This window comes from Antechinus flavipes, chromosome 1, assembly GCF_016432865.1.
Source record: "Antechinus flavipes isolate AdamAnt ecotype Samford, QLD, Australia chromosome 1, AdamAnt_v2, whole genome shotgun sequence".
Taxonomy (NCBI): domain Eukaryota; kingdom Metazoa; phylum Chordata; class Mammalia; order Dasyuromorphia; family Dasyuridae; genus Antechinus; species Antechinus flavipes.
In genome coordinates, this window is record NC_067398.1 from 300,696,522 (window position 1) to 300,768,610 (window position 72,089).

The window sequence follows — 72,089 nt, forward strand, 5'->3', positions numbered from 1 at the left end:
AAACAATGGAGGAAAAAAGAAATAAGAAAGGAAAAGAAAAACTAGAATTAGAAAACTTTACTTTTGGAAGGAACATTAGTAACAACTCTTCCCTTGTTAAAATACAATTAATCCTTCCACATCAGGTTTTGATATATCATGGGTTGGCATAAGAAAATTTTAAAAAATAATAATTTTTTATTTTTGTTTTCAAAATATATGCAAAGATACTTTTCAACATTCATCCTTGCAAATTTTGTATTCCAATTTTTTTCTCCCTCTCTTTCCTTACCCTCTCCAAGATAGCAAGTAACCCAATATATGTTAAACACATGCAATTCTTCTATACATATTTCCACAATTATCATTCTGCATACAAAAAAATCAGGAAAAAAAGGGAAACATGGGAAGAAAACAAAGAGCAAGCAAACAACGACAACAACAAAATATGATGTTGTGGTTCACATTCAGACCCCACAGATCTCTTTCTGGGCATAAGAAATTAAACAGGAATTTTTGTGAAGTGTTTTTGGAAGCCAAAGACAATACACAAAGCCAGAAGATGATACAAAAAAGTCTAAAAACTGAGAAATATATAAATCATATCTATAGTATTACATAATATCAAGATATTTTATCATTCAATATCATAATAATTCAGACTTCTCTGGTTTTCTCATCCTGAGAGTGTTGTGTCCCCACCCCTGGGTATGGAAGGAAAAGCTGTATAAGCTCCTTGAAGGCAGGGACTGTCTTATTTGTATTTTTATCCCCAACATTTAGTATAGGACTTAATACCTAGTAAGAGCTTAATAAATGCTTCTCCTCTCTATCAGCTGATCAATTGATGGGTTTATCTATGCTGTAACTTTTCATCAGACCTCCCTCCTTCCCAGCTCTAGTTACTGATAAGGCCACATAAAACAGAAACCAGAAGGGCAGCTTGATCCCCTCAGAACCCAGACAAGCTCTCCTGGAGATGACTCCTCCTTTCTCTTCCCTTCTGGAGTCATTCCCTGCCTCTAGGCCACCGAGTATCCGAGGTCAGAGGCCCTGCCAATGGCCCTCCACTGAACCTTAGCAGGGCTAACACAGACAGGCATCTCGGGAGAAGGAAAGCAACTTCCAAGCTTGACTCCCAAGCCTGCCCCACCTTGGCTCCCCATCTGCAAGACTCATTTAGGATTTTTCCACCCAGACTCTTTCCAGAATACAGAAGCCTATCCCAGACGAGTTTGCCTTGGCCTTCCAATGACTGAGGCCTCTCTTGCACAGAGTCCAAGCCACAGAATATCGCTGAGGTGGATGTCTGAATTTTATGGATAGCTCCTACCCCATAGACTTGTATTTTCCTAGATCAGCTGTCCCTTTGGGCACTGGTGCTATGAATCACGTTGATTTTTATGGACCCTTGCCTCACTGTACATCTGGATGTCTATGCTGCTTTTGACTTTGCCCCTCCCCTTCAATGAGAACAGAGAACTGCTGCTTTTATCATTGTATCCTTTGTTCCTTGAGAAGGACCTGGAACATTTGGGCCAGTCATTTTTTTAGTCATGTCTGTCTCCTGTGACCCCATCTGGGGTTTTCTTGGCAAAGATACTGGAGTGGTTTGCCATTTCCCTCTAAGTTCATTTTACAGATGAGGAAACTGAGGCAAACAGGGTGAAATGACTCACCCAGGCTCATACAGCTAGTAAGTATCAGAGGCTAGATTTAAACTTAGGCTTTTCTGTCTCTATCCACTATATCACCTACCTGGCATATAATAGGTGCTCAATAAATGTTTGATTAGTTAGTGACTTGTTATATGATCAGGTATGTTTTTCTCTCTTGTTCATCTGCAGGAATTCTTTTCACCTCAGTTTGAGAGGGAAGAGAGATCTAGATGCATGTTTAAAGCATCAGGATTGGAGTCCTTGGCCCCTTTCACAAGTTTGAACTGAATCATAAATCATAGATCTAAGAAAAATTTCAGAGGTCATTTAGTAAAGCTCTCCTTATTTTACAAATAAGAATTTTAGTGATTTGCCCCAATTACACAGATAGTAAGAATCAGAGGCAGACTTGAATCCCAGGCTGCTGACTTTGGGATTAGTGATTCTTCCATTATGCATATTCCCCACCTTAGAAAGGCAATTAGGATGAACATTTTTTTTCTAGCATATCTTGGTCCATGGAAGCTTTTTCATCAATATTTTTTGGACACTTTCCACATTGAAAATTTTTAGCCCTTTTTGTATCACAGACTCCTTTGGCAGTCTGCTAAAGCCTCTTCTATTTAACTTATACTTAAATAATGTGGTCATATTAATTAAATAATTTATATTTAAATAATGTTGTAAATGCCTAAAACAAAAACAAAGAATTATAAAGGAAGTCGATTTTATTGAAATGCAGTTAACTAAAATTTTTTTTAAGTCCATGGATACCAGGTTCTGCATAGTGAAGGCTCTGTGTGTTGTGAATAGAGTTCTTTGAATCTAGAATATTCCCCATCAAAAAAAAAATCTGCTAGCCCTCTCACAAACATATTTCTTATGGGGAGAATGACTTTGTATCCTTTAACTGCCTGCAAATTACTCAAAAAGAACAAAAGAACATCAGTTTCAATAGCAAAGACTTAGTTCAGATATGAGAAAACTGACAGTAACATGGTTAAGCAGGGGATTGTCTATCTGAGATCAGGAGTTTCATCTTCCAGGTGTTGTCTCTGCAGAAGCAAGGAGATGGAGATGGAAATGGAGATGGAGATGGAGAAGGAGATGGAGAAGATTAACCTTTCTAAGATACTTCTAGCTGCTATTTTGTATGTGGAGGCTTACCTGTTTGTGTGGCAGTGATTGGATGTATTTCTCACCCAAAATGGAAAAAGTCTGACTGTAGCTCACGTGATATTTGTGGGTCTTTTCCTGAAACTTGACAGCAGGGTATATTCTGGGCAGGATGGAATTCACTGAAGTGTCCCCTCCCTTTCCCATTTCCTCTCTGACTCATACTCAATGAGAGAGTATCCTGGGGTCAGAAGGTGTATGTGTGGGCACCCCTCAGGTGATCCAGGTCCTACCCTTTAGGGAGATAATTGTAAAATGGTGTAGATAGTGACATGAAGCTCACTTCCTTAACAAGAAGTACAAAAATATGTTCAGATGAGTGATTAAATATTACAGTCTTGCTACAATGAATGAAAGTGAGGATTGTTAATCAAGGAAAGCTTACTGGAAGAAAAGATATCTATTCTTTCCTTTTCTCTTAAACAGAGTTTTGAAGGCAGAGTGGGACTACATCTGGAAACTTCTTTCTTTATAGTATCTCACACTTCACCATGAACAAATCTGGGCTTAATATTAAGACTTCTGGGAAATTATGTTGATGATGAAATAAGACACACTCCACTCCTTTCTATTCATCTTTAAGGGAAAATCCACATCTGGGACAGCTTTGAGATTGTTTATATAATGTCAATTCTCCTGATGAAAAGTAGAAAATTCAAACATCCAGATGCTTTGGATAAAAATAATAACAATGTCTCATAGACACATGGTGATTTATTTATTTTTGTGAACAAAAATCTTTCATATCCATTATCTTATCTTAGTCTGTAATATGCAAAATAGAGGTTATTATTTCCCTATTTGACAGATAGGCAAAATGAGTCTTTGAGCAATTAAATGATTTATCCAAGAATGTGTGGCCTCTTATAAGTGGTGGTTGGGGCTTGCACCTTAACTTCAAGTCCAGTGTATTTTGTACAATCCTATGGTGCTTCAGTACTTTAGGACAGACTGCTAGATATTGGGGATCCCTTAATAATAATAGCTTATATTTATATAGTGCCTTAATATTTAATTTTTTCTTTTTATTATAAACTTAGCCAACAATGAATACATTTTAATATGTAAAGAACAAAAAAAGATTGTACATGAAACTAAACTTCTATTATCTACATTAAAATAGTGTAGAGTTAACCCTTCCACCTCGAAGGAGTTAAGGATACTGTGTCCAAAGATCTGGAAAATACAATAAAAATTTTGGGCTCTTATGAGCCCTCATATGAGAGAAGACTGAAAAAATTTTTATGAGGTGTTTACAATACCTTATGGTAAAATTTGGATTAAGTATTTGGTTATAAACTGTATCATCTGCTGTCCTTTGAGATTTCTGTAAAATTGTCCAAATATTCCCATTTAATTTCTTATGCCAACCTGAGATATACTGAGATATAGTGATGGGGAAAATCATGATGTGAGAAGGGATTACTATATATATTAAGGATACTCTTTAACAGGTCATGTTAAGCATTGATAAAGGTTTGCAGAATATCGTTATGATGATTTAAACTTCCTTATATGAGATGGTCATTATTATTGCTAATTATATTACTATTTTTGATACTAGGCTATGTCATATAATCAGATCCAGGAAAGAGACAGGAAAAGTTAAACCCTGGAATCTATGTACAGTACAATGAAAAGAGCCCATATTTGGTACAGTGTGGATTTGGAGTCAGAGGGCCTGAATTTAAAAACCGGATTTTTCACTTACTGCCTATATATTTAGCTAATTACTCAATCTCTCCAAGTCTCAGTTTCTTAATCTATAAAAATGAAGAGATTGTATCACATGGTTTCTAATATCTCTTCCTATTTAAAAATCTCTGATCTTATAATCCACTGAAAAAATCTCTAAGGGGAAGTTGGAAAAATCCAGATTTTAGGCACCATGCTGTCTAACATCAAACTCCAGTTTCTTCCTTTGGAAATAATTCTTATTCTTCAAATTTGTGGAGGTGGGGGAACAGGGAGAGAACAATATGGAAAATATCTCAAAGAAGCCATTGGGATCTGGGTTTGTGGATTTTTCTTGGCCCCTCCAGACAGGAATGGCTGGAGTTTTTCCAAGTTTACACTTTTACAGCTGTGGTAGCATGCTGAGCAGTAGCTAGAAGCAGTGGGAGGAAGGGAGAATTTGAAACTGACACCTATTCCTTGAATCTTAAAAAAATTGTGGAGGACTTGCTTTTTACATCACCATCATGTCTCAATATCTCCCCCATCTCCTCAAAGCCATGATCCATTCTTTGAAACAAAGAAGAAAAATGAAAGAAGAAAAAAAGCAGTTCAGCAAAACTAACACAGTAACTAAATCTAGTAACATATCCTGCATCTTTATTTAAACACAAATCTTTCTGTATTTCCCTAATCTGCTTAAAATACCCAGATAACTTTTAAAAGGGGCCTGTTTTCTTAAAATGTGTGCTTGGGAACAGTTTGTTTAGAAGAGGTTAATTAAAGCCCCTAAAATCTGCCAGTGTCAGGATGACCCACACAGTAAAGGGACAGGGGAAGTTTCATAGTATCACAGATTTAGAGCTGGAAAGCATCTTAAAAATTCATCCAGTTTAAATGTATCTTTGTAAAAATGAAGAGACTGAGGCTCAGGGGGAGATCTTCCCAGAGAGATAGGACTGGTAAGTGACTGAGGCAACATTTGAAACTAATTCTTTATCCATTATGCCATATCAACTCTTTCTAAAATGTCTGGAATGATAGGGAACCACTTCTTAATGCCTTTTGTTTCCCTACATTGCTCATGTTCTTAAAATGATCATCCAAAGGAGATGATGAAACCTGGGAAGACTTATATAAACTGACAGAGAGTCAAGTGAGCAGAACCAGAATAATTTGTATAATCACACTATAACTATGAACTCTGTTTGATGCAAGGATTCCAGGATTCCAGAGGACCCATGAAGAAACATATACAACCTCTGAAGAAAGGCAGTGGATTCAGGGTGTAAATCGAGACATATATTTTTTTGGACTTGAACAGCATGGGAATGTGTTTTGCTGGATTATTCATACCTATTACAAATGTTTTGTTTTTCTTTCTTTTTCAGTGGGGGAGAATGGATCTTTTTAAAAATTAACTTTTCAAAATTATCTAGTTTTCCTTCAAGAGAAAAAAAAGAAGAGGAGAGATGTCTTTTATTGTTAGAATCATACACTTTGGAAAGCTTGAAGGGATCTTACCAATGGGAAATTGGAAAGGGGGAACTAATGATAGAGTTGGGAATGGAACCCAGAATTCTGAATTTCTGTTCCAATGTCATTTTGCCTCTTTTCAACATCTGGGTGCTTTGTCTTTTACAGTTTCTTATTGATTACTAACTCCTGGTGGAGTTAGTAATGTAGACACCCACATGAAAACTCCTTGCAGACTCAATAGCAGGACTGAGAAGACATCTGGGGCAACAGAGCCTATAATGATATGGGGGAAATGAGACAGAGAATTCTACTGTATTTAGTGAGAATTTAAGAACTGCTAGATTAGTTCAGTTCAATGGCTCAAATGGCCTAATGACCTAAATACAGATAGTTTATTAGGATGGCTGAGTGGTAGACATGGTTTCAATCTATAACATCAATACATACATATAACATTTATTTCATATATTCAATATCTATAATTATATATTATGTGATATTATATAATTATATGTAATTTAATATTTAGTGTTATAAATATTTTGTATATAAACACACACACACATATATATGTATGTATATATATATATGTAGAGTCAGAAGACATAGTTTGAAGTATCAGGTTTACCATTTAATCCTGAGTAAATCACTTAACACTTCTAGAACCTAGACTCTGTAAATGATGAGCTTAGATGAGATAATTTTCAACATCCCTTCCTGATGTAACATGCTATTATTTTGTCTTTTGAAAATTTCCCTCTTCCTTTATAGGCAGCTAGGGAATACAATGTTTAAAATGTTGAAATGGTAAGATATGAAATCAAATCCTGCTTCAGATGCTTTCAAGGTGATCTAGTTTGCAAGGGTACTTCAAAAAATATTATCTCATTTCATCCTCACAACAACCTTATGAGGTAGGTGTCATCATTATTCCCATTTTACAGATAAGGAAACTGAAGTTGTGGAAAGATAAATGATTTGTCCACATGGCTAGTAAATATGAAAAGCAAGATTTGAAGCCAAGTGTCTCTGACCCTAGGCACAGCCATTTGATATGTATCATCCTTGTAACCTTGGAAAAGGTTGGAATCAGTGAAGTTGATATTTATTTCTTGCTGTTCACTCAGTCTCTTTCTTTCCCTCTGTCCTTGATCTTAAAGCCTTTTTCTTGACAATTTTTGACATCTGAAACAGTCTTTCCTCCATTTCTCCTTTTTTCCCCTCCATCTTCCTATCCCTTCCCACATCCCTTCTTAAGGTCTCAATTGTATCATAATTATCTACATGAGGAAATCTTTATATATATGAGATACAAAAAGTATGACAGTCCCAATTTACAAGCCAGTTGAGAAAGAGACATAAATCTCTCCCTATTCCCAAATAACTAACGATAAAACTCTTAGAGCCAAAGTTTTAAAGCCGCTAAGGTATCACGAGCTAAAAGCACACACATCAGATTTGCTGGAGTTCAGAGAAGGGAGAAGTCATCATGGAGGAAGTGGGACCCTCATTCTAGAGTCAGACTAGAGATCAAAACATTGAATTTGAGTCCCTAGCTCTGCCACTGTCTAGCTTGGACAAGTCACTTAACCATCTGTGGGTTTCAGTTTCCTGATAGATATAATGGGGAGGTTGTTTGAAAAGATTCCTTTTCTGGGTCTGTACAACCTGCTTCATATCCCAATTCCACTCCGTAGGTTTTTTATTCCCTCAGGTTTCCTTCTCTTCTGCATATAGACCAGAGGCTGAATACAAACACACGGCAGACAGCTGCGCTGGCGCCTGATGTGCGGCACATCTGGCCCCTGCTTGCAGCTGGGTTGCTTTCCCCTTCTCTGTTCTCACATATTTCCACACTCCCCACCTCCCTGGTTTCCGGAGCTTAGTCTATGCCCAAAGGCACTACTAGCAGACTCCCCCGTTAGCCCGGCTCAAAAAATGATTGTTAGAAACATGGATTGTCAAGTTGGAAATCTGGGGGATCCCCATCCCACAACCCTCTGATGTTACAAAGGAGGAAACTGAGGCCCAAAGAAATAGAATGACATGAGAAAACTCACACAGCAAATCAATCAGTGGCAGAACGTGGGGGAGAATGTGAGAATTACTCCCAATCACATCCATGACCCCCACCCTTACCAGCGGCCAGAAAGAAGACTAAAGGAGAGGACAAATTTGGGGCGCTTGGAGGTTGGGAAAGGATGTAGATAGGGCCAGGGATCTGCTCTTAGGGTGATCCGAAGTAAAAAACAACGCTCTCCGTTTTTGCAAAGTTTTTCTTTCTTTTCCCTGTCAGCTTTAGGGTCTCACCACTGACCTGCTCCTCTCGCCCCACTGTTGACCGAAACTAGAACTCCAAGTGCTCCGAAGAAGCTATTTAGGAGATGGGCTAAGAAAATTTGTTAGGGGGCTAATGAAGAAGGACTGTGGACAAGTTCAGGGAAGCTTGCTAATCATCCTCAAAGCATCCCGGGCCTAGCCATCCCCACTACCGACTTGGTTTCCAACTTTAACAGAGTTTCTGGGAGCTCCAGGTGATCAAAAAAGAAGAGGATCATGGGGGTAGGGGGATACGATGTTAAGGCCCCTCCCTCATCTGCTTTTAGGGTGTTTCCATCACTGCTCTCTCATACGCCCAGTCTCCCCGCTCTTGACATCACAGCCCCAGGAGGCGGGATTGGGGACAGGAGGAGGGGAGGGGAGGAGAATTAGGGGTGGGGTTGGGTGGGATGGGGGAGGAGGCTCCTCACCACCCGAGGAGGAGGAGGTGGAGGAGGAGGAGAAGGGAGGGAGAGAAGAGAGTTCCAACCCCAGAGCTTCAAAACAGTCCGGCGGCCTCGCCTCCAGTTCCAGCCCGTCCTGGCCCGTCCCGCTGCTAGCCCCGCCGGCCCCTGCGTGAGTAGTGCCCCAGGACAAGGGTGGAGAGGGGGCGGTGCATTGAAGTTGGGGATTCCGGAGGTCAGGGGAGCCCAGGGGGAGAGAAGTGAAGGAGAGAGGGGATGCATGAAGCCCCCCACCGCAGCAGCGAGAGGGGCCACCGAAGCCTGGGGAGGGAGGGTTCTACGATTGAGCTGGGGCGGGGGGCGTAGGGTGATAGGACTGGGCACTTGCCGCCGATCCGCTTCTCTCTTCGCGCCCTCCTGAAGCCAGTGCCCCCCGCCCCGTCCCTGTCATGTTTCCCCAGATGCGATTCCATCTTTTCCACGCCTTTCTGAAACCTTCCATTCGCCCCCTAACCCCCTCCTTCCCGGGACGCCTTAGTCTCCAGCGCCGATGTGGGCGGGAAAAGTTTGGGAAGGAGAGAGCCGGGACAGCTCCTATTGCTCTGCCAACCCCGTTCCTGCCTTAGTCACCCCCCACTTCGCGGGCGCTCTCCCGCTGGACCCCGCTCCCCTAGCCAGGGGTCTGCAGCTGGGGGACAGCGAGGTGGGCCGCCCGCCTCCGACGGCCAGACTCCCCGAAGCCTTTGGGTCGGACGGTGCTGCCCGAACCCACCCCGGCCAGAATCGCGACCCGGCAGCGCCCCCCAGCGGGGGGAAGCCCTGCCGTTGGGTCTGGGTGGGAGTTGGCGGGGTGCAGCCCTGCTTCCCTGGCTTGAAGGCTAGAGAGAAGGGGGCTAGGAAGGAAAAGAAAATTTTAAAAAATGGAACTTACTAGAGTTTGGATTTGGGGGAGGGACACCCCTGAAATTGACTTCTTACCTCATCCATCTTGAAAGGGTCTGACTTACCCTCAGTAAGTAGGTGCTAGTCCACAGACATTTATTACATTTCATTCTGGAGAGGGCCCGTACTCCGGTTCATGAGCCTCTGAGGAGGGACATTCTAGAGCAGTGGTGAACATTTCTGTTCAAAGAGCTTGGACAGAAAGCTCTAAGGTGGGTGCAAAACAGCCAAGAAAGTGGCTGAGAGGGTGGGCCCTGTGCGCCGCTGATGTACAGAAACTCTTTCAGAGAAGGCCCTGCTCTGAGAGGGATGGAACGGAGGGCACAGGCTGGATGGCAACTCCACAGCAGCGGAATCCTTAAGGCTGGCTGATCCATCCTCCTCTGTTGTGTGGCCGTTGGGAGCATTGTAAGGAAGGGAGACTCTACTTAGCATCTTCCTCCCTGGGACTGAAGCAGAAAACTCTGTGCCGTGGCTTTTGGCTCCACAAGGAGGATAATATTTCCTTGTTGCTGCCTTGTTTGGTAGGTAGTGTTTAAATGGGACTGGCAGAAAGCAAGGGCTCCACCTGGGCCACCTGACTTGGTTTGGATGCTGAGCTTTGGAGAGCTTCTTAGAAGCTCAGGCAAGATTGAGAGCTCAGGAGAGACAGTGTAGAGCAGGGGTCCTCAAACTTTTTAAATAGGGGGCCAGTTCACTGTCCCGCAGACTGCTGGAGGGCCGGACTATAGTAAAAACAAAAACTTTGTTGTGTGCGTCTTTAAATAAGGAAACTTCATAGCCCTGGGTGAGGGGGACAAACGTCCTCAGCTGCCACACCTGGCCTCAGGCCGTAGTTTGAGACCCCTGTATGGAATCCCGAGTAGTTGAGGCAAAGGGAGGGATTAGCCCAGTCCTTTTCTCTTAGAGCTTTGGCTTCTAGTTGAGAAGACAAAATGGAGCTTAGGCAGGAACAGAGTCCTGTTTTTTGGAGGGTTTGGGAAAATTGAAATTGTTGCCAAGAGGGAGAGCAAGATGAGGGATTGGCAGCTGGAGAAACTGTGGAGCAATATTGGATGCTCCTGGGGGACTATGGGGTCAGGCACCTTTTGGTTAGAACAGTGGATAGGATAAGGCTCATGAAAGCAAGTGAGTAGGAAGACATCGTGCTGCAGTTCAGCCTATTTGTCTCTTAACACCCTCCTTAACACCTTTCCTTGCTCAAGAAGATACCCCGAGAGAGAGAAATCTGGGGTTTATTTGAAAACATTGGGTGATGGCTTGGGTAGAATAAGGGAGAGGCTAGTGGAGAAAGGCAAAACCAAGAAATGGAAATGGAAATGTGAAGAGGTCAAGGCTTCAGGCAGGAAGAAGCCCTTAACCTGTCCATCTCCTTTGTTCCATTCTTTAAACCTTCCCTGAACTGATCGTTTTCTGGAGAGCTGCCTCATATTAACATAGTGGATAATTGCTGACTACAGAAAGCTTCTGCAGCATGCTGCACAAATTCAGGTTGCCTCCCTCTAGTATGTAATAACAGTAAATACCGACTAACGTTTAGATTACAAGGAAATGTTTCACTTATTTCTTCCTCATGTACCACACACACAGGGAGGAAAAATAGGATTAAGCTGGCAAATGCTTAACAGTTGGGTCTATGGGGATAAAAAAGTCTGCAAACTCCACTTTTAAAAGTTGCATTATTAATTTTTCTATCACTTCCTTAAGCCTAGATACTCAACAACTCAACAAAACAGTAATTTAAACTCTGGTTTGTAGACTTTCTGGAATTCTGAAATATTAATGTTTACACTGAAATTTTAACAATTAATTATCCCTACTAAGTTTGAACTGGTCTTAGTAGACTTGATTTATGTTTGTGCACACATATGTGTGTACATATGCATACATACAAGTATGCATATATACATATAAGTGATATCGATGTACATAAGATATCATAGAAACTATATTCTAGTATATATATATACATTTGTGCATATGTATGTGTATCCATATGCATATAGATGCACATAGAAGGTGTATTTTAGTCAGAAATACCTAGATTTGAATTCCTCTGATGAGTAATTTCTACATGACCCTTAGTCAAGTTATTTAGCTTTTCACTGGTGTAGGCGATTTTCAAATGGGCAGACCTGGAATTGGCAGATCAGTGGTTGATCTGCATTGGTGGAAGGAGTTGTCTTATGGAGAGTTCTCTACACTAGGAATTCTCAAGAGTGTCGTCCAGAGATCCCTGGGAGTCCCCAAGACTTTTAGAGCCCTGCAAGGTAAAAAATCTTTTTTCATAATAATATTAAAGCATTTAAATTTCAAATTTAATAAATATCTATACATATAACTTATGTGAACAAAAATCTTTGGGATATTGTCCATAAATTTTAAGAATGTTAAGAGGTTCTGAGACCAAAAAGTTTGAAAACTCCTTTTCTAGACCAATGAAGTCACAGGTTTAAACAAAAGCAAACCAACAAACCCCACGTGTTTCTATATTTAGATCACATGGCTCCATATATACACACAGATGTATAGACCTCTGAAGATGAGTTTTCCATTATTTTCTGGTGGATTATCTAATTTGCTGATCCCTCAGGGACAGTTTTTCATCTAGCCAGGCTTCCCACTACATCCTCAGAATTATTGCCTCACTTCCATGCACTCTGTTGGTGTAAGCATAGAGAAGACCTCTCATTTTCACATTAAGTCAAGCTAGACATGACGAAGGAGGGAAGCTGGCCAGGACAAACTACATTAAAGCCAGCCAGAAATGACTTGGATTTCTGGGTCCTTTGGGAACCTTGTTTTGAGTCAATGGAGCAGTTCTTTACTTCATCTTTCCCAACCTCGGCACCTGGATAATCAATTGTATTTATGTATAGTCTGTTTCTGTGTTTTGCCGGCATACAACTTGTGGGTGTGCCCAGTGTTTTCTTCTCTTCCAACAGACTGTAAAAAGTCTAGCAGTAGTTTTAGTTTTGGGGGTAGAAATTTCAGCATGACACATTATTTTGACCATAGAGAATGACAGGGCAACAGTATCAGTCTAGAAATACCCACCTAGTGATGAGAAATAAGGGCGCTAAGAGTCAGAAAGCAGGGATCCAAGGGGGTAGAAGTAGGGTTGTGGGCATCTGTTGTGGGGATGGGAGTTGAGAGTGTACAGCTGTGATTTTTAAACATTTTTGTGTCGTGAACCCTTTTGGCAGTCTGGGGAAACGTATGGACTCCTCAGAAATGTTGTTAATGCATAATTTAAAGTTAAATGTATAAAATAAAATATAGACGGTTACAAAGGAAACCAATTATGTTGAAATAAAAGTATAATTTTTCCTCAACCTTGTTCATGGATCCTTGATATGTTACCACAGAATATATGGGGATACATTTTCCCCCTTCTCTCCCCCCCCCCAGTTAAGAACTGGGGACATAAGCATTGGCAATAGCCCCTGGAATGGAGCAACTTGCATCTGGCAGCATTGATGGAGCTGGAGGCCCATTTAAGGATGTGGTTCCAGCTCCTGCAAAGCAAGAGGGGAACAGGGGAGAGGAGCCCAGGGGCAGGGGGGCCGGGTGTGTGTGTGGGGGCAGCTGGCTCCCCTCAGGACTTATCTAAACACCGCTCTGGAGCCGAGGCTGTGCAATTAGGCTGGCCTGTGGAGGGAAATGTGAAATGCAGTGAGAGGAGGAGGAGGAGGAGGCATCTGGCTCTAGTTAGATCTAAGTGAAGTGGGGAGGGGGGGAGTCTAAAAATACGCCAGGCCGAGCTACCACCCAGGGAGTATTATGGTAGGTAATCTGATACCTGTGGGGTGGAGGGCATGAGTGTGGGTAACCAAGGCATTGTTGTTATTCCATTTTGGGGGCCTTCCTGATTCCTCCTGCAGCTGGCTGCCTTTCTCTTTTTCTCTGCTGCTCCAAGAAGGGTAGAGAGAGTCCCTTTGACTTGGGGGTAATCACTTCAGAGCTTTCCTGCCCTCCGACTCTCTTTTCAAAACTAGTAATAGTAATTGGGCCAATAAGTAATTGGGCAGTGGGCTTCCAATGAGTTCTTAGAACCCTGGTTTCTTTCAAGATTCAGGTGCTGTGCTACCTTTTCTCAGAAGCCTTTCCTAATTGTCCCAGTCCTTCTACTCCCACTCCCACTTCTATTTAGGTATAGTCATCAAGGGCTCTTAACTTGAGATCTGTATACTTGGCAGATATGAATGTGTGTAAATATGTGTGCATATGTATGTGTGTGTGTATATATATATATGTATATGTATATATACATACACATATGTATATATATGTAAAATATATATGTGTATATGTATATATACACATATATTTAAATATAAATGAATTTCTTTATAATTCTGCATTCGTGTTTATGTGTTAGTAACACAGTGAATAGACTGTTGGACCTAGAGTCAGAAAGACTCATCTTCCTGAATTCAAATCTGGCTTCAGATATTTACTAGCTATATGACCCTGGGCAAGGCCCTTAATCTCTGTTAGCCTCAGTTTCCTCATCTGTGAAATGAGCTGGAGAATGAAATGGCAAACTATTCTGCTCTCTCTGCCAAGAACTCCCCTTACAGTTGGATGTAACAGAAATGACTGAACAACAACGAACAACAATTCTGAAACTGGAGTTTTCACCACACATAATAGTTTAACAGTCCCTGGTGTAGCAGAGTTCTGGACTCACAACCAGGAGAACATGTATACAAATTGTTCTTTTGGAGCTATTTGTGTTACCTGACTCATCATTTAAGACCTTGAGCTTCAGTATTCTTATCTGTAGAATGAAGGGCCTGGACTGAATGACATCTAAAGTTTCTTTAGCTCTAAATCTCTGATCATAATTTTGGTATATTTGTTTATCCCTATATATATACAGATTGTATTTCCCTATTAAATAGGATTAAATAGGAAGCTTCTTAGGGGCAGGAACTGCCTTAATTTTGTTCTTGCATTCCCACTGCCTTGCATAAAGCTTGAAACATCTTAGATGCCAAATGGGTATCATTTGATTGGCTCTTTGGAGACCACAGGAACCCTTTCTGTCTCAGATGGTTTGGGATACTTTCTCCTCTTCTATCCCTCATCATCTCAAGTCTGGAGAAATTGGGAAAGGGGAAAGAAAATGGGATCCCAGGCAGTATCAGTGCTATTTTCATAACTCTGAAGCAGCTCAAGGCTGGGCAAGTCAGAGATTTAGGGGCAGCAGGTGGGGGGGAACTCCCCAATTAGGCAATAGGGCCATGTGCCAGAGGTAACCTGGGAGGAATGGAATGCTGCCCTTGTTTTTGTCCTTCCAGAAAGAGGAGGGGGAGCAACAGCAGCAAAGCATTTAATCCTTGTATACTCTGCGTATGGGCTTGGCTACTTCTGGGTGGTGATCATAAATAATTCATATTTCTTTTGCACTCTTAAGATTTCCAAAATTCTTGCCCCACAGCAACTTCAGGGAGGTTGCCAGTAGAAGTATGATAATCTCCATTTTACAGATGAGAAAACTGAACTCCTAAGGCAGTTGAATGACTTGCTTAAAATTGTACTGATAGTATTGGAGACAAGAATTGAACCCAGGTCCCCTGAAAGAGCCAGTGCTCTTTCTACTGTGCCATTCTGCCTTCTTCCTTTCTTAACTATCAAGAGGAGGCAGTCTTGGCTGGGACAGCCTTTCCCCCCTTTCCTATGCCAAATCTTCCCTGGCTAGGATTCCTGCAACTATCTGAGGAAGCCCTGTTTGGTTGGTGTTTCAGGGAAACGTGGGGGAGGCCGCTCATGGCAGAAAAGTTGAGATGATGTCAACTCTTTAGAAGCTTGGATGGCTCCAAAGTTGAAAAGACTAGAAGGATGAGGAAGGGTCTTTGTCTTCCTTATCTTCTAAAGAGAAGGAAGGGTCTTAGGTCCAACTTGTCATCCAAGAATGGGAGTTTTGATTGTTGGAGATAATGCATTGAAAAGAGTCCTGGATGTTCAAATCCTGGTATTGACACATATATGTGACCTTGGACAAGTCAACCGGAGATGACAAAGTTTCCTTATCTAGTGAATTGAAGGGGTTAGATAAGGTGATCTCTAAGATCCCTTCCACCCTAAATCTATGATTATCTGATCTTCTGATCCATTACTGTGGAGGTGAGTGTTAAGAGAAGACAGATTTGTGTTGTTCCAGGCAAAAGGTCAGGTGCCCATACATAGCACAAGACCTTTAACCTCACTTCTTCTTTTTTAGTTAAAGGTAAATGTGATTTATCTACCTAGCTTTGATAACGATTGATTAGCTAAAATGATTAAATCTTGTGTGCTTGCTTATTTGACATTAATATTCTTTCATTCCACAAACACTTGACCAAGAGCTTAAAAATTTCATTAGATATTGTGAGAGACAGAGGTCCTGCCCTCAAAGAGTTTGCAATTTAAGTTTGGCAAATTTCCCAAGAGGGAAATTTTTAAAGACATATATTAATCCAATGATCCCAAATTGCATGAGAATCAATTTTCCCCCCTGAGGCAATTGGGGTTAAGTGACTTGCCCAGGGTCACACAGATAGAAAGTATTAAATGTCTGAGGCTGGATTAGAGGAATAATTTTTTAGAAGACAAGGCAGAACATTTGCAATAAACATAACAACAAAATCTTAACTGTAGTGAGTGCCAGAGGGGATATATTTCATAGTCTCAAATGTGTGTGTATGTAAATATATTTGTGAGTCAAATTTAAAAATATGTTTGAAAAGAGCAGCAATTTTCTGTGGTTTTACGACAGGTGACAGGGGTCAAACTTGTCGTTCTTGCTCACTCATTTCAGTTGTGTTTTACGTTTTGTGACCCCATTTGGAGTTTTCTTGGCAAAAAATATTAGAGTGGTTTGCATTTCCTTCTTACAGATGAGGAAACTGAGGCAAACAGGGTTAAGTGACTTGCCCAGAGTCACACAGCTAGTAAGTGTCTGAGGCAGGATTTGAACTCCTAATTCCAGGCCTGGCCATTGTACCACCTACCTGCCCAGTAGAGGGGTGGATATGGAACATATATAAGACATCTGATTCATAAACGTAACCCTGTAAGTGGTTAAAACCACAATGGTTGGGAAACAGGTAACCTATTAAATAATACCTGGCAAATAAAGCTGAATGGCATGTGGAAGAGCAGATGGATAAGCAGACCCCCCAGAAAGTGGAAATGAGCCAGTTGCCCCTGTTTGAGCGCCAACCACAGTGGGGAGAGCCTGACCTGGGAAGGCTGCCTCTTGAAGACTGATGTGAAGTTTGAAAGCTGGGAAATAAATGTTAGGTGAAGGGTTGGGAAATAGCTTTGGGTCTGATTGAAAGCAAATTTTGTTCTTGAACTAGTGTTTTTACTTGGAAAGAAAGAAATTAGATAAGAAGAAATGCCTTGAAGCTGTGACTTGAGGGACAAGAATTTCTTGGTAGGAAAATGTCTTAGCACTGATAAGATAGCTAAGGCAAGCTGTGGAATGAATGCTTGTTGGGAGGTAGGATGGGGACTTAGAAATATGAGAGATTGGGGCAAGTAAATGGATTTGTGGTTGGCTTGAATACTCATATGGCAAGGGATGAAGGAGATGGGGATAGCACAGCGATGAAAGTGCTGGGTCTGGAGTAAGGAAGACATCTTCCTGAGCTCAAATTTGGCTTCAGACACTTATTAGTTGTGTGATCCTGAGCAAGTCACTGAACTCTGCCTCAGTTTCATCATCTGTAAAATGAGTAGGAGAAGAAAATGGCAAATTACTCCAGCTTCTCAAATCTCAAATAGGGCATGAAGTCTCAAACACAACTGAAAAATATCTTAGTAACACACAGGAGATGACTTCTTAAAAAGCTCCCTCAGAATGGTAGGACTTTAGGAAACCAAATCTTCATTCTCCTGTTCCTTGGGGCATTCACTTCCAATGATTGAGGTTTGGAGGAAGTAGCTTTTCCTATGACTGGAACTAGGAACAAAGTAAGGGATTTTCCCAGGCTCCCCTGCTGTGCTAATAAAGCCTGGGCTTGGTTTGATTAGCAGGTTCTGACTACTACTCAAGAAACCTCTTGGACAGACACTCTTTTTAAATGTACCTACTGCCTTCTCCCTAGTCTGCATATCGCCCTATGGGTGGAAGGTCCTACGCCAAGAATTCACTTAATTCTGGGGTTCTTAACTGGAGTCCATGAATTTGTTTTTCGTATAGTTTGATGAATGTAGAGTTATCCCTTCCCCACTGAGACTTTCCTGTCACCGTTTTGATATACTGTGGGCCAACATAAGACATTAAATGGGAATTCGGGGGGAGTTTAGTGGAAGATGCAGATGACACATGAAAATAAGCAGATGATGCAGAAAAATTTTAGAAACTCAGAAATGCATATATGTATAGTAGTATATAATATCAATCCCAATTTTATAATAAGATACTATAAACATCTCATTAAAAATTAGACTTCTCTGGCACAAAGGAAGAGCCAAAATTTTTTGCACAATCCCCTGTGATGTGGAAGGGATAAATTATATTACAATATCAGTAGTCTCCCTTGTAATCCTATGCATTTAAACAACATTATATTAAGATATCCATAGGTTTCATTGGCTACTCAATGGCTTCATTATATATAATAGGGTTAAAATTCCTTCTCTCATTTCATGTATTAGGTACCTTGACCTGGTAGGTCCAAGAAAGCTTTCATTCTCAAAAACCTTGGGACCCCCAAGTGGCACTGGAAGAATAGTTAGATGAAAAAGAAAAAAAAAGGTCCACAATGGCTACTGGGCAGCTTGTACTGGGCTGGGTGGGAAATAAGATTAGGAGATATTGTGAGGGAATGGAAAGAACATTGGGTTAGTAGCTGAGAGTTCTGTTACTTACCATCCCTTTAACTTTTGGAGGGAAAAACACATTTAAGCCTTGCTGGTGTCAGTTTTTTCATCTGTGAAGTAGACTAGATAATCTTCAACAGTTTTTACTCTGTGATCCAAGGACAAAGTTATGAAAAAAGTATATGATCAGCTTAACCTAAGGTGTGTACTTATGTTTGTATCTAGAACTATGGAATCTTAGAATTAAAAGACTTTAGAAGTCATTTAATCCAACTTCCTAAGGATTCCTTGAATACATTTCACAGTGTCCCATTTTCATCTAATCCTACAAGCATTATTTAGAAATTCTGAATCAACAGTATTCATCCAGTTTCTGATTGAATACCTTTAGTGATTGGGAACTCAAAATTTTGTATTATTTTGTGTGGTTAATATGTTATGTCATATAAATATTTAAAATATTATCTTTCATTCTGTCATCTTCTTTTATCCCTACTTTCCCAGCCAGAAAGCCTTCCTGTATAGCAGAGAATAAAAGAGAAGTGAGGGGAAGCAGTATAGTAAAATTAATCAGCCTATTAATAGCATCTGCTGTGTTACATCTCCATAGTCTCTCCCCTCTGCAAAGAAGGAAGAAAGATGCTTTTTCACATCTCTTCTTCAGGACCAAGTTTGGCTATTTTAATTCTTTAGAGTTCAGTATTGATTTTTTGTAATAGTTGTTCTCTCCATTTATGACATCCTATTCATGCATATTATATAATATCCACCTCAAAGAGTGTAAAGATCAAATAAAATAATCTGTCTGAAGTACCTTTCAAGCATTAAAAGCCTTTTAGTCATTTTAGAGATGAGGAAACAATCTGGGTAACATGGCTTGTCCAAAGTCAGGAAGGTTAAAAAGTAACAGAGATGAGATTTGAACTCAGGCCTTCTTATTCCTAATCCAATGATCTTGCCACTACTTCATACTGCTTCCTACTGATACATAATTTAGTGATTTACAAACTGCTTCGCTAAAAACAATCCTGTAAATTAAATAGTGAGGGTCTTGTTATAGCATTTTACTAGGTAGGGAAAGGAGTCTCAGAGACATTAATGGCTCACTCATGGCTACATACTTATTAAGTGGTGGAGCTAAGACTTGAATCCAGGTCTGTGGGCAGCCAGCTGGCATACTGAATAGAATACTGGGTAAAAAAATCAGGAAATTCAAATTTGCCTTCAAACACACTTAACTAGCTGTGTGATCCTGTACAAGGCACTTAATCTCTGCCTGCCTTAATTTCCCCATTTGCATAATGGGGATAATAATAGTAATATCTACCTCATTGTGTTTTTTTGAGGCTCTGAGATATTTTTAAGGCACTTAGCTCAGTGTCTGGCATATAGTAGGCACTTAATAAATGTTTGTTTTCTTCCTTCTGACTTTACATTATAACACATGATATCATATATGTATATGTGCAATATATATATATACATATATTGCACAGTTATAGATGCTGAGAGAGTTCTAAAGCTACATAAGATGTAGGAAAGATCTAGAATTTGGAGGGACCCTAGAAAACATTGGGTCCAACCCCCCTCACTTTTACAAGTGAAGAAACTGAAACAGAAATGATCAGGCAGCTGCAAAATTACACAGCTGGGTTTTGATGCAAAATTCATGTGTCTTTCCAAGGGGCCTTATTTGTCAAAGAGCTACTAGGGATAGAACAGATAAGCAAATAAATACACTGTAAATTAAAATATAAATGCATTAAAGCCTAGAGTGCAATGAGAACACTGCCAGCTGAAAGGATGATACTCAGTGAGCCCTTGAACTTTCCTGATGGCTCAGTGTCAGAGAATGTGCAGCTGTCCTTGCGGCTTCATCTCTGAGCTGCAGAAGCACTGCTTCTGTCTAGCTTCTTGTGCCAATGTGCCAAATAATCAGGGAGATGGGGAGTTCTTGACACCATCTGTGACCTGCTAGACTAGTGGCCAAGATTCTGGGCAAATCTGAAGCCCAAGACCCCAAACCTTGAGATTTGGCCCAGTTTGCTTCTTTTATTATTTCCAAATGGTCTGAAACTAAGCACATAGTGGGTGTATCACAGACATATGATAGGCATTTTAGGTAACTTCTAAGCACTATAGAATGATAGTGGTTAATAAAAAAAGTGATAATAATTATAACAATAATACAATTATAACAATATCCAGTTTTAAGTTTTGTAAAACACTTTATATAAATGATTTTAGTTGGCCCTTACAACAACCCTGTGAGATGTTATTATGAGATATTATTATCCTTTCTTTACAAATAAGGAAATTGAGGCAGAAGAGAGGTTAGGTAAATTGCCTAGGGTCATAGAGCTACTAAGTATATGAGGCAGGATTTGAATTTAGGTTTTGACTCCAAGTCTAGTGGCTCTATTCATTAGGAAGTGAGAGTGGTAAGGAAGTTGTCACCCCATTTATTAGCCTTCCCTCGAGTGGAACTTTGGGGTGAGAGTCTCCTGTCTTGGGTTGCTGCCTAGACTAAAGCTACTGCCCTCATATCTTCCTTCACCAAATACTGGGCTAGAAGGATTTGGGTTGGATGGATATGTGGTTAGAGAACAGGAGCAGAAAGCTCTCAAAAGAGAAACTGAAAACTATTTTGAAATTGCAAACAACCATATGAAAGTATGTTCTGAATCATTCAATAATACTAGCAGTGGGAAACCAGCTTGACACCCAGATTGGATCATTTTTTAACATTCCCTTCCTCTAAATGACAAAATTATTTTCAGTAAAAATTATGAAATGAAACAAATAATGACCAAAAAAGAAACACAATGAAACTTTTCTTTTTGTTGAATTTTTCATAATCATCTTAGTAAAAAAGGAAAAAAAGTCGTACATTAATATTTTTAAATTACATTAATATAATGCCACAAAGTAGTTCCCTTCTCTCCCTTCCATCTATCCCAAAAAAGTTCCCATTAGCCGGTCGCAGAAATTCTTGCAATTGGATTTTAGAAGTAGTGACTCCACCCAAAAGAGCTACTGCCCTCTCTCTCCTCCCAGTTTTGGGGCAGAGGCTCTGATTTTCTCCTCATTCTAGGACCCTGTTGGAGGAGAGGCATGTTTTGGAAAGATTGGCACTATTGGGGGAGCTGTGAATTGTTCCAACCATTCTGGAAAGTAACTGAATTATGCCAAAAGAGAGAGAGAGAGAGAAAAGTTCATACCATTTGACCCAGAGATTCCACTCTAGACATTTAGCCCCAGTCACTGAAGATAGAAAATCCTCATATGCATCAAAATACTCATGGCAGAACATTTTGTATTAGCAAGAAACTTCAGTTACTTCCTGATACTTCAAAAATAAAATACAAATCCTCCTTTGCCATTTAAAATACTTCATCGTTGGCTCCCAGACCACTTGCCCAGATTGATTCTGTATTACTTTTTTTATTCTCTAAGTTCTGACCAAACTGGCCCCATTCTGTACTGGATCCTCTTCCTTTTGTATGTCTTTGTATAACCTTGAAGTATGACCCCTCCTTACATCAGTACACTAGAATATCTCACTTGGTTTGCATATGAGCTCCACCTCTTAAATGAAGACCCCTCAGTTACTACTGCCCTTCCTCCCCAGATTCTTTAGCATTTAGTATTTTGGTACAGTAGTGTCCTGTGTCTACTTTTTGTCCCCTTCCCCCCTCCCCCCAAGCTCCCTTTTTCTGGTTGTCAGCTGACTCAAGGTCCGTGAGGGTAGGAACTATTTTTTATTTGTGTTCTTAGCACAAAATGGGTGACTAATAAATGCTGACAAATGAATGAACGAGAGCAGGAGATTGATATAGGGGAGCATTCCAGTGGCCGAGGCTTTTTTTTCCCCTTTTCACTGGAATCCCTGGGGAACAGTTACCATGTCTGTAGAATCCGTGAGTATAAAGGAGAGAGGACCAGAGGCAGCCGGGAGAAGGGTGGGGAATTGAACTGGCAGAGATCAGAGAGTCTTGTGCTGGAGCAGCTGCCATCCATCGCTCATACAGTTGGATCCGGCCCAAAGAGAAGTCAAAACTCTAGAAGAATGGGCAGTGACAGTTTTGCCCGGGGCCTCATTCCCTGGAGGGCCAGGAATATTCTCTTCTGGAATAAGGAGGAGAAATGTGGTGTCTCCTTCAGGCCTTGTACTTGTCCTCGGCTTTAGGTTTCTTGTGAGTGACGCCATCCCGTTGTTACTTGGGACACTGAGTAAAAAAGTGTAATGGCTTCCTCTTCCTTCAATTTCCTTTAAAGTCAGCGAGAGAGAAGAAAGTGGTTCTATTCCATCAGGGCCAAGAGGCCTGCGAGAAGCCTACTGGGAGCCAACTTCACATTACTAGCAGAATATGATTTGACAGCTACTGGAAAGCATCCCTTCCCCAAAAACATTCCCCATGCTGGCCTGCCATGACCTCAGTTTACTAGCACTGAGTTCCCTCTTGGGTTAGGGAATGACAGAGAGTGAAGTGACCCAGGTCCTTGTCCCACTACAGTATTTACTAGACCTCGGATAGGTTTTTCACTGGCAAAATAACAAGACTGGATTGCGTGACCTCCAAGGTCTCTGCCAGGTATAACCTTCTGTGGTTCTCCCAAGGGCTAAGTTTCTTTGTGCGTTTGTGCAGGCCTCCTCACTCACAGTGAAAATGCAGTGACCCTTCATAGACCAATCCCAATACTAATCAGCATGGGAACCTGCTCCGCTTTTATTACACGGGTGGGCTTAGTCCTTACGGTCCTTCACTCCTAATGGCTCACCATGTTGGCCCTGGACTTTAATTTTACTGCAGCCAAACTGTCTTTGTAGACAGGATAAATTAGGCTGAGGGTAACAGGCCTTAAACTCGTTAGTGAATTAGGGGAATATCTTCCCCCAGTATGTGAAGACTTTCCTCAGTGGAATGAGCAAACGAGAACAATTTGTTCCATTGGCCATGGAGGCAGAAGAAGCAGGTGCCGTGGAGAGCTTGGTCATCCACTGCATCCTGGACCATTGCCAGTCATCCTGGCCTTTGTCCTGCTACGAGGCTTTGAACTTTGTGTAACTCTGCCTCATTTAACTCCAATTAACCCAGGAGTCAAGACCTCTCCCTTAATGTCTTCTTCCAAACAAAGGACAAACAACAATGACAACTGTGGCCAAGAACTCCCAAACTCAAGCTATCCACCAGCTCCCCGGCAGAAAGGACTTTGGGGGTCGCGGAGGAGAAGGGGGAGTCATCACCCCTGGCCAGAAGGCTGAATTTCAATCATTGCTTCAGCAATTAGGGAGGCAGAGAGGCACTGATGACTTTTCTGAGTTGGACTGGTGTTATCTATGGTGGAGGGAGAGGTTTGAATCAGGGCTTTGCCTCTTAGTATATTTTTAACTTTGGATAAATTACCTACTCTTTCCGGGGTCTATCCCCTCATCTCTAAATCAGTGGGTTGGACAAGTTTTGTTTCATGGACTCCTTAGCAGTCTGGCAAAGCTTCTTGATGCTTCAGACTGATACTTCTAAAATAACCCAGGGAAATGCTAAATTTCAGTTAGACCTTTGTGAAAATGAAGATGTAACTTTTTCCCTCTCAAGTTCATAGATTTTTGAAATCTATCCATGGAAGCAAGCTAAGATGTCATAGATAGTGCTTTAGATTAGTGGTATCACTCAGCTAGAAACAGGGGCCACTAATCTGCACATAAAGATCATTGTGGGGTCACTTAAAATAGAATATTATCTCTATTTTATTTTTTTAATTTGTTTTTTTAATTTCATTTTTGTTTTGCTTGTTTGTTGTTTAAAAGGTTTTTAAAAAAATTATTTTGTTAAATAGTTCCCAAGTATATTTGCATATGCTTCAACCATAATCAAGAGTGCTGAGGGGCTTACATGGAGCCCACATATTTGATACCTTTGCTTTAGATGGTGTTTGAGGTCCCCTCTAGTTTCAAGCCTGTGACATTGTACAGCTTGCCTGTGGGCATCTCTGAGTGCTCCAGGGAAGAGTTAGGCAGGCCCCTTCCCACTGTCTGAGAGCACACTGCATTGAAGCCTGGGCCTGGAGTCAGGAAAACTCATCATCCTGAATTCAAATCTGGCCCCAGACTTACTAGCTGTGTGACATGAGCAAGCGACTTAACCCTGTGTGCCTCAGTTTCCTTATATGTGGGAAAATGAGCAGGAAAAAGAAATGGCAAAACACTCTGGAATCTCTGCAAAGAAAACCCCATCACTGGGACATCGCTGAAAACAACAGAACAAAAACCTAGCTTCCCCAGTCCACTCCTGCCCCCACCCTGAATATCTGTCTTCCTACATATCCAGACACGAGATCTTGAGATGGAGATAGTAGGAGCTGCATATGTCAGGTCTCTGATACTCAGGGATTCTTGTCAGATGGGGGTTGATTTGAGTGACCTAGTGGATCAGATCCTCAACCCAGAAGACTCATCTTCAACTATTTTAGCCCTCATTCATCTTTTTTTTTGTATTGTATGGCTCTTAGTCTCCTGCACAATTATATGTTACTTTATTTCTCTCTTTGGTTCAATTTCATTCAGTGGATTTTAATAAAAAATTTACATATGTTTTGCATGTCTTTTGTCTTTACATCATTATTTTTTTAGTTATACCAACTTCATCCTTCTTCCTATCCCTGCAAACACACACAACACTGCTACCCGCCTTCCACCATCAACATCCATACAATGTAATATTGTTATCATTGAAAGAGAATTGTATTTGGAAACAGGAGACCTGAGTTAAAATCCCAGCTCTACACTACTTGCTTTAAGGCAAAATCACTTAAGAAACTTAGACTAGTTCAGGGATTTGGACTAGATTAACTCTAAACACCCTTCTTGCTGTAGATCTTAATTTATGTGTCCTTCCTTTGCAAAGCAGGAAAATAGATAAGAAAACTGACTTGTGATTGTATTTGACAGTGTATGCAATTTTTTGCATTCTTCATCTGCATACCTTTTTACTACAAGGATCTCTTATCTCAATCAGGCATCGTAATTACTCGGCATATGGTTTAATTTTTAGTGTTTTCAAAGACATTTATTAAAGGCCTGTTTTGTGCAAGATATAATACTGAGGTCTGAGAACACACAGAGAGACATGTATATATGTTTATATGCATATATACATGTATGTATACATACATATATACACATATTGTCTCTGTTCTTAAACTGGAAATGGGAGTTGGGAAAGGATAAATAGTCATGGAAATAAATATGTATAATACAAGATAGGGAAGGATCCAAAGTGTTCTAAGAAAATTTCAGGAGGGAAAGATCAATCAACCAATGAAATATTTAATAAACATCTGCTATGTATCAGCCAAAGTGCTAAGTATCACATTTGACTGTGAATATCATGTTTCCTACGTGCAAAACTTATGTCCCTCACTAGGTTATAAGATAGGATATTAAAAATCATCAGACTATCAAGCTAAATGTCAAAGCTAAAAACTCAAGAATCTAGAAGTAAAAGGAATTTCTAATACAACTCTGCCTTTTACAGATGAGCAAACTGGGGACCCAGGATTTTGAGCACTTGCCCAAGTTCACACAGTAATTAGACATTACAGTTGGGAATTGAACCCAGCTCCTCTGATTCCAGAGCCATGCATCTTTCCAGTATACTTTATTCCTGCTCTGGTATACAAAGGGAGCCATGGCTCCCTTTGATGTCTGGTAAAACCTATGGACTCTTCAGAATACTATTTAAATACATAAAACAAAATAGATAGGACTACAAGGAAATCAAGGCCCATTATGTCAAAATATGAAAAAAAAAAGTGAATTCACATACCTCGTGAGTGACTGTTCCATGGTAAGCCACTAAGATTCCCACTACAATTTCCCAAGCAGATGATACTGATTGTAATCATTATTCAAGCTCTCCAGCTCTCTCTGGACTCTGTGATACTAGCCTTTCACTGCTTGGAAGCAACTCAGATTCTTGGAATTTTAAATACTCCCAAGAGGGGTGGGAGAAGGGTAGAGAGAGATGAGAGAAGGAAATGAGTGAGTGTGTGTGTGTGTGTGTGTGTGTGTGTGTGTGTGTGTGTGTGAGAGAGAGAGAGAGAGAAAGAGACAGAGACAGACAGAGAGACAGAGACAGAGACAAAGAGAGAGACAGACAGAGAGAGACAGACAGAAAGAGAATAAGAAAGAGAGAGAGAGAGAAAGAGAGAGAGAGAGAGAAAGAGAGCGACAGAGAGAGAGAGAGAGAGAGAGAGAGAGAGAGAGAGAGAGAGAGAGAGAGAGAGAGAGAGAGACATAGAGAGAGAGAGTGCATTTTTCTCTTCATTCCCAACATATACTTCTATGGGATGTATCAAAGACTGGCTGTTCCCCAGACTACAGGATTTTCCCAGGCTTCTCATAGCTTCAAATACTCTTCATTGCTCCAGATGTGGCAGGCACAAGGACTTTCTGGTGAGGTTCCAGAGAGGAAATAGAACATCCCAGAACTGGAAGGGGCCAATTCCTAAGAAGTCATCCGGTTCAGCCCCTGGTCAAGAACAAAGCAAGGACAATCAGTCATAAGCTTCTTGAAGGCAGGGTCTGTCTCACATCTCTTTGTGGCATCTCTATTTCTCAGGACACTGCTCTGCCCACAAATAACCAGCACATGGCTGTTTGATTGATTGACACAGAATGAGGTCTCTTCACCTGAGCATTCCACGTTCCTGAAGCTAGCCTCGGAACCTGAGGAACTGGCTCAGCCTTTGGTGTTGGCCCATAAGAATTGGTGGAGGGTGGCTTTTTCCTCTCTCCCAAAAGGAATATTAGGTCCTACCTCAGGAAGTCACTATGTATTCAGAATGAATGTTTCAGGACCCAGGTCCCCCATGTGCCCAAGCTCCTAGACACAGGAAAGCTAAGTCCATTTGGTGCTGCTTTATTTTCTCCTTCCTCAGAGAGGGCCTCTGAGCAACAGTATCTGGAAGTATAGAATCAGTGAAATAGGGGCATTAGGCTCATCTAGTTAATTTTCCTGAGGGGGAAACTGAGGTCTGGACTGGAATCTTAGGACTTGTGTTTAAATTCTGGTTTTACTTTTCATTAAACTACCTGTTTAGGAAACATTGTTTTCTGTCACATACTGCAGGGGTCCTCAAACTATGGCCCGTGGGCCAGATGCAGCAGCTGAGGACGTTTATCCCCCTTACCCAGGGCTATGAAGTTTCTTTATTTAAAGGCCCACAAAATAAAGGTTTTGTTTTTACTATAGTCCAGCCCTCCAACAGTCTGAGGGACAGTGAACTGGCCCCCTATTTAAAAAGTTTGAGGACCCCTGCCAGGTAGACAGGTCTTAGAAGTTTTAATTTCCTTGATGATTTGGGGCCAATCCTCTCTACCTGGCAAGATTTTCTCTATCCTCCCAAAGTACATTGTACATATTTTGTGTGTGTATCTGTGTGTATTGTCTGCTCTTATAGAACAGAAAGCCTTTGAGGGCTAGAATAATTTAATTTTTGTATCCCCAACACACAGCACAGTTGTCGCTCCACAGCAAGTGTCTAATAAATGGTCACTGAGGCTCTGGATCTGAAACTCACCCTGATAAAGAATTTTCTCACTGACCTCATCTTGGTCTCCTCTCCTCCTGTGTAATGATTATATTTGATGCCCACTACTTAACTCCCCTAAAGCTGGTGCTTCCTCACAGCTCAGGGCTGGTGCCAGTCTTGGCCCATGATCCCCTTAATCAGTTTCTGTGAGTAGTTAGGCCCTTGTTGGCCAGCCACCATCTGCTCTCAAGCTCTTCTGATGCCAGGGACTGGGAGGGAGGGTGAGGAAAGAAGGGAAGGTCTCGTGTTCTTCTGGGGTAAGTTGGGGCCAAGTCCATTAGCAGATTTTCTAGATATTGTACCATTGTCACTTTTGAGGAATGAGAAGCTGTTCACCTGGGTGTGCCTAGTGTTTAAGGGATTATTTGAAAGCCACTAAGTGGTGTTCCCAGAATGATAGTTATTGGGAGGTCTGTGAATGGGGAACACACCACGTTTGACTCTTGCCTAACCCTTGGCAGTGAGCATCCCTCTAACCTCCTTACCTCTGCCCCTGACACAGAGGGGGAACTACCTGGTTCCTTTTGGGACTCCAGTGAAGGATTAGGGTGTGAATAGGCTAGAAGATTTAATTACTGGGAGATCATCAGATGACAGCTGCTACAATGGTAGAGAATACCCTTAATTACCACTTTCAGCCTTGAAATCAGCTGGCAATCATTAGTCAGTCGACAGTGGCTTCAGGGGGCTGCCAGATGTCAGCCCGGAAGGACAAGACTGAATTTGGAAGCCATCCCTTGGCAATTTCTTTCCTGCCCCAGAGTGGAGCTGAGAGGCATAAGAGGAATCCGGATGTAGTCTTTCCTGCCTCTGTGTCTAGGGGTCGGAATACAGGAAGTCCTTGTTACCTGGCTCTGAGCTCCATTTGACTACCTACAGGCCACCCACGCCAACTTTCATTGTAATCTTCAATAGATTGAGAAGAAGGTTCCCAGTGTGGAGACTCGACACCCAAACTGAAGGGGAGAATGGGATGATACTTTGTCCCCAACGGAATCTAACTCACAGAACACATCTTGAGCAGAAGATGGGCTTGAGGGTCTGGGTGGTAGAGTAGCTACACCACTGGACTTGGAGTCATGAATTTGAATCTTGCCTCAATTCCGTAGTAGCTGTGCAATCTTGGGAGAGTGGGTTAATTCTCTGTTTCAGTTTCTTCATTTGTAAATGGAATAAATAACCATGCCTGCTTTATAGGGTTGTATGAGGATCAGATACTAATATAAATGTTAACTCTTCTGATTCCCCCCCAGAGGGGACAAGGGATTACATTTTTGGTAAATCGTACAGCCAAGATTTGAACATAACTCTTCAGATTTTAAATAATATTAATAACAATATCCAGCGTTTATGCAGTATTTTTAAACTCTGGAAAGCACTTTTACAAATAATAGAGTAGTGGATAAAGTGCTAGGCTTAGAGGCAGGAAGACACCTTCCTGAGTACAAATCTGATCTCAGATACTTACTAGCTATGTGACTGAGCAAATCATTTAATCCTGTTTGCCTCAGTTCCTCATCTATAAAAAATGAGCTTCAGAAGGAAAAGGCAAACGACTGTAGCATTTTTGCCAAGAAAATCCTAAATGGGATTCTAAAGAATTGAATATGTCTGAATAGCAACTTATTGCTATTTTATGCCTAAAACAACTCTGGAAAGTAGGAACTTAAGGTTAAGTGACTTGTCCAACTTCACAAAGTTAATAAGAACCTGAAGCCAAATTTGAACTCACATCTATCCTGATTCCTGCTTTACCACTTTAGCAATGGGCCTGGGTCTTTTTGCTGTTTTGAATAAAGGTTTCCACTACCTCTTCTCCCTTTCCATTGGGTAATGTATTTCCTTTCCCTAGACCTTTTTGAATCCCTGATTTTCTTCAAAATATAGGAAGGGAAACAAGTTAACTCAGATGCCCTCTCCTATTAAAAAAAAAAAAAACCTTTCCTGACTCACCCCAATTTATTAACACTCTTTCTGGATGATGTTGCTTTGTATTGGACAGGAGTGAAAAGTGGGGAAAAGTCCCGACCTATTATTCCATTGTAAGAGAGAATTCCCCAAGCTCTAGGAATTCTAGCTCTCACTCTAACTGGATAAATGTTGTATTTAAAACTCAAAATGACATTTGAGACTTTAGAAAGTATTAGTAATGCTGAGAATTGGTTGGTGAACTTTTATCAGCACAATCCCCAAGATTATCCCTATTTAGGCAGATCAGTAATTGCTTTTAACCTCCAGCTATGTGACCCAGGCACTCAAAACTTGAGTGACTTATTCAGAGTCTTACAATCAATGAATATCCAAGGTGTGCCCTGAATTTAAGACTATGCCATGCTGTCTCTTGTTATTTTTATATACTTATTTGTCTACATTATGTGTCCTTCCTATTTACCCTTCAGTGGAATGTAAGCTTCTCAAGGGGAGAATCTGTTTAGCACCTTTGTCTTTATATCCCCCATTGTAGGCATATTGTTGTTGGTGAATTTGTGACTCCATTTGGGGCTTTCTTGGCAAAGACACTGAAATGATTTGCCATTTCCTTTCCAGACCATTTTACAGATGAGCAACTGAGGCAAACAGTAAAATGACTTGTCCAGGGTCCCAGAGCTAGTAAGTGAGGTCGAATTTGAATTTGCATCCTCCTGACTCCAGACCAGGTACTTTTTCTACTGTGCCACTTAGTCACCAGTTTGTGGCAGGCATATGGCAGATATACACATTTGCTTAGTTGAATCAATTAGAGCATGGAATAAAGCCAGAAAACTTGTGGGTTTGGGAGGGAAGTATTGGCGATGGTGACTTTCTAGTTCTGACCAAGTCTGGAAACGGATATTATTCAGGGATGTCTAAAATGGTTTGGCAAAAGTTAATGGGTGGTGATTTGGGAAAGATAATGGGTTTCAGTTGAGTTTAGAACTTTGCTGAGTATACTTGGGACAGCTTAGTCCTGTTAATTAGAAGCATAGTGCTACTGAGACTATAATCATTAATTTAACTCCTACAGATGATTTAAGAGAAAGAGAAACTGGCTCAGCATTCATTGGCTACATCCCTTATTCTATAATCGGTCACAAGGATGGCCAAGTGAGGGGAGTGTGGATGTTCTTCCTGGAAACAACTCAAAGGGATGATCAGAAAAGTGGACCAGTTGTTCTTTGAAGAATATAGTACAGGTTCTCTATGGCTTTCTATAAATTCCTGCCTAAATTTATCATTGAGGTGATGGAAATTCATTTTTAGAAATCGTTTCCTTGAAAAGCTAAATCACATTCAGTGCTTATATTGAAAAGAAATCATTCTTCTGGCTTTTTTTGTTTTGCTCTGTGTTCTGTCTTAGATAAACTGAAATCTTGTGAACATTACTGGGATGTTGGTTTTGGAGGGTTCTGGGTGGGCCCAGACAGGAGGTAATTAGAAAGTCGAGAGGTTTAGCCAAACATAGGGTTGTTATCCTCTTGTCTGTCCCTGAAGCCGTTGTCTCCTTCCTTTGCTGTGGACAGGCTGTAGCGAGGCAGCCTGAGCCAGGGCTCCTGCCAGATGTCCTAACAAAGCTCCCGTTTGTGTTGTCTGGGATTGTGAAGGGGAAAGGAGGGAGATTGGTGCTGGGGAAAGCTGTGAAGCTGTTTCCAGGAGCCAGGTTTGAAGAATGATTGGGGATGGTGACTGAGAAGAGAGAGGACCAGGAAGAGTTTTTTTGAACTCATTGGCTTCCAAATGAAAACCAGGAGGCAGACAGAGGCTTATTGGACTATGAATACAGACCAGAATAGTCTTTTTAAAATTTATTTTCCTTTCTTTTGCCTTTATAACCTGCCCTTAAAGAACAGTGTAGGAGGATGTGGACCCAATAAGGAAGTTGTTTCCTCACTGTCCCTGTGGGTCATTTCATCAGTTTCTCCTGTTCTGGGATAAGGCTTGATTTTCTTGCCATATGCCTTATTCATTCATAAGAAACCAAGAACATATTAGGAATAGGCAATTCCCCTTTCAAAACTCCCCCCATTCCACATTTTCCACTGGTTTCTGAGGGCGGGTCAGTGAATCAGACCCAGAATTGTTTGTGTATTTCCTCACTGCCACAACTAGTAAAAGAAAGAGAAGGATTTGGGTTTATTTTTGGGGGAAAGAATTATTTTGTTCAGCTTCTGAAATGAAAATGACTTTGGATTTCCTTGCACAGACTCACATATCCTCCATTCTACCTTGCCTTTTCTCCCCTTGTTTCATATGCTCATTAAGTATGGCAGTAGGAAAGACAAGAACAGAATTTCCATCTCAAGTCCCATTGGAGTGAGAGATAGAGGTCAAGAAGGGATACTGACAACAAAATCTAAGGAAGAGATTGTAGCTGTGCCCTCTTGTCAAATAAAAGGAAATACCAGGAAAACTGAAATTGACCATCATATGGAATAGATGTCCTTAACTTGGGGTTCATGAAATTATTTTAAAATATTTTGATAACTATATTTTGGTTTCCTTTGTTATCTGATGCATCAGGATTACAATTTTTCCTTTTTAATCCTATACATTAGAATGACAAATATTATTTTGAAAAAGCATAACCAGACTGCCAAAGATTAAGGATCCCTGCTACAGAGGAAAGGACAAGTAAAGCCTCAAACCTTAACTAGGTCCAAAGAATTCTGAATCTGTGCTGTGATTATCAAATTACAGCTGGAAAGGGACCCTTAGGGCCATCTAACTCAATATCTTTATTTTACAAATGGGGAAACTGTGGTTCAATGTGGTAAAGTGACTTGCCAAGAGACACAGAGTTAGTAAGAGACAGAGGTTTTCCCAGTTTCAGGCCTAGCATTCAATTTACTACACCATAGGAATAAACAACAATTCAATCTCTTTTAAATTATAATCCCTTTAAGATTAACTAGCCTGTCTTCATTCACCATCATGTTTCTTTTTTGTTGTTTTGTTTGAGGAGGCAATTGGGGTTAAGTTACTTGTGCAAGTACCTGAGTTCAGATTTGAATTCAGGTCCTTTTGACTCCATAGGCAATGCTCTATACCTAGTACTGTCTATCCACTACCCAGGGATCCTCAAACTTTTTAAATAGGGGGCCAGTTCACTGTCCCTCAGATTGCTGGAGAGCCAGACTATAGTAAAAACAAAAACTTTGTTTTGTGGGCCTTTAAATAAAGAAACTTCATAGCTCTGAGTGAGGGGGATAAACGTCCTCAGCTACTGCATCTGGCTCGTGGGCATAGTTTGAGGACCCCTGCACTACACCTTGGGCAAACCATATTTACTCCCTTAGCCTCAATTTTGCCTTCTTTAAAATGAAAAGGTTGGAATAAATGATCGCTAAAATCCCTGCCAGCTCTAAATCTGGCAATAGTACTCTTTGGTGATGGAAATAGTCTGGTAGAGAATAGATAAGGGAGTAGTAAGCCAGAAAGTAGATGGTCCTCAGCATCTGAAGGAAGCCACTCCTAGGAGGATAATTCTCTCATTGTAGTAGGAACTGTGGGATCATGGGCTTGGAGATGTGGAGGGAAACCTTTTAGCTTCTCCTTTTACTCCCCATCATTCAGCCTGGAGGTGAGGTTGCTTGATTTGTGCTGGATAGCAACTAGCAGAAGGTGAAGCACAAAGCTTCTGGTCATTCACTGAGCAGTAGAATGGAAGCTTCTTGAAGTCAGGGGTTGTTTTTATTTGTTCCATCTATCATTATTTTATTTGTTATTTGTTTCTTTGCACCTTCAGCACGTAGCACAGTGCCCATCACTTCTTAGGCAGACGAATCAAATTGAGTAGTCATAATCATCACCCATTTTTTCTGATCCTGGTACCCCCAGTCACAATGTCCTTTTGTTGGCCCCAGATAGGAGGGGGTGACTGAGGAGTAGAAATTGTTTGCTTTTGTGTTCTTGACTTTTAAGGGACCCCATACCCCAAACTGGCAGAAACTAGGGCTTCCTGGAGTAGGGGAGCTTCTCCTCTTCAACAGGAAACTCCGGGGGCACTGCTGACGCCTGGAGATCTGGGCAGCGGTCCAGATTCCAGACCAGAAGACTGAGCTGACCTTCCCCCTTCCTGAATAAAAATATAGAAGCCACTGTGGGCCTTGGAGTGCTTGAGACTGTGGGAGTGGCCTGGAGCAGGGGTGGTGGGGAGGAGCAGATTCCATGAGACTCTTAGCTTGCACAGAAGCTGGATTACCAGCAGCTGCACCAGCTTTGCCATCTCTCTCTCTCTCTGCATCTCCTCCTCTGGATGAAGTTCCATTGGCTTGGTCTTTCCCTTGGTTTGGGATCCAGGGCCTTCTCACTCATTGGAACAAATCTGGTGCTGTGGATTGACTGTGCCTGGCTCCTAGACAACTAAACACGCAAGGTCTGTATGGAAAGGTTCTGGGTCCATTGTTCTCCACTGTAATCAGCTCCGATATTAACTCTCAGCTTAAATTGTAGGAAGAGCTGCAGAGGGTGGGGATGGAAGTTGGCTGGACAGAACGGCCAGACTCACAGCATGTGCTTCTCAGGCGAGAAAGCTGTTGTGGCTCTGGAGCTCTTGTTTAATGGCAAGCAACACTGGAGGAAGGCGGGAGAGCATAATTATCTGGCTTCCTTCAGAGAGAGCTGAGGACCCTGAAGGTGATAATGAAATCCGTGTAAGGACAATGGAGAAGAATCCATGAAAAAAAAATCTTTAGGTTCCAAATCTTATTCATTCAGAAGGGATCAGGACCCTGAGCTGGGCACTAAGGAGCAAGAACAAGCTAAAAATAGGTGGGGCTCCCCTTTCCACATGTTTCCCCCCTGCAGCTTCGACGGGTTTCCGAGGGTGGGTCAGTGAGTCAGAACCAGAACTGCTTGTGCATTTCCCCATCCTACAACTAGAAACGGAGTACAGAAAGGGAAAAAAAAACCTATCTCAATATATAGATCGACATAGATATAGATGTAGAATACCAAAAACAAAATAGAAAAACAACAACAAAAAAAAGTTGTTCCGAGCACATAATTAGACGGAGCATCTGGGCTATATCAGGTCTCCTTGTTTACTCACATTACCAGGAGATCCGCCTGGTTGGGTCTTCCAGGAGGCCGTTGCTCAGGCTGATGAGTTGCTAGCGTTCCGAACGTCACTCAGCCATAGACATTCCGTTCAGTTCTCAGGCTTGCCTACACTTCCCAACAGCCACTCCCCCCACCCCCAGTCCTCTCTTGTCATTGTCACCTCCTTAGATTCTGTTGCTAGTAGGAGAATGCCAGCAATTGCCTGCAGCAGATCCATTCACTTCCTCTTCCTAGCCCTGCTCAGCTTCTCCTTGGGGACTTGAGTTTCCTCATCTGTAAAATGAATGGGTCATTGTGGATGAAGTCTTAGCTCCAACTTTCTCTGTTGGTCTATAAATGTTATGTGAAATTTAGGGCTGGAAGCTAGGGAAGTCAAGATGGAAATGCAATCTGATGAAGCCTTATTCCATTTTTTATAGTATGCTTCAAACAAAAAGCTAGCTCGCCTTCTAGTTTCTGGAGGCCATTTTGAAGGGAATAAATTGGAAACAATTCATATTTGTGGTTCCCAGAGGTTCTATGTTACTGTAGATAGAAAGCTGGTCTTGGAGCTAAGGAGACCTGGGTTCAAGTCTTATACTTTTCTGGTCCACTTTAATCTCAGTGCCTTTCCTGGATTATCTCTAATTCATGCATCTAGTTTATAATATCGTTGTTTTCATATTTTCCCATTTGTGATACCCCATTAGACTGAGTTATTGCAGAGCAGCAACTGTCTTTTGCCTTTCTTTCTATCCCCCAGAAGTTAATACAGTGTCTGACATATAGCCGGCAGTTAATAAATGTCTTCCACCCCTAAATCTGTTGAATTCAAGCTCATTTATTAAAGCCAATTCAAATGCCACCTCCTTCTTTTTGGCTTCTCTGATCCTTCCATTTAGAATGATTAACTTCCTTAGATCTCTCATAGCACTTTGTTTCATAGGTCTCTAAGGCACTCATTTATCTTGATCTGTAGCTTGCCATTAGATCCTGAGAAGTGAGAAGGTGAGGCAGGTAACTGCTTAGCCCTCCCTCATTTAAATCCAATTCACTTGCATGTCATGGCATCCCTTCCCTGATATCATGGTCCCTTTTGGGAACAAAAGACAAATAACAATGCTTTTGTTGTTATACTATTCAATATTCATGGCTATGTCACTGACTAAACTGGAAGCTTCATAAAATTTAATATTTTGTATCATTTTCAATTCATAACCAGGGCTCTCTCCACATCGTAGGCATTTAAATGTTTCTTTGATGAATGAATAAAGACTACATGCTAATAGAGTTAGGTGGAGTCAGAACTGGTTGAAAAACTAGGCCCAATGGTTCATCCTTAGCATCCTTCAATTCCACATTTTTATAATTGGATGAGTACATGTGGGAAGCAGCGCAGTGTAATGGGTTGAGGATTGGCTTTTTAATTAGGAAAATTGAAGTTTGAATCTCACCTCAGACATTTGTGAGCTGTGTGAGTAAGTCATTCAGTCTTCCTGAGCTAGATAAAGAAGTTGAACTTAGTGACCTGACCTCTAAGGTGCTTTTCAGGTTTAATTTTATGAACCTGTGATCCATGACTCTATAAATGGCTTGCATGCTGAATTTGTACATGGAATGAAACCAAGAGGAAGAACTAACATGGTAGATGACAGAATCAATATCCATGATGACCTTGACAGGTTAGAAGGATGGACTGAGTTTAATAAGATGAAATTTAATAGGGATACATGTAAAGACCTAAACTTAGGTTAAAAAAAAAATAAACTGCCCAAGAATAGAATTGAGGAGGTGTGGCTAGACAACACTTCAAGTGAAGAAAAAACAACAACTTGAGTGTTGCAGTGGATTGCAAACTCACCATGAGTCAACGGAATGACATGGAAGCCAAAAAAAAGTTATTAGCATTTTAGACTGCAAGAACAGAAATATAGTATTGAGGAGAAGCAAGGTCAAAAATCTGCTGTACCTGGTCAAACTACTTCTTAATATTGGCTTCAGGTCATGCTGTCGTTTTTTAGGAAAGGCATCAATGAGCAAGAACATAACTTATCAAAAACTGGCATTTAGGAAAGTGAGAGGGCACAGTACAATGGAATACAAGGATTGGTTAAAGGAACTGGGGAATGTTTAGTCTAAAGAAGAGAAAACTAAGGAAATCTACAACAGTTGTCTAAAAGCAGTTTCAAATTGAAATAAACCCTATAAGCAGCATATTGACTTAGAAAACCTCATTAACATCACCTAAGTATATTTTTATTTATTTTGTTAGATATTTCTTGATTATTTTAATTAGACTCAGTCATTCTGCCATCACTTTCCAATGTATTTCTTATAACAAAGAAGTACAATTAAGCAAAAATTTAACCTATTGGCCATGTCTAAGAACCTATATATTGGTCTGCAACTGTAAGCTATCATCTCTTTTCCAAGAGGCAAAAGGAATACTTCACTATTAGTTTTGTGAAGTCATGTTTGATCCATATGCCAGCCCAACATATATTTAAGAGATTCATTATTATTAGAGTTGGAAGGGACTTTGGAAGACAAGTCCAGTGCTCCCCAACTTAACTATACTTTGGTCCAATGAAATATCCAAATTCTCTACAAACAATTAAGGATAGAGGATTTTGTTGATGTAAGAGAGTCTTGAAAGTTCCTGTATCATTGCAGGTTGGCACTTTCTCTATAACTTGGAGAATTTTTTAGAATGCTAAAAAATTAAGTGACTTGCCCAGGATCACATAATCAATGTATATCCAAAGAAGAACTTGAACACCATATCTTTCTGACTCCAAAGCCAGATCTCTATGCCAAAGAATAATGAAGAATAATTCTTGTATTGTTAGTTATGATTGATTATGTTGTTGTTCAGTTCTTCCAGTCATGCCCAACTCTTCCTGATCCCATTTGGAGTTTTCTTAGCAAAAATACTGGATGGTTTACTATTTCCTTTTCCGGCTTTTTCTGCAGCTGAGACAAAGTTAAGTGGCTTGCTTAGGGTCACACAGTTAGTAAGTGTCTGGTCTTCCAAACTATAACTTCCTAACTCTTTCCTAACTATAAAGAAAGCTGAGTGCCACAGAAACAACACTTTTGAATTATGGTGCTGGAGGAGACTTTTGAGATCTCTTGGATTGCAAGAAGATCAAATTAATTCAGACTATTCACTGGAAAGTTAAATACTGAAGTTGAAAGCTTAAATTCTTTGGCCACATAATGAGAAGATAGGACTTATTGGAAAAGACCCTAATGTTGGGAAAGAATGAAGGCAAAAACAGAAGGAGTTAGCAGAGGATGAAAACATATCATGAGATACTTTGGAGGACAGAAGACCTGGCATGCGGTGGTCCATTGCTTGGGTGTTAAGAATCAGACATGACTGAATAACAACAACTAAACTTCCTAACTCCAGATCCAGTGATCTGCCCACTGTACCCCTTAGCAGTTCTGATTAGTTATATTGAAGTACTTTTTTTGTTCTTTATCTCTTTTAAAAGAGATGATTTTCTGGATTACAAAGGGTGAGAGGCTAGATTTGGAAATGACTATGAGACTATGAAAGGTGTGTAATAGGTTTTTAGTTTTAAAATATATGCAAAGATAGTTTTCAATATTCACCCTTGCAAAACCTTGTGTTCCCAATTTTTCTCCCTTCTCCCCACCTCCCTCCCCTAGGTAGCAAGAAATTCAATATATATTAAACATGTGCAATTCTTCTGTACACATTTCCACATTTATCATGCCGCACAAGATTTACATATATATAAGCTGCCCCTTCTGTAGTGAGGATAGAGTTTACATTTATTCCTAATAAATTGTCATAGTGGATAAACATCTGGCTTCAAAGTAAGAAGATCCGGGTTCAAGTCTTGCCTCTGATACATACACATGGGTGACCCTGGGCAAGTCCCTTAACTTCTCAATGCTCCAGGTACCTCTCTAAGACCCTAAGTTGAAAAGAAGGTGACAACCTGCTTTGTTGAAGGAGTTTTCTCACCTGTTCTCTATACTAATAAAATTATAGTTTCAGTCTCTCTCCTCCAGATTGGATCCACTGTTCAATCCCATCGAAATCTTTTTTTGGATCCTCATCCTGGCATCCATTCTATTAACTCTTCCTGCTAGTTCATGCATTCCAAAAATCTGGCAAGCACACCCTCCCTGTCATCATGCAAGTCGCCGATAAAAACATGTTAAATAGAACAGAACTGAAGACAATCTTACAGAATGCTACTGGAGAGCCCCTGGAGGAATTGACTTTCATTCATTAATCAAAACTAATTAAATCTTAATAGTTTTTGCTGATGCCATCCTGAATGTTGTTCTATATTTCCCCCCTGTGACTGACTTGTTCTTTTGCTGAGACTGCACATGGAAGGTGGCAGTAATTAAGTGTGATTGGGTATGATGGAAAGCAATATCCTGCGGTGATGTAGTTTTGCTGAGAAAACCATTTGAACTGCGCCAAAAGCAGTTTTATAAGTCACAGAATGGCAACTCACAGAATCGATTGGGACTTCTAGAGCTGGGATAAATCTAGAAAAGTCATTTGGTCCAGCCCTCTACATTCAGAATAGAAAATATCTGAAAAAAATGGGACCAATCCATGCATATGGGGCTGCATACAATTCTTTCAGAACTCCTTGGGGGAACCTTGAAACAAGTTTGGAGAAGAAAAGTCATTATAAGTTGAATATATATTGGGATTAAAGGTAATATGTTATCTTTATTCCTAATACCATATTAGTTATACCTAATATTGAGACCAAGTAGGAAGTGCACTAACTCTGGGAGGGGAGAAAGAATAAGCATTTATATAGCACCGACTGTGTGCCAGGCACAGTATTAATCACTTTATATTATCATCTCATTTGATTCTCACAAGAGCCTTGAGAAATAGGAGCTGTTGTTATTTTCATTTTATAGCTGAGGAAAAGAGAGGGTCACATAGCCAATAAATATCTGAGGCTGAATTTAAACTCAAGTCTTCCTAAGTACAGACCCAATGAGCTGTCTGCTTCACCTCCTAGCTGCTTGTTCTCTGGAAGCAGAGAACCCACCACTGATGCTCATTAACTTTTTTGGCCTTTAGATGATTTGCCTAAGTTTTAGTTTCTTTACCCACAAAATGAGGCATCTGGACTAGGGTATGTCTAAGGTCCCTTCCAGCTCTAAGTCCATCATACTTGATCATCACATAATCTTATTGTTGCTGCGTACAATGTTCTCCTGGTTTTGCTTACTTCCCTCGGTCTAAGGTCTTATGAGATTATGGTCTTTGGAGAGGCTGAGCTGTATGGTAGAAAGAGTTCTGGACTTTCTTATAACTAGCTTTGTGATCTTGGGCAAAACTTTCCTCTTCTTTGTTTTCTCACCTGTTAAATGAGCTAGAGAAGAAAATGGCAAACCATTCCAGTAGCTTTGCCAAGAAAACCCCAGATGGGGTCATGATGAGTTAGACATGACTGAAATGACTGATATCAACAACAATAACATACCTGTTATAATATGGTTTATTGTTATAGAGTCACATAGGGGAAATAATGTATGTATAAATAAATTGACACAAAACATACATATATATTTTATATATAATATGATTATTTGGAAAGAGAACTTCAATTACTGGGGAAAAGTCCTTGAGAAGAACTTTATTTTCCTCAACAGTATTTTATTTTTCCAAATACATGTATGTAAAGATAGTTTTCAATATTAATTTTTGTAAGATTTTGTGTTCCAAATTTCTCTCTGTCACTCTGTTACTTTGTCCCTCTCCAAGACAGCAAGCAATCTGATATAGTTAACTATGTGCAATCCTTCTAAACATATTTCCACATTTGTCATGTTTTATAAGTAAAATCAGACCAAAAGGGAAAAAAGCACAAGAAAAAGCAAACAAAGGTGAAAATACTGTGCTTTATTTGGAATTATGCCCAAAGGACTATAAAACCGTGTACCCTTTGACTCAGCAGTGCCACTATCCAGTCTGTATCCCAAGTAAATCATAAGGGAGGGAAAAGGACCCACATGTGCAAAAATGTTTGTAGTAGGGTTTTTTTTTTTTTTTGTGTGGTGTCAAGGAATCGGAAAATGAGTGGATGCCCATCAATTGGGGAATAGCTGAACAAGTTGTGGTATATGAAGGTAATGGAATATTATTATTTTATAAGAAAATTATGAATAAACTGATTTTAAAAAGGCCTGAAGATTTACATGAACTGATGCTAAATAAAATAAGCAGAACTAGTGATACATTATGCACAATAACAGCAAGAATGTGTGGTGATCAAATATGCAAGACTTGATTCTTCTCAGTGGTTCAGTGATCTAAAGCAATCCCAATAGACTTTGTACAGAAAATGCTATCTGCATCCAGAAAAAGAACTATGGAGACTGAATGTAAATGAACACATGCTATGTTCATTTCTTTTTTCTGTTTTTTTCTCCCATAGTTTTTTCCCTTTTGTTATGATTTTTCTCTCACAATGTGATTTATAAAGCAATGTATATTAAAAATAAATTAATTTAAAAGAGAAAGAGAAAAAAGAAAATACTATGTTTTGAACCACATACAGGCTCCATAGTTTTTTCTCTGGGGGAAATGGCATTTTTCCATCACAAGTCTATTGGAATTGCCTTAAATCACCACATTGTTGAAGAGAGCCAAGTCCATCATACATGATCATCACATAATCTTATTGTTGCTGTATACAATGTTGTCCTGGTTCTGCTTACTTCACTCAGCATCAGTTTATGTAAGTGTTTCCAGGCTTTTCTGAAATCAATATTTGAGCGAGAATTTTGAAGGAAACTTTGGAGGTTCTAAGAAGTGGACATGAGGAGGAATAACATTCTAGGTCTGGGGAATGAAGAGGGTAAAAGCATAGGGATGAGAGTGTATTTTGTGTGAGGAGCAAGATCAATTTGTTAGATTAATGTAACTGAAGGAGATTAGCATATGACAAGGCTGTAGGTTGAAACTAGAGCCTGAAGGGCTTTAAATGTTAGAGTTAATATTGGATTCAGGAGATAACAGGGAGCAATCCAGATTTTGGCTCCACTGATCTTATGTAGCTGGTGCACAGTCACTGGGCTGTCACTCAAAGCTTCTTCAGCTTGCTAGGACCTTGTAAGAGTTTGGGATTTGTCAGTTTTAAGAACTCAGGGTCATTTTCACCGTAGAATGAACCACTGAGGTATTGCTATATGGGATCAAGTTCCATGAGTGGTTCCCTGACAGTAGTCTAGGGAGAAATTACTATGAGTTGTAGAGAATGTGGAATCCTCCATGGAGAAAGTGTGGCTTGATCTTGGCTTTGAAGGATGGGTAGGGTTTAGACTAAGAAAGAGAAACAGATGGATGCTCCAGGCAGGGGGAACAGTGGGAAGAATGACAGGGATGTTAGAAATTGTATGTGGTATATTTTGAGGGTGTTGAGGAAACCACTGTATAACTCAATTGGGAAGCTTTCCCCCCTTCCTCCCTTGTGGTTTTTTGGCAAAGAAATTAGTATGCCCTCTGAAGAGACTTGGAAGCTAATACTAAACTGATTAAAGACTAGTTTTTAACCAGTATGTGCAAAATAACTGGCCTACAAAGGGTGAGTTTCACAGGAAGGGGAGTGAATAACTAGAAAATTTGGCTATCAAAAAAATTCCCCCTTAACTGGAAAAAAGACAGTAATGTGGTATATAAAAATGCAATGTGTAATCCCATTATTTTTTTCTCCTCTTCTCTGTTGGCCACAAGGAACAGAGAGCATCCAGGGATTTGGCACTGAGAGAAACCACGGCATGACATAGTGGAAAAATGACTGGGCCGGGAGTCAAAATACCTGGGTTCTAGTCCTGTCTTTGCAGCTTGTGAGCTGAGTATTCATGTCTCTGGGATCTGATTTCTTAATCTGTAAAATGAAGGGATTGGTTTTAGATAAGCTTGAAAACATTTTTTATCTTCACATTCTGAGGGCGAGGCTGATGGCTTTGCTCATCTCTGTCTCACTTAAACCTAATTCACGGACAAGCCAAGCATGAATCCCTGTGGTGTCACTGGTCCTCTGAAAATGAAGGGACAACAAGAACAACAAATTCTATGAATCTCTATCAAGCCAGAAGAAAAACCTTCCTCTTCTAATTTTCCTCCATTAAAAAAAATGATGTAGGGAGTTCAGATCCTTCTGGAGAGAGAGACACAGATAAAGTTCTAGTTAAGGTAATTAAAGAAAATAATCATAAGATATGATGTCAAGCCAGACCAAAGTACTCTAAGCAAAAAGGATAGATACCTTGGAAGGTTCTAAGTTTTAAGGAAAAATCCAGGAAAAGTTCTATTTAGTTTTAAAGAAACCAGCATTAAATGGTAACTGAAAACATTTAGAGTTTAGCAGAAGAATGTGTTTAACTTGCACTTAGAATACACACATGACTCAGTGAACTCATTCATTTGAATGCAGATCACAGCCCCTCCATAGCTTCCCATACTATGAGATACTTGTCTCTACAATCCCATAAGTTTGCTGCTGAGGGTCAACTCAATATATTGGGGGTTTTCAAATTAACAGGCATTTATGACACTTTGTATTAGACATTGAAGTTACAAATTCAAAAAAAAAAAAAAGGAAAGGAAGGAAGGAAGGAAGGAGGGAGGGAAAGAGGGAGGGAAAGCTCAAGGAGAGAAGGAAAAGAAAGAGGAAAGAACAGTTCCTGCACTTAAAAAGCTTACATTGTATTTCTGCCATCTTTGTGTGGATACTAATGGAACTCAGTGAAATGTCCATTGGTAATCACTTGCTGTTGCTACAAGTTCATCTTTTTTGATCATACATTTCCTGAATGACATATTTTATGCTGTTTCTTTTTCATAATTCCTTTTCTGTTGCATTTGCAGCCTATCCATATCCAGCTATGCAAAAACTCTTTGCTTCCTCTGAGTGATACTCATTTTTAATTATTTGGAGTCACTCAACAATAGTGGTAAAATATAGGTATTAAAAAGCTGTACTTTTGTTTCAGATTATTTGGAGTCAGTCAAGGAACCTTGCAAATGTTTTTGTTTTCATTAAAATTTTTTAATTAATCTGAAATTATTTCATAATATATAGTAATATTATGGTGTGTTTTGACAGGGTTATATTTTTACATTTTAGAAATGCTGTCATTTATTAGATAATTCCCTGTTCCTATTCTTCATTATCCAGATACCTGGAGCAAGTTTAAGTGGCTGCTCTATGGTAACATGTCTCAAGACACCACCTGGTGACAATCACCTCAAATGCAGGCTCCTTCCTAGGAGGAAAAAAACTCAAAAGGGCTTACCATCTCAAATCCAAAGTTTATAGCCTGGGTTTCCAACCTCTGGGGAACATATGCTCTTAAGGGCTATGAGAAGTTTGTACAGGTTATGTAGGATGTTTTTGGCAAATAGTTCTATTACATTAGTATAAAAGTAGTAATGTTGATGAGGGAAAAAAATTGAGGATTGGGGAGATAACAACTTTATGATAGAATAGGGATTATCTTTTTCTCTATGAATATCCCCAGAACTTAGTGTGATGTTTGGCACATTTTAAACATTTAACAATTTTTTTCAATCATTCATGATACTAAAAATATTATTACCCAAATAAAGTTTTCTTTATGGAAATTAATTTAAAAATTTTATTTCTTATGTACATATGCATGGCAAAGCCTAGAATTTGTTTCTTTTCATGGTGAATAGAAGTCATGGAAGGAAAAATTCGATGAGAAAAGGTTGAGGACCCTCACCTTAAAGTGATGGTAAAGGTCAGGTACAGTCACAATGAGTAGAAGCTAGAGTGGAAGGTTTGTATAGGAATAGAGAAGGGAAGGAAATAATTGCTTAGTAAGTACCTCCAATGTGTCAGTCACTGTGCTAAGCATTGGATGTCATTTGATTCTTACAACCCTGTGGGGTAGATATTACTATTATCCTCCTCTTACAGATGAGGAAACTGAGGCAGACAGAAGTTAAGTGACTTACCTAGGATCACATGGCTAGTAAGCATCTCAGGACTTCCCGCCTGCAGTCCCAGAACTCTTAAGGTACAGTGGGAGATAAAAGGCCTGGCAAAGCCAGATTATGAGGGGCTTTGAATGCTACGATCAGAAGCAGGAATAACACGATGAAGATAGGGATCATAGTCCTGAACCAAGCATCAACATATGGGGTAGAGTTAGTCACTTGTCTGATTTCCTTGCCTTCAGATTCCCCTCTCCATTGGTATTCACGCCTTGCCAGGCAGACTGCCAGAAATGTAACACAATGACAGACAAATGAAAATTCAATCATATCTTCTGACACTTGGCACTCTGTCAGGTACATTATTGATGGAATTTTATCCTCTGTTATCTCTAACTGTTTAGGTTTGATACCCACGTGGATCAGTCTCCAGGAGGGATGCTGACTTTTTCATTTTCCTATTTAACAGTTTGGGAGAAGGGGAAGAGAGCTCTTTGCTTAAAAAGTCATTTTCAGCGTCACATAGACTATGGTTTTCCTCTGTGTGGGATGCTCGAGTTACCCTGGCCTCCTTAAACTGGCACTTTGCCTTACCAAATTCCTCATTTAGGAATTTGGCATTTGGCATGGTGGCAGCTGACCCAAGAGCCTCTTGCATCAGGGTTAGCCCTACATCTCATTGGATGTGTTGCATGGTAGCTCGTTCTAAAAGTTTTTCTCAAGAAAGGACTCTTTATAATCTTGAAAGATGAGAGTGTGTATTAGCCAAACCGTTGTATCCTCCAAAGGAAGAATGCACAGAGGTCAGGTCATGTCCGATGGAGGATTTTCCTACACTGACTATTGGTAGTTAGCCAACTGCTGGTTAGTATAAAGAATCTGTCGGGGGAGAGTAGGCTTGTTCTATTTTAAAAATATTTTTCAAAATACAAAGTATAAAATACAAAATTATTATTTTTTAAATATTTTAATATTATTTTATTTTTTTAAAATAATATATACTATATATATAATAGGACAGTATTCTTAACTCTGGACTTTTATCATATGGAGACATATGTCACAGGCCACAAGGGGAATTGAGTGAGAAAGCATGGGTGCATGGATACAGACTATATTCCTAGGCCTAGAAAAATAAACTACGGCAAATGCCCACCAGATGGACATTAATAAGGTACATCAGCAGCAGCCTCATTTCTTTTGGATGGTGGACTATTGTTTTTGTAGTGCCTATAAATCTGGAGTAAGGTATGACACATATTTAGTCTAACAATTCTTATAATTGTTACCTTAGACAAACTGAGACCTGGAAAAGACCTTAGCTTAAAAAGGCCAAAGTCTCCCACATACTACCACCAGTTGGTGATCATAACACTTGTCATCAATGAAGAACTGTTGGGACTTGGGATTAATTATAAACGTCTTTCTTGAGGGGGTCCTGATTTGTGGAATTTCAAATTTAGGAAATTCCAAATATTTATTTTTTTTTATTTTAATGGTATTTTATTTTTTCAAATACATGCAAAGATAGTTTTCAACATTCACTTTTGCAAAACCTTGTGTTCCAAATTTTTTTCCCCCTCTTTCCCCTTCTTCCCTTCTCAAGACAGCAAGCAATCTGATAAAGATTAAGTGTATGCAATTCTTCTAAACATAATTCCATATTTATCATGTTGAGCAAAAAAAAAAAATCAGATCAAAAGGCGGAAAAAAAGCCATGAGAAAAAATGAGGGGGAAAAAACAAATAACTAAAAAAGGTGAAAATAATTATGTTTTGATCTGCATTCAGTCTCCTTAGTTCTCTCTCTAAGTGTGGATGGTACTTTCTATGACAGGTCTATTGGAATTGCCTTGAATCACCTCAAAAAACTAAATATTTAAATACAAAATACAAAAGGACTTGTTAACCAATTTTCACTGAGTTTTAGTATTCCAAATTTTAAAAAGTTTTCCTTAATGCCCTTGTTTTTATACTAGAATTATCTCCTGATGAATAAATCCTATATCATACCCAGTCCTCCTTTGTAATAAGCAAAAGCAGTTACACAAAACGGATCCAAAAATGATGGCATCTGACAGCTTTTAAAGGATTCTAGTCCCTGCTTCTCCGTGGAAAGGCAGGAGATATGTGAAACTCTTATTTTTTTTTTTAAAGTATGTTTATGGACTTGGTTTTGTTTGCTTTCTTTGGGCAGTTTTCCTTGATTTAGAAGGGGACTCTCCTTCCCCACTCTCACTGTGAGAATGTTGGTGCTTCTGGCTTTCATCATCGTGTTTCACATCACCTCAGCAGCGCTGCTGTTCATCGCCACCATCGACAATGTAAGTATCTTTCCCCTATGCTCCTACTTCACAACCATAGTCATAGAAACTAGAATCACAGACTCATAGAATTTAGACTCAGAAAAGAACTTGGAAACCTCCCACTGAGTAAGAAATCTCTAGAGCTAGACAAAGGAAGCTAGAGGCTTTTACGAGTGTGTACGAGTCTTTGGCTAAGCAGATAAGACTTGGTAGAATTTCTTTGGAGAAAGGAACTTTCTCCCCCAGAATGGGGGTCTGGGTGTTTGAGGAGAACCAGCACCTCCGCTGCGAGGGCTGCTCACCCACCCTTGGTGTTCACCAGTCTCATCTGTGACTCCAAGTAGCTGTTGGCAGGTCGGCTAAGCTGGGTTGGGGTAATTGATAGGGCACAACTCCAGTACTGAATTGGGAGATTTCTATCCCCCAAGTATGTAAAGACTTTGCCCCATAGAATGGGTGGTTGAGAACAATTTGTTCCCATAGCCACGGAGAGGGCTGAAGCGGATGCTGTGGAATGGTCAAAGCATTAGAATTGCCCAGGTTATCTGCTGCATCCAAGGTCATCAGCCTGATTTTTGTCTTGCCAGTGGACTTATATTAATGACTCTGGAAGAGTGAAGGTGACATATGTGTACAACTTTGCCTCTCTTAAATCCATTCACACGGCAGTTAAAGCATCGTGCTGTGATGTCATTTGTCATCCTTTGAAAATGAAAGGCACACAACAACTATAAATCATTCTGTCTAGCTTTTCATTTTTCCTTTTCCCTGGGCAAAATTCCTATCTCTGGACATCCCTATCCTGTTTCCCAACTCTTAGGGCAGGACTTTTAAGTACCCTGTAAAGTGAATTTACATTTGCATTCATGCTATAGTGATAAGAATTTTTAGGTCCCCGGAAATTTCAAGTCTGGGGGCAAGAACAGTTCATATTTATAAATGACTACATAGCACTTTCCAATGGGATTATGGTTTTGTTGTTCAGTTATATCTGATCCTATTTGGGGTTTTCTTGGCAACCAAGTGCCATTTCTTTTTCTAGCTCGTTTTACATTTGAGGAAACAGAGGTAAATAGAGTTAAGTGACTTGCTTAGTCACACAACTAGTAAGTGTCTGAGGACATATTTGTGTTTTCCTGATGAGTCTTCCTGACTCCACAGTAGGCAGGAGTGGGGCAACTAGTTTCATTGCTCTCATTGGGCAGATGAGGCTCTAAGAGGTAGAAATTGTACTAGATAAGCATCTGTCTCCTCCAGTTAGATATAGGCAGTATGCTAGGGGTAGAAAGAATGTAAGTTGGATAAAAATTATGACAAATTCAGGTCTTGCTTCTGTCACTCACTGACAATGTGAGCCTCTGTATGAGGGATACCAGGAATTTCTCAAACCTCTCTTTCTCTTGACTCCCAAAAGGACTGGGAAGAGCTCTTCTCCTAAGCGTGCCTCTGTAGACAAGGATTTTGTCCTGACAGAATCAGCTATCCAGACTGCCAGGGGTGATGATGCCCCAAGGTCCTGGGAGCTGTGAAAGGCTTAATCATTCTGAGTTTTTACCTCTTCTTTTCTGATCTTCAAGCAATCCATTTCTGGGATGTAGGGTAGCATGAACAACATCACCAATTAACATTCACAGAGGAGGTGGGGAACAGTACCAGCAAAGGACAAAGGCCTTTGACTTGACTTAGGATGGCAACGTGTGGGCAGCCCTATGACGTCATCACACAGGATGCCTTTTATTGCACATGAACCTTTTCCATTTTTCTGTTTTCTGTTACAGGCCTGGTGGGTAGGAGAGGAATTTTTCACAGATATCTGGAGAGTATGTCGCAACAATTCTAATTGTACAGAAATTAATGACTCCCTTGATGGTGAGTATTATGCTGTTTCTTGTAATTATAATAACTGACATTGAATAGTGTCTGAAAGTTTATCAAGCCTTTTACATATATGATCCTGTGTGAGCTTTTCTCTGAGGGAGATTCTGCAGGTGTAAATACACCCATTTTGAAGATAAAGAAACAGGCTCATTAAGGTTCATTTAAGTCCCAGCTCTATGCCTTGGTAGTGGCCAACTCCTGCATCTGGAATGCATTCTTTTATCACCTCCTCTAACTTTGAGAATTCTTTTCTTTAGTTAAGACATAGTTCATTCACCCTCATCTACACACACACACACACATACACACACATATCCTTTCCTGAATCTCCCCAACTACTTTATATTTAGCCACTTGATATTTATTCTTCTTATATTTATTCTGTACATGTCCACGTGTCCCCATTGTCTCCTCTGCTAATTGATCTGCTCAAGATCAAATAGCTAGTATGACAGAGCAATGGTGTGTAAACACTGCAGATAATTTTATGTAGTTTTGTAGATGAAGAAATGGGACTGGCACAGCTACTGTCAGAAGCAAGATTGGAATGCAGATCTTCCTGATTCCAAAGCTAACATTTCATAATTTCTTCCATGCTGCCTCTAAGTATTTTTTTTTTTGCTTCAATCATTTTTTTCAGTTATGACTACATTTGGAGTTTTCTTGGCAAAGATGTTGGAGTAGGTTACCATTTCCCTCACTAGCTCATTTTACAGATGAGGAAACTGAAGTAAATAGAGTTAAGTCACTTAACTAAGATCATATTTATTTAACTAGCTAGTTAAATATCTGATGCCAGCTTCTCCTGATTTCTGGTCTGATAAGCTAACCCTTGTGCTTCCTAGCTGCCCCATTTCTAAATATCTAATCAAAAAATAAAAACATTGTGTGTGTTGTGGTCTACATTGAAAAAAGCTATTGTGTTTTATTTTCAGTTATTTGACCTTTTTTTTCAACTGACATATTGGCCATTAGGCTAGCCTATATTAGGTCTAGAAGGTGCCTGAAAGGACTTCAGCAGAATTCAAAAAGTTAGAGCTGGAAGCTTAGAAGCCATCTCATCAGAGCCTCTCAATTTACACATGAGCAAACTGAGACTCAAGAAATTCAGTGTCTTGGCTAAGAACACAATAATAGCCAACTATCAGAGCCCTGATTTGAACTCAAATCTTGGACTTGGAAGTCTGTTTTCTCTACATTGTACCAATACGTCCTCTTTTTTGGAGCTTTTTTTACCCTCTGTTATGTCACCTTCCCCAAATCATCACACAAGGAAGGACGTCTGTCCTCAGACTTCTTTCTCTATACACACACTACTAAAAAACTATTGTGAGAAAGGAGGCACATACCAGCCATTTATCCTTTAGTATGGATATTTCCTCTTCTAAGAATATTTCCTCTTCTATTAAATCTGATTTCTTTTTGTGGACAGAAAACAAAGATCTGGGGGAGCAGGGAGCTGGCTGGTGATAGAAGGAAGGACCTTATACTCCTGGAATATTGGCCTCCTTGGCTTTTCATTGCAGCTCTAATATTTTGTGATTCTTCATGAACAAAGAGGGAAAATGGAGAATGTATAGCAAAAATGAATGAGATGGTTGGTGGGAAACTCAGAGTGAATCTGTTCCTGGGTCACTGATGAAGGCTTGTTGTGTTACCCTTTCTAAGAATATTTACACTGAGGGAATGCAAGTACTTTATTTTGCACTTAAGCCTAATAAGAGCAGGACTGCAACCAGCTGGAGGAGAGCAAGTTGTGAGGTAATCTTTGTCTCCTTCCTAGATTATGCTACTATCCAAGCCGTTCAAGCCAGCATGATCCTTTCCACCATCCTTTGCTGCATAGCTCTCTTTATCTTTGTGCTCCAACTCTTCCGCCTGAAGCAAGGAGAGAGATTTGTTCTAACTTCAATTATCCAGTTACTGTCATGTAAGTAAAACAATGGGTCACGAGAGAAATATAGTCAATATTTCTAACCAAACACTTTCTATAAATCATAAAAATGGTAGAAAGGATGAGAGGTTTAAATTTATACATGACTGTGAAATCGATTTTCAGCAGGCTATCATGAGTTCTAATGAATAATGGTTATTGGGAGTCTCACAGAATAGCTTAAATTTTCTAGAACTTGACCCATTCCAAAAATGCAATTTATTCTGCTTTGTTTTTTTTTTTAACTTTTTTTCAATATAACAATTTTAATAACTATTATGTAAAAAACATTTTGCTAGGTATTAGGGATTCACAGATGAAAAGTAACACGTTCTCTGACCTCAAGTAGATTTGTAGTTACAAAAAAAAGAATTAGATGGGTACATAGATAAATATAATGTAAGGAAGAATGCAATGAAAGTAAAGGAGGAGTCTAGAACTGAGAGATAATGTTTAGCTCAGAAACCAAGGAAGGCTTTGTGGAGAAGGCTTGGGTCTTGAAGGAAGAGAAAGATTTCAATAGAGACATATGAATGGTATGCATTTCTGACTTGGTGCACCCCATTTCTGGAGCATGATTTAATTAGCACAGCTAGCTAAATTCTATACAAGGGGTTCATAGATCTCCAAGGGGTCAATGGATAGATTTCAGGGAATAGAAGAACTTAGTTAGGAAAAAAATAGATTTTTTTCATTAACCTCTAGCTGAAATTTAGCATTTCCTTCATTTATTAGTTTCTAAATCAACATTATTCTAAGAAGGAATAAGCTTTCAAGACTAACAATGATACAGTGAATCCTTTTCCTATACCATGCTACAATTTTTAGCTCCAAGGCAGAAATGATTACATTTCTGTCTGAAAGCAATAGGTTGTCTTTAGTACAAGTCAATTTTCTGATTCAGGAGTCTTCTCAAAATGAAATATAATGAAGAAGTTTTATGTCCCCTTCTGGTGATGTTTCCCTGTCATTCTTTATGGATGTTTATTAAACCTTCCCCATGTGAACAACTTACATCTATTTCTTATTTCTTCTTTGAATCCTTTCTCCTTGTCCAGAGTTCAGCATTCTGTGGTCACACTCCCTCAAATGTACTTTTAAATTCTCAATTCACTGAACTCCTGGCCATGTCTACCCATTCTAACACTCGGGGTAAGATTAGTTTCATTGGTTCTTACATGCTCTAGCCATTGCTTAAAAATAGCCTAACCCTTGTAGCATAAACCATACTTACTTCCCAGGGGCCTAATCTGTGGTCAAAGTCACATCTATCATACTCTCTGGATAGCTCAGATGAATCTCCCATACCCTTTTAAGAATGAGGTTACTGAACGTTTTTTGCCACTAATGGCAAAAAAAAAAGCATCATAGAGAAGTGGGAAGCCTTGCTTGAGATCCCTTGTCCTCAGGGATAGATTCTTGATTAGTTCTTGAGATTCAACAAATATCTATTTACTAAGTGGCTACTACAGTTAAGTACTACAGTATGGTTCAAGCTCTGACAATATATGCAACTGGGAGCTCCTCATACCAATGAAATTATAGGTTTAGATTTTCTTTAAGAATGTACAAGACAGGGGCAGGTAGGTAGTGCAGTAAAAAGAGCACCAGCTCTGAAGTCAGGAGGACCTGAGTTCAAATCTGGCCATAGACACTTAACACTTCCTAGCTGTGTGACCCTGGGCAAATCACTTAACCCCAGTTGCCTCAGGGGGGAAAAATGTACAAGACGTGAGTGATTCTAGGTGCTAAAAAAGCAGAAATCATGAAAAATAGAATCATTGCCTTCAAGGACCTAAATTCTAAATGGGAATATAATGTGTAGAAAGATGAATGATACAAAGTAAGAGGGGACAAATGAGAGATTATATCATCATCTGATTATAGATTTGAATCAGAATGCTAATAATAGTCTAAGAAATATGAGGAGGGAGAGAACAGTTTTAGCTAGGAGAATCTGGGAAGTTCACAATGGCAGAAGTAGTATCAGAATTGTCCAAAATATACAATGGGTAAGAAGAGTGAGTAAAATAAGGTGGAAAAGATAGGTTGGTTTGAAAGTCATCAGAAGTCTGATCAATGTTGGCACCAATCACAATTGGCCTATATTCAGAGGATGGAGAATGAAGTATGCATCCCACCTCTTGGTAGAGAAGTTGTAGACTGCACATTGAGGTATATATTGTCAGGTATGGCTTAGCTTAGCTATTTCTTTGCATAGGAGAAGGAGCCACTGGAGGGAGAGAGTCACTGGTAAATGACTGCAATGTTAAAAAAAAAATTCCGTTTAAAAATGCAGAAGGAAGAGGAAGAGAAGGAAAGAAGAAAGAAATGAAGGAAGGAAGGAAGGAAGGAAGGAAGGAAGGAAGGAAGGAAGGAGGGAGGAAGGGAGGGAAGGGAGAAAGGACTCAGATTGTGAAAAGCTTTATATTTTGTCTTAGAAGTAATAGGGAGCTATTGAAGATATGCTTACCTCTGTTTCTCTTGATAAATCAGGAAAGCAAGCACTCATGAAATTTTTCCAGTGGTCATAAATCACCACACTAAAACTATTCATAAATAGGACTAGGGAATGAGATGAGGTTTTCATTTAGTTATAGAGCATAAATTTTTTTTCCCAGCAATTTATTTCCTTCTTTGTTTTTCCCCCCACAGGCCTTTGTGTTATGATTGCTGCATCAATTTACACAAACCAATATGAAGAAATCCATAAGGACAAAAAGTTTTACGAAGATATAACTCAAGGGAAATACGGCTATTCCTTCATCTTGGCCTGGGTTGCATTTGCCTTTACTTTGATCAGTGGCATAATGTACCTAATACTGAGAAAGCGTAAATAAAACCCCGGGAGCTAACTTTCCATTATTATAGTAGAAAACCCAAATTTCAATAACCAATTTGTATATAATCTTTTTTTTTGGTTTTGTAGTAAAAAATATTGTTTTCTTTGAAAAGTGAAAGAAAAAAGGAAAAAAAAAGTTTTGCATCCTTAGTATCTGATAGAAAGACTATGAAAAGGAACAGGCAGTATTCTGGAACACTTGGCCACCCAAGAGATTGAATGAGACAAAGCTAACAATCTGATTTCCTCAGCATGATGTTTCTTAACCCGACTGTGCCTGTGACTAGATGCAATCAGATACTAACAAATCCCTTTCCTTTCCTCATCCAACAGGGCTCATGTACAATATATATGACAAGTCAATGCTGTCCTTTTCTCTGACAAGGTTCCTGTCCTCATATGACTTGGTACGGGCCGTAGAGGTAGAAAGAAGAATCAGAGAGGTTAGGGAGAAAGCAGCAACAGCAGCAACAACAAAAACCAAAGAATGAAGGCCAGATGACACCTTTAGCACTCATAGTCATAGTAGAAATTTGTGAAGGCCAGTGTTGGTTGGGTTGTCGTGTGTGTGTGTGTGTGTGTGTGTGTGTGTGTGTGTGTGTGTGTCTGCTAACCATAAGGTTCAAGTTGGTCCTGTGGTGGCTTGTGAATTTGTACAGTAAAATGCAATGGCTCTTGCTGGGAAAACCACTTGCTTTGAAAAAAGTTAGCCTTGATTTCTGCAGACCCTTGAGTGAGGATTCTCTCATTTTCATGCTAGTTGTGCAAAGCAGCCTCAAGAACTTACCAACAAGGTCATCACCTTAGCAAGTGGGGGTGGGAGAGCGGAATAGCCCTCAGATGAGAACCAGTGGGCAGCTGGCTAGTCTGGCTGGTGGTCACTTCTCTCCCCCAACCCTTGGCCATCCTAACTCCAAATGTCAACTCAACAACTCAGCAGGAGCTCGCTTTCTCTTAACTTCCTCGGTTTGGGGCCTGAAGGCTTTCCTTTAGAAGCTTTCTGAGTTCATTTATCTTCCCCATCCTTGGTCCCCCAAGGAAATAGCATCCAAGGCTGATGTGATTGAAAGGACCTCTTCAAAGATGGAGATGGAGCACCTGAGGTATTGCTCCCTCTACTGGTCATCTATGAGAAGAGCAGGCTCCTCCCCAACTGACTCCCTCTGGAAAGGTATTACAAAAAAGCCTTCCACCATGATGTGTTGTACAAGTCCAAACCCTCATAGAGCCAAGGGTTGGAAGCTTCCCTTCCCTTCTCATCTCACCTCTCTCCCCACTCCCATCCCTGGGTGGCTAATTAAGAAAATAGCTAAAATGACAAGTTTGGTACATCCCTTGGGATCCCTGCCTGATCTGCCCTATGGCAAGCATCTTGAACAGCTAAAAAATTATCAGTGGAAGATAAGAGGAAAAAAAGCAGCAGGTTGCCCAAATCCAGGAGCTGGACATCATTCCCTAAATAACATACGACCAGCTGTCCTTCAGTCTCCTCAGTGGATAAATCCAAAGACTCTGTGTATTTTTAAATGCTACTGCACATATTTAGATGAGCCTAAATATAGTTGCCTTTGACTCACTCCAATGGCATTTAGTAAGCCTCGTACTGTATTTGATGCACACATATAATACTTTACATGAAATTCCATCGAAGATTTCGTGTTCTTGATAACAGATGAGTAGGTTAGTGGCAGGGGTGGGGTAGGGGTTGTTTTGTTTTGGGGTTTTTAATATTTATATATAAATAATGTTAGTTTTGTGGTGTGACTTAAGACACCAGGAAATCCCCAAATGAGCCTAGGCCTTTACCTGTGTGGCAGTTTCCTTTTTTTTTTTTTTTTTTAAAGAAGGTGTGTATATGTATCCACATATATGTGTGTGTGTGTGGATGTCTGTGTGCCTGTGTATGTGCATTTCTCTCTTACTCAGGACTTGAGAGGAGGTGTTTTTCTAACCTCACCATATTCTGACATTGGTCTGTCTCGTTACACCATGTATGTTATTTAAATGTAGCTTTTTGTAGTTTCCATTTTGCTCAATGTAATGGTGATCTCTACACAGTCAGACCGACACAGAAGGAGGTGGGAAAAGAATAGCTTAGCTGTCCATACACCTCACATTTGGGCAGGAATGGGACCCTATCTCACTAAATTACTTAAGGAAAAGGGGTAAAATCATAGTGGACTTACAAGCTGCCCAGCTGTCCAATGCCAGGAGAATCACAGCTTTTGTAGTTGGAAGAATGTTGTTTGTAGATGGATTTATGGAATTATGAAAGGATTCATGTGGGAAAATAAGGCTAAAGGACTCACTAAGCTTTCTTAGGGTTACAAATGGCATCTCTATAATAGTTAGGGGTTGAAATAGTTTTTTAGTGGGGTATTGAACATCTTAAATACAGTCTGAAAATTACTGGGTGTATTTGGCAGTGTTGCAGTACTCTATGAATGTTCACATAGTAATAGGATGGCAAGTTCCTTGAGATAGGAAGCAAACTTTCCCCCCAAAATGCAATGATTGACATTTGTGAGGGTTAGAGCAAGACAATAGTATTAAAAGTGAGGAATTTGACTCACTTGTGATGTAAAGATAAAAGGAAGGGGGAAAAATGAGAAAATAGAAAATAAAATGTTCCACTGGGCAGGATTAGTGGTTATTCCTTGATATTAATTACCAAATTATTCTTATCAACTCAAATGGAAAACTAGCACCAACCCTGAAGGAACTATGAATTTTGTTAGCTATTGAAACTCCAGTATGAAACTCCACAATTTGCCTGTGACTTAATAGAAAATTAATAAGGACTTGGTTGAAAAACACAGTGGTTAAGTGGCTTTTCTAGAGACATATGTTGTCACAGAAAGGATCTGACTTTAGGCCCAGCATTCTAACCACGACGCCAGACTGTCTCTATAAAGTGAATATTAGGACCAACAAAACAAAAACTTCTATTATGATAAAAATCAAGTTTGAGAAAATATGATTTGTGCATTGTATAATCCTTTTTAGGAAGTACTGTAATTCTATTTTTTAGAAGTGACCAGATGGAGACCAGCAGCTGGTTTTTTAAAATCTGCATTAAACCACTGTGAGTTTCCCCCACTCCTTTTGAAATAGCTTAAGAAATTTCTAAATTATTGGCCAGAGTAGGTCAATGTACATAGGTATTCAACAATGGAAAGATCTGAGATGCTTGTGTAGACATCAATATATCTTCATGCTATAGGATTGCTGTTTCACGCAGGTATACAAACCCTGGTGGAAAGAAAGAACTCCCATGATATGGGATAATAACTCCAGAATTAGCTGAATGAAGAGAATTTTTTGACACCCAAGTTCCTGTTTGCTTATGCTGTTTTAAACACACAATAGTCTAGATTTAAGATGGATAATAATTAAAACCGCCTGGATGGGGATCACTGAACTAATTCACAATAATGGTTACTTAAAAAGAACAAGTTGTAAAATTTTGTATATTGGGGGTGATGGTGATGTGGGAAGTGCTGGGGGTAAAAGCATAGGGGCTGAATTAGATGATTAGTGTCAGAACAAATGTGATTTTAGGATTAGCTAGGTTCTTTCTACTTAATGTGCCTTTTAAAATATTCCATTTTCTATGTTTTATATAATCTGAAGCTATACATGAAAATAAAGTTTAAACAATGTGGTCAAGAGCAAAAGACTAATATCTACCAATGGTAAGAATGTCTTAGGGGGAGGAGGGGTGATTAAAATGCCGTGAACCATTAATATAGTTGTTCTTGTTTGGTTCTGTCCAACTCTCTGTGATCCCACTTGGGGTTTTCTTGACAAAAATACTAGAGTGGTTTGCCATTTTTTTTCCTCCAGCTCATCTCATAGACAAGGAAACTGAGGCAAACAGGGTTGACTAACTTGTGCAGGATCACACATCTAGTGTCTGAAACAATATTTGAACTCAGGAAAAAATTAGTTTTCCATTTTCTCCAGATCCAGCACTCTATCCATTGTGCCAACTAGCTGCCCCTATTAATATGTAAGCCATAGTTATTTCTGGGACTCCATTGGAATAAAATTGTCATATATAATCTTGCAATAAGACACCTGTTAGAAAGAGAAACATAGTTTTAAAAAAATGGAGGGTGGCAGGGGGATAGGAAAACCTACATGAAGCTAAATAATGTAAAACTGAATTTATATGGCATTGGGTTAACTGGAAATTTCTTCTTCTTCTTCTTCTTCTTCTTCTTCTTCTTCTTCTTCTTCTGCTTCTGCTTCTGCTTCTGCTTCTGCTTCTGCTTCTGCTTCTGCTTCTGCTTCTGCTTCTGCTTCTGCTTCTGCTTCTGCTTCAGCAGTTGGGGTCAAGTGACTTGCCCAGGGTCACATAACTAGGAAGTATTAAGTGTTTGAGACTAGATTTGAGCTCAGGTCCTCCTGACTTCAGGGCTGGTACTCTATCCATTACACCACCTAGCTGCCCCTCCAGAAATTTCTAATAACTGGTACAACAGAATAATATACTTTCATTTAAATTCAACTGAGTTCAGCAAAAATTAAAACTAACAATTAAATAACTCTACCCCACTTGAAGAGCTAGAAATTAGAGATAAAAATCTATAATTACACTTTTGTTGAAGCCCTTTCAAAAGTATTTTTCCCCCTTAATCATCACTTCTCCTGCTAATAAATATTTACCTGTTTTGTTTTCTTCTGTAACAAATATTCCTGCCTCCTCCTTGAAAAACAAAACAAAAGAAAAGGGCTTGGCAAAGTGTAGAGAAAACATAAAATTTACATTTATCAGTTGCCACAGCAATCATCTTAGATCCAACTGCTTTCTGATGTGGACTTTCTTCTTTTAAAGAGACCACTTTAAGGTACCGCATTGCATTATGGGGATAATTTAAGGAATTTTCAAAGATAATTTGGGCTATCTTTGTTTGTTTATTTGTTTTTCTTTATGCTGACTTTCAAACCCAATCCTTTTAAGACATACATCTCAGGGGCAGCTAATTGGTGCAGTGGATAGAGCATCAGCCCTGAAGTCAGGAGGATCTGAGTTCAAATCTGTAACTTAGTCACTTAACACCTCCTAGCTGTGTGACCCAGAGCAAGTCATCTAACCCCAATTGCCTCAGGGGGGAAAAAAGGATATACATTTCTATCAAAACCCCATTATGCTTTGGCATGGTCATCCCGTTGTATATGTGAGGAGTATGTGTTTCCATATAAAATATTTAGGATATGTACCCCCACATGGTTTGTCTAAATGAGGCTTGAGGGAGACATTGCTAGTTATGATCTGAGGCCTGGACCATTCTTGATTAGAATGAGAAGAGAACCATCTTGAGAGCAAGCTGTCACAGAACATTGCCAGACTGCTTGCTCATTTCCCCCAGCCCTCTAGAGAGGATTAGCAATTATGACTACTGTCCTGGGATTCTCCAGAAATAGGCCATTAAGCTTTGAACTTTTGTCAGGGATGATTCAATTTAGTTCAACAAACATTTATTAAACATGACTGTGCAAGGCTCTGGCAGATTCTTGGGGAATCATAAATAGGATGACATTTGATTTCAAAAATTTGAGGGTATAAGTCTGGATCTAAACAAGATTTTTTAAGTCATCTTCTTAGAATAATTCCAAGTTAACTTTCAATAATAGTTGGACCAATTCACAGCTCCACCAACAGTGTGTTAAGGTCCCAATTTCCTTCCAACATTTATGATTTTTGTTTTTTATCATCTTTGCCAGACTAGTGGATCTATGCTAGAATCAAAGAGTTGTTTTGATTTGCACTTTTATTATTACTACTTTGGAGCAGTTATCTTAAAATGGTGCCTTTTAATAAACACTAGTCATGTGACTCCATTAGAATATGATATATATATATATTAAACTTTTTTGCTTTTCTATAAAAATAGTATATTCTTCTATAAGAATAACTTAATAACAATGAGACACTGCATAATAAAAAAAATCTAAACTCTTCTTCTTAGGAAGTCTCCCAGATAGACTATTAACAGATTTAGAAGAGGAGTCTTTAACTGGGACCCATAGATACCTGAAGAATCTGTGGATAGATTTCAGGGAGGTCTGTGGACTTGGATAAAGGAAGAATGATTTTTTAATATTTTTATATAATATATAATTTTATATATATTATATAATCATTTTATGCATTAAAAAAGATTATTTTGAGGACACCAAATTAACAAAAGTGTCTATGACATAAAAATGGTTAAGAACTCTGGTCTCAGCATGGGAGTTTAGGATACATACAACTTGAGTACTCTCTTGAGCAAAGGAGTGTAACAACATGGCTTTTGTGAGATGGTTTACTCACATTTCCCATAGGGCTGATCATCTACTATGGCAGCGGAAACCCTGGGGTCAAGATCATCCATTGTTTGGGAGCCTGAAACTCAGGATCCAGTGTACAGTGGAATTTGGGAGAATTGGTACTTCCCCATCTTGGTTTTGATAGCAATGGTTGATCTTGCCTAAGTCATCATATGGAAAGGAAGAATTCATAGAACTGGCATCCAGCTTGAGCCAGGAGCTTACCACCATCACACATCTCCACATACTTTCCCCTCTAACCTTGACTATCATTGATTTCACTGTTGTGTCATGATACTTTCTCTCTCCAGCTACTAGTCCACCAGAAAGTGGTAGCTGCTGTGTGGGAATATATATATATGTATACTACTTACTACCACCCATTGATATAGGGAGATGTTTTGATTTTTTTTTCCATTTTATAGATGAAAACACTTTGATTTCTTCATGTCAAATGATTTGTCCAAGGTGACACACAACTAGTAAGTATATAAGGTGGGATTCAAGTTCCAGAGTTCTTGAATCTAAATTCAGTTCCCTATCTGTTGGGCCATGCTGCCTTTCTAACAGAAAGAGACATGATAGCATATATTTATATTCCTTCCTTGAGTCCACTGAGGACTTCCACATTTGATTTCTACTTCTACTAGGAAAGTAGTTTGGGGGCAGTAAAAGACTTGGAAATCATTGAATCCTATCTCACATTTTACTGACTAGGAAACTAAGACAAAAAGAGGCTAAGTCATGGAAATATATTTTCCATCACTGCACATGTATAACCTATATCAAATTGCCTACCTTCTCAATAGGGGAAGGGTAGAGAGAATTTGGAGCTCAAAAAAATTTTTAAAAACCAAATGTTCAAAATTGTTTTTACATATAATTGGGGGAAAATAAAATATTAAGATAAAAAATTTTAAAATAACATAAAAAAGAGAGAGGTCAAGTGACTTGCCCAGAGTATATAGCTGGTAAACATCTGAGGAAGCATTTGAAACTTGGGACTTCTTGATTTTAAGTCTAGCTAGCTCAAATTGGATACATTGTACTCCCACCCCTAGCTGACCCATATCAGCTGCATTTTTGGTTGCTCCACTAAAAATGACAACCTAATTCTTCCCAATGATCCATCCCAGGGTACCACTTTAGCATTAGTGTTCGATATTTGTTTGGGAATCTTTGGTTTCTGAAAATCTACCTGCCTTTCCTGATCTAAACTCCCTAGACCTCATTTTTATCATCTCATAAAATGGGAATTATGACACTTTCATTACCTTGTGAGAATACTTTCTGAACTTTTTATCGATATAGAAGTTCGAGTTATTCTTCTACAGCAGATCCTGGATACACAGACTACTAATGCTGACAGATGACCTGTTAACTCCTGCAGTAAATAGTTCATTAACTCATGATTTTCTGCCACCTAGTGGTAGAATGCAAAACATCTGACTTCGACTGGCGTCCATTCGTGGGATCACAGATTGAGAACTAGAAAAATTAGGGACCATCTAGTCCAAATCCTTCATTTTGCAGAAAAGGAAACTGAGACTCAGAGAGATTAAATAGTTGTCCAAGCTCACCCAGTAAGGTGTCAGAGCCGAGATTAAAACAAAGACCATTTGACTCCAAAACTCTTGCTCTTTCCACTATACCATACTGGTACCAATCCCATCATATCCAATTACTGTTACATCTACTTTCATAACATATCTTGTATGTGCTCACTTCTCTCCTTAGACACTACCACCATCCTTGTGTGGGCTCTCATCACCACATGCCTAAAACATTAAGGGTCTCCCTCCTGCAGGTCTTCCTCCCTCCATACTGTGGCGGCCATTGCCCACTGTTTTGACTTCTGTCTTGCCCCTAAATTCTGATAACTCTGGAGGAGCGAGTGAGGCTGGATAGACTTTGCACAGCTCTGACTCACTTAGATCCAGCTCCCTTGTAAGTTAAGACATTACCCTCCTGGTGATAAATAACAACTGGTACTGAGCAGTACCAGGAGAGTAATGAGGCTTTACATCTCTTTTACTTATTTACTTTTTGAGATTAGTATTTTGTCTTTATTCATGTACCTTAAAGAGACTCTGAGCACAGAGTTCTTCTTCTTCTTCTTCTTCTTCTTCTTCTTCTTCTTCTTCTTCTTCTTCTTCTTCTTCTTTCTCCTCCTCCTCCTCTTCCTCCTCCTCCTCCTCCTCCTCCTTTTCCTTTTCCTCTTCTTTCTCCTCTTCCTCCTCCTCCTCTTTCTTCTTTTGTGCTCACTTCTCTTTCTTTCTTCTCTTCTTCTTCTTCTTCTTCTTCTCTTCTTCTTCTTCTTCTTCTTCTTCTTCTTCTTCTTCTTCTTCTTCTTCTTCTTCTTCTTCTTCTTCTTCCATTCTTGTCTCAGCTTTTCCTATTCTTTCCTCCTTTCCTGGATTTCTAACAGATAGTCCTCTTTCAAAGGCAGTCCTTCTCTACACATGTGTTGATCCCATCCCTTCCTCTCTGCCCTAGAGCATTGCATAATCAGTCCCTAGTCCCAATTTTCAACTCCTTATCTACTTGTTCTTCCCATTATTTTTTTTAAATTTTATTATATTTTAATTTAAAGTTTTGAGTCCCAAATTCTACCCCTTTCTCTCTCTGTCTCCTATCTCCCAGAAAAGGTAAGCAATCAAATATAGGTTATATATGTGCAAATAGATAAAACAGTTCCATATTGGTCATTATATACAAAAAGACTGTAATAAAAGAAAAATGGGAAAAAAAGATATGAAAGTGAAAATAGCATTATATTCAATCAATATCAGTTCTTTCTCTGAAGATGGATAGAATGCTTCATCAATTTTTGAGATTATCTTGGATCATTGTATTTCTTTTTTTAATTATTTAATTAAAAAAACAGAATAAGAAAAAAAGAAAAACAGAATGGGAATACAAAACAAAATGAAACAAAACAAAAGAGAACATTGTTAAGTGCCCAGCAGAACAGCAGGGAGGATTTAAATATATAACAACAAATCACCAGATCAATAAAGTATATATATATTAGTAGTACTCTATTACTAATAAAATAGTGAATATGATTTCACTAATCAATTCATGAATGTCTATCTTTTCTTTTGTTCACTGATATTCATCATTTTTACTTTATTATTTTTTCCCCTTTTCAAACCATCACCCCCAAATTGTAAATAAAGAATATATATATATATGTATAGACATAGATATAGATATAGGTATAGATACACATACACATTCACATACAGAGAGTTATCTTTCCTATTCCTGATGACCCTGTGCTTTAATTCTGCTCCTAACTTGCTTTGATATTACTTAACCTCTCCAAAGCTATGAATCCCTCCTTTGCCTTCTTCTCTCATCCTTTGCTTCTCAGTCTGCCCATCCCACCTTGCCCCCCTTATTTCTTTATAGATTTTGGAGGGTGCTATACCCTTCATGGTATATTTATAGTGTTGCCTATTTAACCCCCCATGTGAGTAGATCTTTAGAACTATGAACCCTCCTCCCCCCTCTAATGTCTCCGTGTTTATTCTTCCCCTGTACCTCATTTGTATAACATAATTACCATTTTTACCTTAATTCTAGCCCAATCTTTCTTTTGAGCTGCCCTATTGTTGATGTCAATCTTAAACATATGCTATTTCCCATGTAAAAAGAAAACATTAACAATTTGTCAGTGTTGAGTTCCTTGAAGTTGATCTTTGATATTGACTCATATATTAAATTTTCTATTACGTTTGGATTTGGTTGATAGAAAGTCCTGGAAATCTAAAAGTTCATAAAATGTTAATTTTTTTCATCTAATATTATAGATAATTTTGCTGGGTGTGATAATTCTGACTACAAGCCTACTTCTTTTGATTGTTGGTAGATATGATTCCAGGACCTGCCATCTTTTATTGTGGTTGCTGATATATACAATTTTAATTGTAGTAGTAGCATATTTGAATTATTTTTTTCTTGTTACTTGCAAAATTTTCTCTTTGATCTGCGGGTTTTGAAATTTGGCAATCAGGTTCCTATGTGTTTTCCACAAAGGATCTCATTGAGATAGTGATGGGTGGATTTTTTCTATTTCTACTTTCCTTCATATTCTATTACTCCAGAAACTTTTTCTTGGATTATTTCTTGCAATATTGTATTAAGGTCTTTTTTTAGGTCACAATTTTCAGGCAGTCCAATTATTCATATATTTTTTCTTCTTGATCTGTTTTTCAGATCTGTCATTTTTCTCATAAGACATTTCACATTCTATTCCATTTTTTCATTTTTTAAAATCTGTTTTTGTTATTTCTTGGTCTTTCATAGCTTCACTGGCTTCCCCTTGCCCAATTCTGATTTTCAGAGAGTTATTTTTGTCTTTGTTTAATTGATTAATTTTTTTCTTCATAATTTTCTTGTTTTTCTTGGATAATTTTTATTTTTCTTTCTTTTTTTAAAGTTTTCCCTCAATGTCTCTCATTTGATTTTTAAATTTATAATTTTTTATTTCTTTTATTTCTTTAATTTCTTTAAATTCTCTCTGAGCAAGGAGCCATTTCATATTATTCTTTGGGGTATATTTTTTTTTTACTTCAGTGTCCTTTGAAGATGAACTCTGGTCTTCCCCATTCCCAAAGGAAGTTTCTATAGTGCTGCTGCTCTTCTTCTTCTTCTTCTTCTTCTTCTTCTTCCTCCTCCTCCTCCTCCTCTTCCTCTTCCTCCTCCTTCTCCTCCTCCTCCTCCTCCTCCTCCTCTTGATGTCCTTCAGATCAACACCAAATCATATCTCTGAACTGCTTTTGGAATGACATAAACCACAAATATTTGGATTATAACAAATTTTCAACAGAAGATATTTTGGAAGAACTTCAGAAAAGGTCTGTTTCAATTGGTACAGAGGAAGAGGTCAAGCACAGACTAGCAGAGACCTGGGGTGGTGTGGGTCCCTCGAGCTGGGAATATCAAGAGGAATCTACAGCAGTATTGGCCACTATGTCCTGGTTGCAACCCAGTAGATAATCCGATTAGCTGTAAGATAGCAGTACAAAAAGCAAATAGTGAGCCCCTGAACCCCAGAATATCACAGGATTTGTGCATGCCCATCTAGTACCAGAAGTTAGTCAGCAATGACCCAGCACAGCCACTGTTGCCTGTAGAGGAAGCTTGAACAATCTTGTCTTTGATCTAAAAGCAGATCTCAACCTTTTAAAAAAATGAGCAAAAAAGCAAAAGGAACTCTGACCAGAGATAGTTTTTATGGAGAAAGAGAAGAACAGATTTCAAACCCTAAGGACACTAAAAGCAGAACATCTCCAGACAAAACCTCAAAGGGTGATATGAATTGGTACCTATCTCACAAGACTCTCTTGGAAGAATTCAAAAAGGATCTTAAAAGAGGTAGAAAATAATAAAGAAAAGAAATGAGAACTTTGTGAGAAGGTTTAGAAAAGAAAACACTGAAATTATCTGAAGAAAACTCCTTAAAAATAAACTTAGTGAAATGGGAAAAGCAAATAACTCCTTACAAAATAGATTTGATGAAATGGAAAAAGAAAACAACTCCTTGAAAAACAGAATTTGTGAAATGGGGAAAAAATCCATTGAAGAAAACAACTCATTTAAAAATTCAATTAGCTAAATATAAAAGGTAACTGAAAAAAATTCACTAAAAATTAGAACTGAACAAATGGAAACGAATGACTCAATGAAACAAGTCCCCATTCCCAAACCAAGTTTCTATAGTGCTGCTGCTCTTCTTCTTCTTTATCCCTTTATATGGGATAAGAATCAGTCAAACAAAACAAAAAAAAAAAAAAAAGAAAAAGAAAAAAGAAAAATAGAAGAAAATGTAAAATACCTCTTGGGAAAAACAAATGACCTGGAAAATAGATCTAGGAGAGACAATCTAAGGATTATTGCACTGCCTGAAAACCATGGTGAAAAAAGACCCTAGACATCATCTTTCAGAAAATCATCAAGGAAAACTGCCCTGATATCCTAGAACCAGAAGGTAAAATAGCCATTGAAAGAGTTTACCAATCATCTCCTGAAATGAAAACTCCAAGGAATATTGTAGTTAAATTTCAGAATTATTGGATCAAGGAAAAAAATTTTGCAAGCAACCAGAAAGAAACAAATCAAATATCCAGGAGCCATGATTAGGATTACCCAGGACCTAGAAGCTTCCACTTTAAAGGCTTGAAGAGCCTGGAATCTGATATTCTGAAAAGCAAAGGGACTTGGACTGCAGTCAAGAATCAACTATCCAACTAACTTGAGCATTATCTTTCAGGGAAGAAGATGGACATTCAATGATACAGGTAAATTTCATTTATTTCTGATGAAAAGATCAGAGCTGAACAAAAAAATCTGACCTCCAAATACAGAACTCAAGAGAAGCATAAAAAGGTAAAAAAAGAAAGAGCTCTTGAGAACTATATCTCTGTTATGGATATATGAGTGCAGGTATAATTTGATTTTATTATGATAATATAAGAAAGAAACTAGAGATGGAAAGGGGACAGTACTGGAAAAAGAGGAAAATGGAGATAAAATGAGGGAAATTACAAAGGCAAAGAAGACTTATTATAATTGAAGGAAAGAAGGGAGGGGGATGAGCATTATGTGACTCTTACTCTCATCAGAGTTGGTTCAAAAAGAGAATATCAGACATACTTGGTTTCACAGAGAAACTTGTCTCACCTTATAGGGAAGTGGGAAGGGAAAGGGAAAAAGAAGGGGGAGACTAATACATAAGTAGTAGGGAAAAGGTATAAGAAAGGGGAGGGGCTATAAAGGGATAGGACTGTTTGAAGGAGGTGGTGATCAGAAGCAAAATACTGAGGAGGAGGGATAGGAAGAAAGAAAAGAGAAAAGTATAACCTGGGGTAAATAAAATGGCAGGAAATATAGAATTAGTCATTTTAACTGTGGATATGAACTGGGTGAACTCTCCCATAAAAAGGAAGTGCTTAGTAGACTGAATTAAAAACCAGAATCCTACAATATGTTGTTTACAAGAAACATATTTAAAGCAGAGTGATACATACAGAGTAAAACTAAAAGTCTGGATTAGAATCTATTATGCTTCAGGTGAAGCAAAAAAAAAAAAAAAAAAGTAGAGATAGCAATTCTCAACTCAGATCAAGGAAAAGCAAAAATAGTTCTAATTAAAAGAGATAAGGAAGGAAACTATACCTTGCTAAATGGTACCATAGATAATGAAGTAATATCAATACTAACCATATATGCATTTTCTTTTTTTCTTTTTTCTGATCAAATTAACTAAAGGTTGTGTTAGCCTTTTCATAAAACCAGTTCTTAGTTTCATTTATTAGTTCAATAGTAGTTTTTATTTTCAATTTTATTATTCTATTTCAATTTTCAGAATTTCAAATTTGGTATCTGTTTTTTTAAAATTTATTCTTTTTCTAGCTTTTTTTTTAGTCGCATGCCTAATTCATTGATCTTCTCTTTATTTTATGCAAGTAAGCATCTAGAGATATAAAACTTCCCCTAAGAACTGCTTTGACTACAACCCATAAATTTTAGTATGTTTTCTCATTATTGTCATTCTCTTGGATGAAATTATCAATTTTGTCTATGATTTAATGTTTCACCCACTCATTCTTTAGTTTTTAGACTGTTTTTCCCTGGTTCTTTATTCCATATGATTCTTATTGCATCATGATCTGAAAATGATGCTTTTACTATTTCTGTCTTTCTATATTTAATTTTGAGGTCTTTATGACCTAATATATAGTCAATTTTTGTATAGGTTCTATGAACCGCAGAGAAAAAAGTGTATTCCTTTTTGTCTCCATTCAATTTTCTCCAAAGATCTGTCATATCTATGTTTTCTAAAATTCTATTTACTTCCTTAACTTCTTTCTTATTTATTTTGTGGTTTGATTTATCCAGTTCTGAGAGAGCAAGGTTGAGATCCCCCACTAGTATATATGAACATGAATATGAATAGTAGGAGAGTTTCTTCCAAACCCTCCATTTAAGGAAGGTACCCAGCAAAGTCAGCTCATATTTCCCACCTGGCTGAACTTCTCTGGACTTCATAACACCCCTGCTGGGGTATCTTACCATCTTCTCCCCATAGATGGTGAGCTCAGTGCAGTCTTTATTTGTACCCTCAGCCTTTGGCATCATGCTTGGCATGTAAGCACTTAATAAATCTTTATTGACTTATTTTAACTGGATGAACTCAGGAATCCTTACTACATGAGATATTTTTGATCAAGTCACATGATAATATTGTAACATAGATTTTGAGATGTAAAACTCTCTCTCTTGCTATGTGTGTCTCTGTCTCTCCTGTCTCTGTCTCTCTGTCTCTTTCTGTCTCTGTCTCCACCCCTTCTGTTCTTCTGTCTGTCTGTCCCTCCCCTTTCTCTCTCCTCCCTCTCTTCCTTTCTCTTTTTCCTTCCCCCCCCCCGCCCCTTTCTCTCTCTGTGCAGATGAAGAACCTAGGGCTAGAGGGCTTTAAAGCACTCAAAAATCACCAATAATATTAACCCAGGTCTTCTGAATCTAAATAGAGCCCTCTTATTACTATACCACTCTATCTCATCTTTGGGCCTTAGTTTCTTCATCTGTAAAATGAGAGGGAAGGTGAACTAAATGATCTTTTAGCTCTCTTTCTTCTGTAAATGTTTTACTTTTTATATATACATTAAAGCCACGAAGAAGTGTATATTATGTCCAGGTCTTGAGGGAAAACAAGAGCTTTACCATCCATTAGCAACTATCCTCTCTCAATACCCGCACCAGATTGATATGGGCATGGACTATTAAATCACTCCTACTGCCAGTGGGAAGGTAGTAATATCAAAACTTGTATTGGGATAGAAAAGACTATAATTCTTTCACTGGACTCTCTGACCCATTGCATTCTTCTAGTTATTTCTTCTTAAAAAATACATATATATATTTCATTTTTTATTTTTTCCAGTTATTTGTAAAAAACAGTTTAACAGTTGTTTTTAAAACTTTGAGTTCCAAATTCTCTCTTCCTTCATCTCTTTCCCCTTTTGTCATTCAGAAAACAATTCAATATAGGTTACGTGAGCAGCCTATAGAATTGTATTTCCATATAGGGACAAGCACTTAGAGAAAGGTCACATCAGCTGATATAGTTAGTGGTATAAAACAAAATATTGAGCCACTGACTTTTAAACTGATAAAAGTCACCCCCAAACAAGAAGTGGGTTAAAGATAACTGCAACATTGAGTATGCATATTTAATGAATTAATTAATATTAACTTTTCCCCAAAGGAGGAGTTTTCTCGCATTTTTAAACATGGGTTTTATGAGGGAGGGAGCACATATCAAGGAAAACCTACAATGGGAGGATGAAGAAATCTGTTAATTTTGTCATCCCCAGCCAATTGGGAGGGGAGGGAAGATGAGGGAGGGACCTTGTACTTAAAGAGAGGAAGTAAAAGGCTTAGTCCTGCATCTATAAGCGTGAATCTGTTAGAAACAGACTCTTTTTTAAAATTATAGCTTTTTATTTACAAGATATATGCATGGGTAATTTTTCAGCGTTGACAATTGCCAAAGCTTTTGTTCCAACTTTTCCCTTCCTTCCCCCACCCCCTCCCCTAGATGGCAGGTTGACCAACACATGTTAAATATGTTAAAGTATATGTTAAATACAATATATGTATACATGTCCATACAGTTATTTTGCTGTACAAAAAGAATCGGACTTTGAAATAGTGTACAATTAGCCTGTGAAGAAAATCAAAAATGCAGGCGGACAAAAACAGAGGGATTGGGATTTCTATGTAATGGTTCATGGTCACCTCCCAGAGTTCTTTCCCTGGGTGTAGCTGGTTCAGTTCATTACTGCTCCATTGGAACTGATTTGGTTCATCTCATTGTTGAAGAGGGCCACATCCATCAGAATTGTTGAAGTATATAATGGTCTCCTGGTCCTGCTTGTTTCACTCAGCATCAGCTCATGTAAGTCTCGCCAGTCCTCTCTGTATTCATCCTGCTAGTCATTTCTTACAGAACAATAATATTCCATGATATTCATATACCACAATTTACTCAACCATTCTCCAATTGATGGGCATCCATTCATTTTCCAGTTTCTAGCCGCTACAAACAGGGCTGCCACAAACATTTTGGCACATACAGATCCCTTTCCCTTCTTTAGTATCTCTTTGGGATATAAGCCCAGTAGAAATACTGCTGGATCAAAGGGTATGCACAGTGTGATAACTTTTTGAGCATCATTCCAAATTGTTCTCCAGAAAGGCTGGATGTAAGAAATACACTCTTGCCACTGAAAATCAGATATGGAGGAAAATTTATTAAAGAAGAATCTTAAAGAATTGTCTCAACGTCTCTAGCCAGAAGAGGGCTCCACTTTTTGGGAAGAGGGAGAATGAGCACAGAAGTGAGAGAACCTTTATACTTACTAATTTGATGCAGTTCCTTCTTTCAGATAACGGATTGGTCCGTTTCTCCTGCACTACAATCTTTCTGATACTCCCACTACATGTTTCCCCTAATAGGTTCCCCATTATACAGCTCATGTTCAAAAATGGCAAAAAACTTCTCCTAAGTGATGTGTTGTTTTAGCCTATTAAGTAGGCACTAGTGATTTACTCAAGTCAGGTCATTGACCCCAATTAGTTTGGGCTGGATTTACTATTATCTTAAGTTTGTAGTTTACTCAAAACCACAAGAGTCTTTCTGATTGGCTGAATCCACCTGTGCCTTCCTAGCCCCCAATTTCTTGTTTGCTCAAGGCTTCTATTGATCACTTGTTCTGTGACTCCTTACCTTCCTTAACCTCTCACATTCTGACAACCTCTTGATCAGTGGTACCCACTATCTCACTATTTCCCACTATCCCAAAGCTTGCAACACTGTGGAAACGCAACTTTTCAGCATTTCTCACAGATCTGCCTAGGAATTGCTCCTGGAGGGATCACTCGTTTCTTGCAAGAATTGTAAATAAACCAACTTACTTCATACACTCCTGAGTGTTTTTTATTTTTGCAGCAAATTTCTAATAGGTTATTCACAACAAACATTTAAAAGCAATTTCTATATGCCAAGCTCTGTTGGAGATAAAAAGAAAAAAGGGGAAAAAACCCACTCTTCCTTCTCTCAAGCAATTTACTTAGAAAGCAGCAACCACAGTTCATTAGATGTGTCTTCTTTGAAAAGGAAGGACCACAGTGTTACTTGACAACACAGTTTCCACCAAAAATGGGAGTTTAAAAAACAAAACAAATTTAGTGAAGTTACAAGGTTATCATCGTGTATTTTTCATGCCCAGCATTAAGATAAGAATTATGTTCAGTTACTTCTTTAGAAATAAGTAAATGGGCGGCTGGATGATTCAGTGGATATAGCACAGATCCTGAAGTCAGGAGGAGCTGAATTCAAATCACACCTAAAACATTTAATACTAGTCATGCGACCCTAGGCAAGTGATGTAACCCCAAATGCCTTGCAAAAAAAGAAAAAAAAAAAAGAAATAAGCAAGTAGAGAAATAGAGATTCAGCAATAATTATGCTATTTCCATTATTGAAACAAAAGAAAACAGTTTCTTCCAATGTCTGTGTCCCTGACTGTCTTGCCTAGGCCAAATGGATTAAATGTGCAACAAAATCTCTGGGAGCATTCTGGGCCATCTTGTCTGTGCAGGCTATTGCTTTTGCCTTGTTTTTTTTTTTTCACTAGAAAGATTGGATGACTCTAAGGATATAGCACTCTGCTAAGCCAGCCCTTTTCTTTGGGCATAAAT

The 72,089-nt window shown here is 39.1% G+C and overlaps 1 protein-coding gene across 2 annotated transcripts; it reads left to right on the forward strand.

The window, feature by feature from the left end:
- The first annotated feature begins 8,733 nt into the window (after positions 1-8,733).
- On the forward strand, positions 8,734-54,050 carry EMP2 (epithelial membrane protein 2). 2 transcript variants are annotated; one of them, XM_051963430.1, is made up of 5 exons: positions 8,734-8,861; positions 47,238-47,364; positions 49,125-49,215; positions 51,008-51,154; positions 53,813-54,050. In XM_051963430.1, the coding sequence occupies exons 2-5, from the start codon at positions 47,287-47,289 to the stop codon at positions 53,995-53,997; spliced, it is 501 nt and encodes a 166-aa protein (XP_051819390.1). In that variant the 5' UTR covers positions 8,734-8,861; positions 47,238-47,286; the 3' UTR covers positions 53,998-54,050. The 2 variants fall into 2 exon arrangements, with proteins under 2 accessions (XP_051819390.1, XP_051819397.1); XM_051963437.1 differs by lacking the exon at positions 8,734-8,861 and adding an exon at positions 34,256-34,394.
- Positions 54,051-72,089: the final 18,039 nt, after the last annotated feature.

Bases quoted from the DNA above. Each gene is read 5' to 3' on its own strand.
- EMP2 (XM_051963430.1), top strand. From the start codon at position 47,287: ATGTTGGTGCTTCTGGCTTTCATCATCGTGTTTCACATCACCTCAGCA. The intron at 49,216-51,007 runs GTGAGTATTATG...TCTCCTTCCTAG, and splicing joins AATTAATGACTCCCTTGATG to ATTATGCTACTATCCAAGCC. The intron at 51,155-53,812 runs GTAAGTAAAACA...TTCCCCCCACAG, and splicing joins AATTATCCAGTTACTGTCAT to GCCTTTGTGTTATGATTGCT.